The sequence below is a fragment of the Apium graveolens genome, chromosome 2, assembly GCF_009905375.1.
Source record: "Apium graveolens cultivar Ventura chromosome 2, ASM990537v1, whole genome shotgun sequence".
NCBI lineage: Eukaryota > Viridiplantae > Streptophyta > Magnoliopsida > Apiales > Apiaceae > Apium > Apium graveolens.
The window spans coordinates 299587907-299659995 of record NC_133648.1 but is presented as its reverse complement, the minus strand read 5'-3'; the positions used below and the strand labels follow the sequence as shown (position 1 = coordinate 299659995).

The following is a 72089-nucleotide window of genomic DNA, read 5'->3' as shown; positions in this document are numbered from 1 at the left end:
TTATTTTTATAAAATAAAATACAAGTTCAAAAATTATAAAATTTATACCATAAAATAACTTGGATTTTTAGAAATTTTATAAAACCACTTTTGGAATTTGTGAACAAAATAAATTTTAAAAAGAAATTTATTCAAGGTTTAAAATATTTCTTATAAATCAAAAATAAAAGAAATAAATAAACTTTTGCTTTTAAAAATCATATACCACATAAAGTAATTTTAGGACGCAGAAATTTTCATTCACACAAGCACACAATAGTTGAATATATTGGCATTCGGCTTTAAAATTGCACCAAATTTACAAATAATATTACACGAAAATGCCGGTTATAACATCCTCTCCCCCTTAAGGGATTCTATCCCCAGAATCTAAGAGATCAGATGAGGATACCGGGAACGCATATCAGACTCTAACTTCCAAGTCGATTCTTCGACCTTAGGGTTCCTCCAAAGTACTTTTACTAACTTTACTGACTTATTTCTAAGACTCTTCTCTTGCCAGTCGAGTATTTTGACCGGTTGCTCCACAAATGACAGGTCTGCCTGAATTTCTACAGGTTCATATTCTATCACATGGCTAACGTCGGGATTGTACTTCTTAAGCAACGACACATGGAACACATTATGCACATGTTGATACTGAGGTGGTAAGGCCAACTCGTAGGCCACCTTCCCCACTTGACTCAAAATTTCAAAAGGACCTATATATCTAGGTGCTAACTTCCCTTTCTTGCCAAATCTAGACAACCCTTTTCTAGGCGACACCTTCAACAAAACAGCTTCGCCAATTTGGAATCGAACATCCTTACGCGTTAGATCCGCATACTTCCTCTGTCTATCTTGAGCAGCAAGTAACCTTCTCTGAATTAGCTTGACTGTGTCATGCAACTATTGCACCAATTCCGAGCCGAGAATCCTTCCTTCTCCTACTTCATCCCAACTTGTTGGTGATCTACATTTTCGCCCGTACAAAGCTTTGTATGGTGGCATGCCAATACTGGAATGATAGCTATTGTTGTAAGAGAATTCAATCAACGGCAAGTGGTCATCCCAACTTCCTGCAAATTCGATTGCACAACTGCGCAACATGTCTTCGATTGTTTGAATTGTCCTTTCGCTCTGACCATCAGTCTGCGGGTGGTACACCGTGCTCATATTCAACTTCGTGCCAAGACATTCTTGAAATTGCTTCCAGAATCTCGAGTTAAATCAGGGATCTCTGTCTGAAACTATTGATACGGGTACTCCATGCCTTAGTACAATTTCGCGCACATACAGATGAACCAATTTGTCCAATGATGACTGCTCGTTAATTGGAAGGAAATGCGCTGACTTCGTAAGACGATCAACTATAACCCATATAGCGTCATGTCCGGATTTCGTTCGCGGTAGTCCCACTATAAAATCCATAGCAATATTTTCCCATTTCCATTCTAGAATCTTTAGGGGCTGAATTAATCCGCTTGGTCGTTGATGTTCTGCCTTCACCTTCTGACAAGTATAATACTTCGCAACCCATTCTGCCACGTCTCGCTTCATATTTGGCCACCAAAAGTTCTTCTTTAAGTCTCGATACATCTTGGTGCTTCCCGGGTGGATTGAAAATTTCAAATTGTGGGCTTCGTGTAGGATCTCATTCTTTAATTCAGGTACATGAGGAATCCAAATTCTGGAGGAAAACCTTAGTATCCCTTGCTCATCCCTTTGAGTATTAATCTCCTCTCCAGTTAATTGATTCTTCTCTTTCTCCATTACTTCTTCTTGACATTTCTTTATCTTTTCCACTAGGGTTGGCTGAAAAGTCATTGCACGACAAACTTCTTCAACTTTTCCACAATCACAGAGTTCCAGTTCAAATCTATTGATTTCTTCAGTCAATTCCTTTGGTGTTGCCATCATATTCAATCTCTCCTTTCTGCTTAGTGCATCGGCCACAACATTCGCTTTTCCAGGATGGTAATTTATCGAGCAGTCGTAGTCCTTGATCAATTCCAGCCATCTCCTCTGCCTCATATTGAGCTCCTTCTGAGTGAAAATGTACTTTAAACTCTTATGATCTGTGTAGATTTCACACTTCTCTCCGTAGAGGTAATATCTCCAAATATTAAGTGCGAACACTATGCCGGCTAGCTCCAAGTCATGCGTCGGGTACTTCAACTCATGCGGTTTCAACTGTCTTGACGCATACACGATCACCGTACTGTGTTGCATTAACACACAGCCCAATCCTTTATGTGAAATGTCGCTGAATATCACAAAGTTTCCTTGGTCATCTGGTAGCACTAACACCGGAGCTATTACCAATCTCTGTTTCAACTCTTGAAAGCTATCCTCACATTCTACACTCCATTCAAAATTTTGATTCTTCCTGGTTAACTTGGTCAATGGCGTGGCGATTTTCGAAAAATCCTTGACAAACCTTCTATAGTATCCTGCCAATCCTAGAAAACTTCGCACTTCCGTAGGAGTCCTTGGCCTCTCCCAACTCATAATTGCCTCAATCTTTGCCGGATCCACTTTAACTCCTTCATTTCCAATGACGTGTCCCAAGAATTGAACTTCCTTTAACCAAAACTCACATTTGGAAAACTTGGCATACAAATTCTCTTGCCGAAGTATCTCCAATGCTATCCAGAGGTGCTGTTTATGTTCTTCTTCCGACTTAGAATAAATAAGGATGTCATCAATGAATACCATAACAAACTTGTCCAGATACTTCTTAAATACTCGATTCATCAGATCCATGAATGCGGCTGGGGCGTTGGTCAATCCAAACGGCATTACTAGGAATTCAAGATGCCCATATCTGGTCCTAAATGCTGTCTTGGGAATATCTTCTTCTTTGATCTTTAATTGATGGTTTCCCAATCTCAAGTCAATCTTTGAAAAGCATTTTGCTCCCTTCGGCTGGTCAAAAAGGTCATCTATTCTTGGTAGCGGGTATCGGTTCTTGATCTTTAAATTATTCAACTCCCGATAATCTATGCATAGTCGCATACTCCCATCTTTCTTCTTTACAAACAGAACAGGTGCTCCCCATGGCGACGTACTTGGTCGTATCACTCCCTTATCCAACAATTCTTGTAGCTGGTGTGATATCCCGTATTTTCAGAATTATTATTATTAATATTTGAATATGTTTATGTGATTTTCTGATTTAGAAGGAATAAAATGGTGGATATTTTATTCCTATTTGACGAGTTTGTGTTATTAATTGGTAATGTGCTAATTGTTGAGTGTTATATCGGTCCTTGTTAATATCTGAAAATATTTCCTTAAATGTATTAATTTCAAAAGTTTATTTGAAACCCGATCATTTATTGATATCGGTAAATTGAGTTCGTTTAGTAATATTAGGGATTGGATGGATATTATGTCTGCTATGTGTTGTATGTAATATTAATTGTGTGTGACTTAGTTGTGATTGAGGATTATTTGTATTATTAATTACTGAGTCGTATCATTTTGTTTTTGTCTTTAAAAGTGATTTTATTGAAAATCTAATTTCATAAATATTTAAATTATCTTTCAAAAATATTTTTATGACTTTATAATTACAATAATTATTTTTGGGATTTTATAAAATTTAGAAATCATTATTTCATCAATTATTTAGCCCTGTGTGATTTTCTGATTTCATTTATTTGTAAAATTCGTATTTAATTCCAAAATTCATCAAAAATTATGAAACTCATATTTATTTAAGTTTGGAATATTCTGAGAATTTTAAAATTATTTTGGAAATTTTTGGGATTAATTTCACTGGCGCATTGATTCGTTTAATTGCTAAAAGCGGGTATAAATTGCGTTTCAAAAATTATTTTAAAATTTCAAAATTTATGTTTTTATAAACTTCGGGATATTTGTAATATTTTAAGACTATTTTTGTAATTTTCTGAATTTGTTTCAAGTGCAGCTCGGTTCATTAAATTGTGTAATGCGGGTATAACGCGCAAGTCAAAAATGTTTTAAAAATTATAAAAATTTTATTTTATTAATTTTTAATTATTCTGAGAATTTTAGAATTTGTTTGGTAATTTTCTGATTTTATTTACCTGCGCGTTTATTCGATAAGTTGAGAAATGCGGGGCAAAACAAAATTTTCAGATATAAATAAGGATATGTTGCTGTGATCTATTGAAAAAAAAAACAAAAAAAAAACAAAAAAAAACAAAAAAAACAAAAAAAAAACAAAAGAGAAAACGTGGCAGGAGGCCACCACCCCACCTGCCACCCGTGAACAAAACAACCCCCCAATTTCCTTTTACCAAAAAGTTTCTCCCCCTCTGTCTCTCTGTCTCTCTCCCTGTTTATATACTTTTAATTTTCAAAAATTCATATCTTCTCAACCGTATATCCAAATTTCAATTGGTATATATATAAACGATCAGCGCTTCGATACCTACGCATAGGTATATATATTGCAAGGTTTTGAGAAGAAAAATTGCGGGGCATATTTCCGTTATATTTCCGTTTTAATTTATTTTCGGGGCGTAGAAAAAGAGTTTGGAGGTGGTGATTACTCCACATGGCATCTCAGCGTGTATATATCTATCGCTATTAATTTCGGATTTTTCTGGAGATATTTTCCGGACATCAGATTTTCTCTTCGGGGTGATCAGAATTTATTTTGGGTAACGATTCCGAAATTCCGCCTTCGTACTTGTGTATATTATAGCATGTTAATGTTTATATATTTATTTCATAATTTTTAGAAATTGTTGGAGAAGTCACTTTTGGTCCGAGTTTTGGTTCAGGTGGCCGTGTTATTCATTTCTGGAGTGTTTATACGCGTAAATATAAATTATTGTGTTGATTGTTGTTGGTTGTGTCGATATGATATCGACTGGAAGTCCGAGAAATAGAGGAGGTGTTGTCCAATTTCCAAGAAAATATTATTTTAAATTATTTTACAGGCTCAATAATTCTTATAAAATTATTTCGATTATAAATGATTCGGAGACTTGTTTTAATTCCGAAAAATATTCAAAAATTCATATTAAATAAACCGTTCGTCCGTTTAATACGAAACGAACGCGTACAGACTCAGAAAAATATTCCGCTTTCATTAAAAATACTTTTGAGACCCAAATCCTTTTTTTTTCGAAAGGTCGTTTGTTTTAAGTGTTATTCTGAGTCGATTATTGATCGAAAAATCATATTTTTGACCTGATTTCAGTTTTAAACATATCGAGTCGACCCTTTTGACGAACTGAGTCATATGTGATATGAATTAAGTGATACATGAGTTATGTGCTTATGTGCTATGTGAATTATGTGTGTGTGTGGATTAAGAGTCCTGTGTTTGTCTGTTATATTTATATGTGGGCTATCGTATGGGTAGACGATAGGGTTTTGACGCGCCGTTCGTCAAGTAATTATCATTTAGACAATTAAAGTTGTATCTTTTAATTATAGATGCGGATCATTCGAGTTGATCAGGACAAGACGTTGGATAAAGAATGAGATGGAATGGTATTGGGCATCTGGCTTCTAGCAATCGCAGGAGCAGCATATCAGTCAAGTGTTGAAAAGAAGGACGGTGATGTTTTAAGACAGAATTTCAGAATAGATGCGTGTTTGCGAGTGTGACTAACTGCTAAAAACCCAAAGGCAAGTACCCCTGATTTCACTTATTATTCAAGTGATGTTTATTTCGAATCACTGTATGCAAGTATCCCTATCATCACTTATTGTTCAAGTGATATTTATTTTAAATCTTTTGATGCAAGTATTGCTTTCCCTATTCTCAGTTTAGAATCGATAAATGTTTTACATATCGTTGAATTAAATAATTCTGTTTATGCAAGTATTCTTCCGTTATTCTATATTCAGAGTAGCTAAGTGATTTTACTTATCCAATTATCGGATTTACAAATATTTTGGATTTTGAGAAAAGTGATTTGGTTGCGAATATTCCTACCCAAGAATTGGGGGAATAAAATTATTTCGGGTGTCGTGTATCATGACCCCATTTCAATAAAAGGTTTTAAGATTGGATCATAATTGCGTAAGTGACCGGGACGGACGGTCCAGCGGAGGGCTATTTCTAAGTGCCATATGAATATTATGACACCATTTTGCCACAGGCTAGTTATGCCTTTTTGTTTGAGTACTCGTGTTTTTGGGGTCACGTTTCTATGAATCATGACCTTGTGCTATCACACGGGCTGATCAGCATGTGATAGTACGTCCGTCGGAGAATGATCCTAATCTAAATTGTCATATCATTTTTGATATTCATAGAATAAATGATTTATTGACTGATTCTGTTTTGGATTAAAAGTACTGATTCTGTTTTGGATTAAAAGTGAACTGTGGCTTTGATTCAGTTTCTGATTTTGTGGATACTTACGTTGTTGTTAAATATCAAAGGTGGTATTAGTATAGATGATTTATGTTGACTTCAGTATGGGTGTTGTGAGCATCAAAGTTTGTATTGATATCTAATTTGATATGACAACAAAATAAGTATTAATATCAAGAGTTGAGTTTTGGGTAAAGTTTATGATTCATTCGATGATCATTGTTTCATGTTATTGTGGTTTACGATATTTCCGTAAACACTATTTTTACGAGTTTTATTCTCGTCAAGATTCAATGTATTGCTGAAGCATGACGCTCAAGAATATCAAAATGGTTTTGAATACAATTAAGGAATCAATTCTGGGGTTCCTCAACTAAAATTTTATGATTCAGCAACTATGATTTTTAAAAATGTTCTGCTCTAATGCAGATGTCGGTTTTATATCAAACGACCCTATATTTACTATAATGATCTTGCTGAGCATTTCTTCCGCTCATACTTGCCTGTTTTTAAATTTAACCTCCAGTGAGGATTAGCTTGCGCTGTTTAGCTGCGTAATTCGAGGAAGCAAAGAAGAAGCTTTTGGAAGGTGGTTGATCCAGGGTTTGCGGGCTAGTGTAAGTTTTATTGTGTAAAGTTGTTTATATTATATTATATTATAGTTTTGTATTTTATTTGGGCCTAGTATACTTCATTTCGAAGTTATACTAGTGGGTTTAGTTTTGAGTTGGAATTTATTGAAAAGAGATTTAAAAGAAAGTGAAAAATTATTTGTGGAATTTGGATTTCTTGTTTCTAGAACTGTAACCTTAAAAAGATCTTGGATTAGTTTGGGGTCATTTATGATAAATATCTTCCGCTGGCATTTATTATTTGATTTAACAGGTTATTTTGGATTGAGGTTTCATCGTGACGACCAAATCCCCTGACCCCGGATTTGGGGGCGTTACAGGTTGGTATCAGAGCTGAGGTTATAGTAAACTAGAAACGAGAGTGTGTAGGAGTGTGTATAGCTATGTGAGGACGTTTGAGCTCATATCGAGTTCCTGTTGGACTATTGAATATAGTACCAACGAATAAGTTAAGATAAGGCGTATTTGTTTGAGATGATTGTGCTGAACTGGATGGAACTCCGGGAAGCTGCAAATTTCTATTGTGGAATCTTCCGAGACTATGATTCGATGACGATGGATATTATCGATATCCTTAGAATATGAAGAAGTATCTAGAATCGGATGACGAGTCAACAGAAGAGTTCAAATTCAAGATAAATATTAAGACTTTGGCAATACCTTCTCTTTCTATAATTTCTTTTGGCTTCTCTCAAAAAGGGATATCTGTTAGAGGATATATTCCCTACCACTCATTTTCAATCATAACTATGTTTTAAATGTGCCAGAGGTTGTCATGAAGCCTATTTTTCAGGTTTTGATAGCTCTGCTAAGTTATGAATATTTAACTTCCACTTTTCTTATTTGGTGGATAGTTTCTTGGTGATGTGACACCACTTGCTCATTTTGGTGCCAGAATTTTGTTCTCTGGATTTCATTTCCTTCAGAAATATCAGTTTTGAAATCTTTTCAGTTTTATTCATTTGATTTTGAATTCTTTGATATTTTTATTCCGACTGAGATGAACAACCCTAATTATAGGGGAAACAAGGTATACCTGTCTGTGTGATAGGAGTTGGATGGGACGCCATCACTTGTGTGTATTGTGAATACATGAAGGTTAACAACCTTTAGTAGTGTCTTAATTTGGACACGCAATACCAAGTTCGTTTGATCATATTGATCTCTCAATTATTCTTTTATTTCAACAATACTTTTTCTCAAATTCAGATTTTGGTTCCGTTATGGTATCAAATTCTTTTCTTTCTGAAATTCCATGATTTTGTCATCCCAAACATTCGAAGGTATGCCAATCAAGTTAAGCTGAGTTATCCTGGTCAAGTCAAAGCAGGGTTATGTGATGGGATTATCAAGAGCAACACTGGATTGCAATGCGATTAAAATATCAGGGGTGTATAGCAAAGTCAATCTGTTTCTTTATTTCTCTATCACTCTCTTTCTTTTCTTCCCTCTATCTTTCTCTCTATTCTTCTTTCTCGCAATCAGTAAAGCGATTCTATTGAGGAATTGGTCAAAAGAGGTGAATGGAACAGTGGTGCACGGTGAAGCTCCTATAAAAGTTTTATTATACAAAGAATACAAGATTTATTTGAGATTATGAAAAATTGAGGTTATTTGGAAATGGAAAGTTGGTTAGAAAACCCTAAGTGCTGTCTTCTGCTGATTCCGAGGACGGAATCCTTATAAGGAGGGTAGATTGTGATATCCCGTATTTTCAGAATTATTATTATTAATATTTGAATATGTTTATGTGATTTTCTGATTTAGAAGGAATAAAATGGTGGATATTTTATTCCTATTTGACGAGTTTGTGTTATTAATTGGTAATGTGCTAATTGTTGAGTGTTATATCGGTCCTTGTTAATATCTGAAAATATTTCCTTAAATGTATTAATTTCAAAAGTTTATTTGAAACCCGATCATTTATTGATATCGGTAAATTGAGTTCGTTTAGTAATATTAGGGATTGGATGGATATTATGTCTGCTATGTGTTGTATGTAATATTAATTGTGTGTGACTTAGTTGTGATTGAGAATTATTTGTATTATTAATTACTGAGTCGTATCATTTTGTTTTTGTCTTTAAAAGTGATTTTATTGAAAATCTAATTTTATAAATATTTAAATTATCTTTCAAAAATATTTTTATGACTTTATAATTACAATAATTATTTTTGGGATTTTATAAAATTTAGAAATCATTATTTCATCAATTATTTAGCCCTGTGTGATTTTCTGATTTCATTTATTTGTAAAATTCGTATTTAATTCCAAAATTCATCAAAAATTATGAAACTCATATTTATTTAAGTTTGGAATATTCTGAGAATTTTAAAATTATTTTGGAAATTTTTGGGATTAATTTCACTGGCGCATTGATTCGTTTAATTGCTAAAAGCGGGTATAAATTGCGTTTCAAAAATTATTTTAAAATTTCAAAATTTATGTTTTTATAAACTTCGGGATATTTGTAATATTTTAAGACTATTTTTGTAATTTTCTGAATTTGTTTCAAGTGCAGCTCGGTTCATTAAATTGTGTAATGCGGGTATAACGCGCAAGTCAAAAATGTTTTAAAAATTATAAAAATTTTATTTTATTAATTTTTAATTATTCTGAGAATTTTAGAATTTGTTTGGTAATTTTCTGATTTTATTTACCTGCGCGTTTATTCGATAAGTTGAGAAATGCGGGGCAAAACAAAATTTTCAGATATAAATAAGGATATGTTGCTGTGATCTGTTGAAAAAAAAACAAAAAAAAACAAAAAAAAAACAGAAAAAACAAAAAAAAAAACAAAAGAGAAAACGTGGCAGGAGGCCACCACCCCACCTGCCACCCGTGAACAAAACAAACCCCCCCCCCAATTTCCTTTTACCAAAAAGTTTCTCCCCCTCTGTCTCTCTGTCTCTCTCCCTGTTTATATACTTTTAATTTTCAAAAATTCATAACTTCTCAACCGTATATCCAAATTTCAATTGGTATATATATAAACGATCAGCGCTTCGATACCTACGCATAGGTATATATATTGCAAGGTTTTGAGAAGAAAAATTGCGGGGCATATTTCCGTTATATTTCCGTTTTAATTTATTTTCGGGGCGTAGAAAAAGAGTTTGGAGGTGGTGATTACTCCACATGGCATCTCAGCGTGTATATATCTATCGCTATTAATTTCGGATTTTTCTGGAGATATTTTCCGGACATCAGATTTTCTCTTCGGGGTGATCAGAATTTATTTTGGGTAACGATTCCGAAATTCCGCCTTCGTACTTGTGTATATTATAGCATGTTAATGTTTATATATTTATTTCATAATTTTTAGAAATTGTTGGAGAAGTCACTTTTGGTCCGAGTTTTGGTTCAGGTGGCCGTGTTATTCATTTCTGGAGTGTTTATACGCGTAAATATAAATTATTGTGTTGATTGTTGTTGGTTGTGTCGATATGATATCGACTGGAAGTCCGAGAAATAGAGGAGGTGTTGTCCAATTTCCAAGAAAATATTATTTTAAATTATTTTACAGGCTCAATAATTCTTATAAAATTATTTCGATTATAAATGATTCGGAGACTTGTTTTAATTCCGAAAAATATTCAAAAATTCATATTAAATAAACCGTTCGTTCGTTTAATACGAAACGAACGCGTACAGACTCAGAAAAATATTCCGCTTTCATTAAAAATACTTTCGAGACCCAAATCCTTTTTGTTTCGAAAGGTCGTTTGTTTTACAAGTTATTCTGAGTCGATTATTGATCGAAAAATCATATTTTTGACCTGATTTCAGTTTTAAACATATCGAGTCGACCCTTTTGACGAACTGAGTCATATGTTATATGAATTAAGTGATACATGAGTTATGTGCTTATGTGCTATGTGAATTATGTGTGTGTGTGGATTAAGAGTCCTGTGTTTGTCTGTTATATTTATATGTGGGCTATCGTATGGGTAGACGATAGGGTTTTGACGCGCCGTTCGTCAAGTAATTATCATTTAGACAATTAAAGTTGTATCTTTTAATTATAGATGCGGATCATTCGAGTTGATCAGGACAAGACGTTGGATAAAGAATGAGATGGAATGGTATTGGGCATCTGGCTTCTAGCAATCGCAGGAGCAGCATATCAGTCAAGTGTTGAAAAGAAGGACGGTGATGTTTTAAGACAGAATTTCAGAATAGATGCGTGTTTGCGAGTGTGACTAACTGCTAAAAACCCAAAGGCAAGTACCCCTGATTTCACTTATTGTTCAAGTGATGTTTATTTCGAATCACAGTATGCAAGTATCCCTATCATCACTTATTGTTCAAGTGATATTTATTTTAAATCTTTTGATGCAAGTATTGCTTTCCCTATTCTCAGTTTAGAATCGATAAATGTTTTACATATCGTTGAATTAAATAATTCTGTTTATGCAAGTATTCTTCCGTTATTCTATATTCAGAGTAGCTAAGTGATTTTACTTATCCAATTATCGGATTTACAAATATTTTGGATTTTGAGAAAAGTGATTTGGTTGCGAATATTCCTACCCAAGAATTGGGGGAATAAAATTATTTCGGGTGTCGTGTATCATGACCCCATTTCAATAAAAGGTTTTAAGATTGGATCATAATTACGTAAGTGACCGGGACGGACGGTCCAGCGGAGGGCTATTTCTAAGTGCCATATGAATATTATGACACCATTTTGCCACAGGCTAGTTATGCCTTTTTGTTTGAGTACTCGTGTTTTTGGGGTCACGTTTCTATGGATCATGACCTTGTGCTATCACACGGGCTGATCAGCATGTGATAGTACGTCCGTCGGAGAATGATCCTAATCTAAATTGTCATATCATTTTTGATATTCATAGAATAAATGATTTATTGACTGATTCTGTTTTGGATTAAAAGTACTGATTCTGTTTTGGATTAAAAGTGAACTGTGGCTTTGATTCAGTTTCTGATTTTGTGGATACTTACGTTGTTGTTAAATATCAAAGGTGGTATTAGTATAGATGATTGATGTTGACTTCAGTATGGGTGTTGTGAGCATCAAAGTTCGTATTGATATCTAATTTGATATGACAACAAAATAAGTATTAATATCAAGAGTTGAGTTTTGGGTAAAGTTTATGATTCATTCGATGATCATTGTTTCATGTTATTGTGGTTTACGATATTTCCGTAAACACTATTTTTACGAGTTTTATTCTCGTCAAGATTCAAAGTATTGCTGAAGCATGTCGCTCAAGAATATCAAAATGGTTTTGAATACAATTAAGGAATCAATTCTGGGGTTCCTCAACTAAAATTTTATGATTCAGCAACTATGATTTTTAAAAATGTTCTGCTCTAATGCAGATGTCGGTTTTATATCAAACGACCCTATATTTACTATAATGATCTTGCTGAGCATTTCTTCCGCTCATACTTGCCTGTTTTTAAATTTAACCTCCAGTGAGGATTAGCTTGCGCTGTTTAGCTGCGTAATTCGAGGAAGCAAAGAAGAAGCTTTTGGAAGGTGGTTGATCCAGGGTTTGCGGGCTAGTGTAAGTTTTATTGTGTAAAGTTGTTTATATTATATTATATTATAGTTTTGTATTTTATTTGGGCCTAGTATACTTCATTTCGAAGTTATACTAGTGGGTTTAGTTTTGAGTTGGAATTTATTGAAAAGAGATTTAAAAGAAAGTGAAAAATTATTTGTGGAATTTGGATTTCTTGTTTCTAGAACTGTAACCTTAAAAAGATCTTGGATTAGTTTGGGGTCATTTATGATAAATATCTTCCGCTGGCATTTATTATTTGATTTAACAGGTTATTTTGGATTGAGGTTTCATCGTGACGACCAAATCCCCTGACCCCGGATTTGGGGGCGTTACAGCTGGCTCGCCAACTCTTTCATTTCTGCTGGTGTCATCCTATATGGGGCCTTTGAAACTGGTTCCGTGCCTGGAGCAAGGTTGATCTCGAACTCGATTTGTCGATCTGGTGGTAAGCCTGGTAGTTCATCTGGAAACACATCGGGAAACTCGTTAACTACAGGTATATCTTCTATGCTGGGACTCCCTTTTTCTAAATCCACTACATAAGCTAGGAACGACTCACAACCTTTTCTAAGTAGCTTCTTAGCTTGAACGATTGTAAGAAATAGTTGTTCTTGCCTCTGCCCCTTAAATACTACCATCTCTCCACTCTTCGACTTTAAATGCACTTTCTTGGTCTTACAATTAATCTGAGCGTTATTCTCTCCTAACCAATCCATTTCTAAAATTATATCAAACTCCCCCAACTTGAAGAGTATCAAATCGGCTGAAAACTTATACCCCGAAATATCAATCTCACACTTCGGACAGAATTGATTCACAGAAATCTTCTCTTGGTTCGCAATTACCACATTTACTACCTCACGCAAAATCATTTTATCAAATTGAAGCTTATCAACAAAAGTTTCTGATATGAAAGATCTTGTTGCTCCCGAATCAATCAATACTTTAGCTTTGACATTATTGAGTAAAAGTGTACTTGCTATCACCTCAGAATTCTGAACAGCATCCTTCATCTTCAGATCAAATGTCCTTGCTGTTGCTTGTGGGGTTGGTGTAGGTGGTGGAGGTAATGCCAATACCTCAGCTGGCACGCTCGCACTGGTACTTGCCACATTCATTAGAGCTCTGACTGGTCCGGTTGCCTTGCACTCCCTAGCTATGTGTCCAGTCTTCCCACACTTGTAACACGTAACTCCTGGCTTCGGCATCTTGCACTCATTCGCCAAATGCCCCTTCTGGTTACACCTATAGCAGGTCATGCTCAGTTTATTGCACACTCCAGGGTGCCTTCTTCCACAGTGCTTGCATTCTGGTCTCTGGAACCTGTTTTCTCCAACTTGGCCTTGGCTTGCCTGGTTGTTCCCCTTTGATTCTTGCCTTTTGCCCAAATTTCCCTTCTTTTGAAAATTTCCGCCCTTATGGAATCCGATCCTCTTTACATTCCGATCTTGTGAACTTCCGGCTTCAGACTTTTCTCCATAAAATGGAACCTTCCTCTTCTTGTTATCCCTTTACTTCCTTGACTGCGTCCCATTATTCTCAATCAGAGCAGCTTTCTGTACTACTCCCGCATAGGTTTCAAGTTCAAACATAGCCACTCTATCTCTGATCTAAGGCTCCAATCCTTGCTGAAATTTCTTTGCTTTTTCCTCCTCAGTGCTGGTATAATTTGTCACAAACCTTGACAACTCAGTGAACTTCTTCTCATACTCCAGTACAGTCATGTTCCCTTGCTTCAACTCCAAAAATGTAAGCTCCATCTGATTCTGCATGTACTTAGGGTAATACTTTTCCAGAAATAACTTCTTAAATCTCTCCCAAGAAACCTGCTGAGTTGCTTCCATAGCTTTTACTGATTCCCACCAATAGATGACTTCGCCCTTCAAGAAGTAAGTAGCATATGGCGTCTTCTGATCGTCTCCTAACTGTACCAACTTAAAAGCCCTTTCCATTTCCTTAATCCATGTGTTAGCTATTACTGGATCAGTGGTATCATGAAATGCAGGTAGATTCACATTCTGAAATGCCTTGAAAGTGACAGCTTGTCTAGGTGGTACTGGTGGTTCAGGCGGTTGGTGTGGTTCACGGTTATCTTGGTTTTCAATTCGTTGTTGAAGAGTTAGTTGTTGTTGAGCTATAGCATTGGTTTGTTGTTGCAAAGTTTCCAGTAATCGAAGAATATTTGGGTATGTGGTAGATGTGGTTGTTGGGTTCTTCTTTTTGGGAGGCATGATCCTGAAATAAGAGTTATGTCAAAACAGATATGAATGATAAAATAATTTGAGGGTATCGCATGGCATTCTTGTTTACTTATGAGGTCAAGTTTCAAATTAAGCAGATATGGCGATGCATATAAAAGCGTAAAATAACAGTTGAGAGCAAATGGAACAATAGTGCATGATTATTGAAATTTAAAGGTCACAATACATCAGGATTAGGACAAAGTCTGATTCTAGGAACAACAGGCTTATTTAAAGGAAATAACGGAAACAACTGGGAATTCTACGGAGTCTGATAGTACAACAACATGAAAAGGTAAGTGGAAAGAACTAAGGCTCCACTCCATCTGAACGGGGCTTGGTAGTCTTTTCCTCTCGAAGCATCTTCACAATGCTCTGGAGCTCATCCGCCACCATCTGAATGACATACTGGCTGGTGCGGTCCCGGTGCGCTGGCATCTCCTCAAGCTTAGTGTTGACGTACTGAACCAAGGTCTCAAGTCTCGCAGTCATCTGCTCCTTGGGCTTCCCTTCATAGTTTCGGCTGTCCGGGTACACGTTCTTCAGTCGGTCTATCAGTCGGTCGTACTTGCCCTGAAGCATGTCAAACTCGCGCCTCAACTCAGCATACACGGAGAAAGCAATAGTGTCGTCCAACCCAGAGGGTGTCGAGGAATGCGCCCTTTGCTGACAACCAATAAGAGGAGTATTAATAATAAATTTACTTAACCTACTCTCTCGCATATTATCTATAACCTATACATATACCCTATAACCTATTTGGGCTGTCCAGGGACTCTAAACCGTAGCTCTGATACCAAAACCTGTCACACCCCAACTTTACCAACAATTTAAATATAACTATTACAACCTTTTAAAAGAAGTAAACATAACCAAATCCAAGATCTTACAGTTTAGGGTTTGGAACAGCCCAACACTACCATCTATTACAACTGATTTTAATATCGAGTCCTCACATAAACTACTATCTTTTATTCCACCTGAGCTCGAATATAAGCATCAGCATCACAGGTCTTACGGGCGGTCTGCTTGAATCTAACCATAGCTGCTAGCTGTAATATCAGGGTAAAGCAAGGAGTGAGCCAAATACTCAACAAGTGCTAAACAGTACGATACAAAACATAAATCGAGATATACATTAAAGAATGACAATGGGAAGACATAACCAATGATAACGAGAGATAAAACTTTGGGTGATGGCATCATTTTGCTTGTATCAAAACAATTTCAAAATCATATCTTAATCAAAATCATTTTATGACGCTAAGGATTACAGCCGGTGATCAGCCGCGAAGTAATCCCGAACCTCACTGGGTTCTAAAACATTAATGGGATCCCTAGGCAACTTTTAAGCCTAATATAAGTGTGGAAAGGACTCGCGTCTCAGTCCAGATCCACTATTCAAAGAAAACATTTATCCCCTTTTGGGACTGAAAATCCACATTTTAATCATTTTAAAAATCGATGTCGATTTATGACAAAATCTCTTTTGACCGTAAACATTTTTATCAAGGGATTATAGATCAACTCGAAACACGGGAAATATGGTACTAAATCTCAGGGCCATGATCCACTAAACTTTACTCTATTAGGGTAACTGAAAGGTTTTCATATATCAAAACTTGGACAAGGAAATTTAGTGAGGCTATTGGATATTATGAAGGGGTAATGTCAAACTGGGCTTAAAGCAATGGTTTCTCGTCAAGGTGCAAGTGCTAGATCATCAAGAAGATAAGCATCATGAATACTAAGGGTGTTAAGGTATAAAGAAATGATCTTTAACTCAGGATATATCAGAATTGTCAAGCTTTAGGATAAGAAAGAGGGGTATCAATCAATGAGGAACAACTTTAATAAATATCTGGCTTTCAAGTATCAAGGTAAGGTTCTATAGGGGTTCAAGTATCAGGATGAGATATCAATACTTAGAAATCATTAGCATGGTAATCAAGAGGATCAACCAAGTGATATAACAACTCTTTATTTTATCATGGCATTCAAATTACTTTAATATACTATCATGATAAGACTTTTGAACTACTTGCAATACGTACTCGAGGGTTCATGGCATTTTTATATGATTCAAAGATAAACTTAAGATACGCTTGATTTAAATATATCAAAATGACTCAGGATAGTTGCATCAATATATATGAGCTATTTGCAGTGAATACGAAAGACAAGTTGAATCACTTGGCTTGAGGAAGGCTGGTCTGGTCTGACTGGTAGGAGCAACTGGAAGCTTCACTCGACCTTTATGCCAAGTTTACCCTCGTCTCGAGATCCTACATAAATAATAATCCCCATTATAATATATTCTCACCAACTTAACCTATTTACAACCCGAATTTAAACACGGATGGCACTTAGGCCTATATGCACTTAATTTATATTCACCTTAAAAATATAATTGCACACATAGCCACATATACTCACATATCATATTTTAATACCAAATAATACCACATACACCATAATACAACACTAGGCTTGGATGATCTCGACTCACAACTTAAGTCACTTGGTCGCTAAACTAGACAAAGTCTTCAAATTTTGGCTTTCTAACTCGATGTGCCTTTACTAAACTATCCAAGACCTATTGACCCTCACTTGGTCCTTTTGCTCTACTGACCTTCCACTATCTTACAACTATGGTGGTCAACCTAGATCTCACTCCTAAGTGTTCTAAAACTATGCGATAAGTAAAAGTGCTCACTGGTGTAAATTTCAGAATGACATCTATGATTTCTTTAGTGCATTAGACACCCTTAAACTACAAGTTTTCCTTCAAAACTTTCACACAAGACTCTCCTGGCCTTAGGGCATCTCCCAAACTTGATATGGCTCAAGGGCATGGCTTGGGCATTCTTGGGCCTAAGCTTAAAGTCCAAGGTTCCCCTGTTTTCCTGGGCAGAAAACGCCCTGACTTGAATTAACTTGTGACACATGGTTCTAACTCATATCCTATGAACTATGGTTGGAAAAACTTCTCTGACACTCCCTCTAACTAATTCCCAACAGGTACTAATGAGGGCCTACCCATGACATGGTCAAATCTCCCTATTTCTAAGTTGCAACAAAACTGTCCCCTGCTGGACAGATTTTGTTATTCTACTTGTGTACCTAACCAAAAGACATGCAAACCTCCAATAAACTCCTAAAACCTTTTATATGCTCCTAATACTAACTTCTTGTGACTTGGGTCTCAAAGTGCACATCAATGACATGGTCAAAACTCACTCTAAACCTCAGGGTACTAAACTGATTTTCTGCAGAAACTAAAACTCTTCTTTCTCCAAGGTTTTTACTTGACAAACTCAACCACCAACAACCCAATTCCCAAACCAAGACTTAAACATGGTGATCTACTGAATTAACTCCCTTAAACTCAAAATAATCTTGGTGGAGATCATCCTTACCTAAGATGCAATCATGGCAAAATAAAGGAAATCACATTACACAATTTACAAGTCATCAAGTTTTTGAAACAACAAGTTATGTATTTTTATAATATATACACGAATTATTACCATACATCAAGGAGAACTAATCAATATTAACATCTTATTCCTACTGAAATTAAAGCTTACTAACAAAATCTTTCCAAATGATCAAAATCTTCCAACATTCCAAGAGAAATTTACATGCATCTATGTCTTCGAGTTTTACCAATCAAAGCAACATGTTTTCTAAATATATTTTACCATGAAATTGACATGCAAGCCTAGCATAAGCTATATCTAGATGATCACTTAGCATGCAAAGGGTTTTATCAAGACTTCACTAAGATTTTCATGTTATCATCACAAAAACACACAAAGTGGAACATGACAACCAAAACACCATCCATTCGGCTCCTATCAAGTCATGGCCGAATGGATTAGGGTGAAAACAACAATTGCATGAGTGTAGCATACTCATGTCTATCCATCCTCAACCCTTTGCTACTATAACTCATGGTGAAATCCTTGAATTCATAAGAATCAAGAATATTCACTTGGAGTTTTAACAAAACACCACCATGCAAGGTCAACACATAAGTTTTTCTACTCTAAACTCTTAAGATATACAAGAACAACATGTAGGGAGTAGGATTACTTGATAATAGGATGATTTTTTGAGTGAGAAATGAAGAAAGAAGGGGATGGAGGCTCGGTTTTTGGGAATTGCCGAGAGGGGAGGGGGAAAAGCCGAGAGGGAGGGGGAGGAAGGAAATGAGAGTGAAGTGGTGGGGTGAAGTGAAGTGGTGATCACTTCTTTGAGTTGTTTTTATGTTTTGATCTGACTATATTGTGAGTGGGTTTGAGAAATAACAAGGGTATCCTTCTAGCTAGAATTAAGCTAACTTGCATGCAAGGTCAAGGAGGTAATTTGGCTACTAGTTCATGAGTTAGTGGGTTTGGAATTGTCCTCTTTGTCCTTGAAAAGAAAGAAAGGGTGGTTTGCATGCAAGGGATTCCTTGTAATTTGCTAATTATGACAACTAAAATTTTATAAAGATTTATTTTTATAAAATAAAATACAAGTTCAAAAATTATAAAATTTATACCATAAAATAACTTGGATTTTTAGAAATTTTATAAAACCACTTTTGGAATTTGTGAACAAAATGACTTTTAGAAAGAAATTTATTCAAGGTTTAAAATATTTCTTATAAATCAAAAATAAAAGAAATAAATAAACTTTTGCTTTGAAAAATCATATACCACATAAAGGAATTTTAGGACGCAGAAATTTTCATTCACACAAGCACACAATAGTTGAATATATTGACATTCGGCTTTAAAATTGCACCAAATTTACAAATAATATTACACGAAAATGCCGGTTGTAACAAAATTGGGCAGATTGCCAATGCTTTATTGAATCGTCAACCTGGTAAACTCCCTAGTGACACAGAAGTTCCAGGAAAGAGGGAAGCAAAAGAGCAGGTTAAGGCAATTACATTGAGGTCTGGGAAGGTTGCGAACCCCGAAAAATATCATGTTCCAGAATCTGAAGTTGTGGCTGAAGAAGATGTGTAGAAGGAAGCAGAAGTGGAATCAAGGAAGAAAACTGTGGAACACACTCCTCCTAAGGGTAATATAGGGAGAAACGGGTCTATCCTCCACCTCCTTTTCCTAAGAGGCTGTAAAAGCAAAAGTTTGATAAGCAATTTACTAAGTTTCTGGAGGTGTTCAAGAAACTTCATATCAATAAACCTTTCGTTGAAGCTCTTGAACAGATGCCTAGCTATGCGAAGTTTGTGAAAGGTATTCTCTCTCGAAAAGTGAAGCTCGATTACTTAGATACCATTGCTCTTACGGAGGAATGCAGTGCTGTGCTGTAACAGAAGTTGCCTCCGAAGCTTAAAGATCCTGGAAGCTTCACTATTCCTTGCACCATCGGAAACTTGTCGTTCGACAAGTATTTATGTGATTTGGGAGCTAGCATCAATCTGATGCCTTTTTCTATCTTCAATAAGTTGGGTTTACCTGATCCAAAGCCTACATATATGTCCTTGTAGTTGGCCGATCGTTCTATTACATATCCAGGCATTGTGGAGGATGTCTTGGTCAAGGTGGACAAACTCATCTTTCCTGCTGACTTTGTAATTCTTGATTTTGAGGAGGGTAAAAAGATTCCCATAATCTTGGGAAGACCATTCTTGGCTACAGGCCAAACCTTGATTGATGTGCAGAAGGGTGAGCTCACTATGCGAGTGCTGGATCAGGATGCGACATTTAATGTTTTCAATGCCATGAAAATCCCTACTGATAAAGAGGAGTGCTTAAAAGTGGAATTGATCGATTCTATGGTTACTTCAGAACTTGATCAAATGCTAAGGTCTGATGCCTTAGAAAAAGCCTTAATGTTGAATTCAAGTAGTAAAGATGATGAAGGTGATGAGCAGTTGCAATATTTGAATGCTTCTCCTTGGAAGCGAATGCTGGATATGCCTTTTGAATCTCTTAGATTTCAGAACTCAAAAATGCTGAGGGGCGTCTCAAACCATCTATTGAGGAAGCTCCTACACTCGACCTTAAACCATTGCATGAACACTTGAGGTATGCATTTTTAGGTGATGCATCTACTTTTCCTGTTATTATTACATTGACCTTTCAGGTAGTGATGAGGTAAAACTCTTGAGAATTCTGAGAGAGTTCAAGTCGGTAATTGGATGGACTATAGCAGATATGAAGGGAATCAACCATTCTTATTGCATGCATAAAATTCTGCTAGAGGAAGGAAGCAAGCCGATTGTTGAGCAACAGAGAAGGCTAAATCTGATTATGAAGGAGGTTGTGAAGAAGGAAATTCTTAAGTGGCTAGATGCATGCATTATTTATCTTATTTCTGACAGTTCTTCGGTGAGCCCAGTTCAGTGTGTGCCGAAGAAAGGAGGCATCACTGTGGTTGCTAATAAAAAGAATGAGCTCATTCCTACTCGAACAGTCACGGGGTGGAGAGTTTACATGGATTACAGGAAGCTGGACAAGGCCACGAGGAAAGATCACTTCCCTCTTCCTTTTATTGATCAGATGCATGACAGGTTGGCTGGGCATGAGTACTACTGTCTTCTGGATGGCTATTCGGGCTATAATCAGATTTGCATTACTCCAGAAGACCAAGAAAAGACTACCTTCACTTGTCTGTTTGGTACTTTTGCCTTTAGAAGAATTTCTTTTGAGTTATGTGGTGTACCTGCCACATTTTAGAGATGCATGATGGCCATCTTCTCGGACATGATTGGTCAGAATGTGGAGGTGTTCATGGATGATTTTTCCTGTGTTCGGGGATTCTTTCGATGAGTGCTTGCAAAATCTTGGCGCAGTTCTTAAAAGGTGTGTTGAGACCAATCTTATTCTCAACTTGGAGAAATATCACTTTATGGTGCAACAGGGCATCATTCTTGGGCACAAGGTCTCTAGTAAAGGTCTTGAGGTGGACAAAGCCAAGGTGGGGGTCATTGAAAACCTTCCTCCACCAATTTTTGTTAAGGGAATCCACAGTTTTCTTGGTCATGCGGGTATCTATTGGCGGTTCATCAAGGATTTCTCTAAAATCTCTAAACTATTGTGCAATTTATTATAGAAAGATGTCCCTTTCAAGTTTGATGATGAGTGTCGAGCTGCTTTTGAGAGCTTAAAGAAGAGCTTGATCACGGTACCTGTCATAACTGCACCTGATTGGAATGAGCCTTTTGAAATGATGTGCGATGCGAGTGATTATGCAATTGGAGCAGTTCTTGGGCAAAGGAAGAACAATATATTTCATGTGGTCTATTATGCCAGTAAAATCCTTAATGGTGCTCAACTAATCTACACCATAATTGAGAAAGAGCTATTGGCCATTGTCTATGGTTTTGAGAAGTTTAGATCTTATTTTCTTGGGACGAAGGTGACAGTTTTCACTGGTCACGCTGCGATTCACTATCTCGTCTCGAAAATGGACTTGAAGCGTAGATTGATTCAATGGGTTCTTTTACTTCAGGAATTTGAACAGGAGATCAAGGATAGAAAATGTACTGAGAATCAAGTCGTTGATCATCTCTCTCGGTTAGAAGATCCAAATATAGCTTCACAGGATAAGACATTGATAAACGAGTCTTTTCCCAATGAGCAGTTGTTTGGGGTGCAAGAAGAAGAACCGTGGTTAGCAGACATTGTGAACTATCTTGTGAGAAAAATTATGCCTCCAGACTTGACTTCTGCTCAAAGGAAGAAGTTTCTTCATGTGGTGAAGTGGTACATGTGGGATGAGCTGTTTTTGTTTTGGCAAGGAGCTGACCAAATCATCAGGAGATGTATTACGTATAGCGAGACGGAGGGTATCTTGTGAGACTGTCATTCGACTGTTTATGGAGGCCACTATGATGGAGAAAAGACAACAACTCGTATCCTTCAAGCAGGATTCTTCTAGCCTACATTGTTTAAGGATGCGCATCAGTTCATTTTGAAGTGTGATCGCTGCCAGCGTGTTGGTAATATGTCAAAGAAGGATGAAATGCCTTTTAATATGCTTCTCGAGGTTGAGGTCTTCGATGTTTGGGGAATTGACTTCATAGGGCCATTTATCTCATCTTGCAACAATCAGTATATCTTGTTGGTTGTAGATTATGTCTCAAAATGGGTGGAAATCAAGGCTTTGCTAACGAATGATGCGAAGGTAGTGCTTAATTTTCTTCAAAAGCAGATATTCACAAGATTTAGGACTCCAAGAGTCATAATTAGTCACGAGGGATCGCATTTCTGCAATCTCAAGTTAACTGCTATGGAGCTAGAGCACAAGGCGTATTGGGTTTTGAAGAAACCAAACCTTGATCTGGAAGCAGTTGGTAAGAAAAGGATGCTCCAATTGAATGAACTTGATGAGTTTTGACTTCAAGCGTATGAGAACAACAAAATATAAAAGGAGAAAGTCAAGAGGTGGCACGATAGGGGTCTAGTGCTCAAATTATTTATGCCAGGGCAACAAGTTCTTTTGTTCAACTCTCATCTCCATCTTTTTCCTGGAAAATTGAAGTTGAGATGGTCAGAGCCGTTTGTTGTTAAAACTGTGTTTCCACATGGAGTAGTGGAAATTTTTAGGAATGATCTAGGCCAGGCATTCAAGATGAATGGACATCGTTTGAAGCATTACTATGGAGATACATCAAACCGTGAGGTGGTTAGTGCCATTTTATTGTCAACTTGATCTCAGAATTCTACATCAAGCTAGTGATGTAAACCAAGCGCTTCTTGGGAGGCAACCTATGTTTGTTGTACATTAGTAGTTGAGAAAAGAAGATTGAAGGAAGAAAAACAGAAGAAAATATTAAAAAAATGTCATAAAATCAGAAAAAAAAAATAGGGGACTTTTCCAGGAGCACGGCGCACCCGCGCTCCCAAGCGGGGCGGCCGTACTGACCCCCTGAGAAAAAAAATATAAAATTCAAAATTCAAAAAAAAAACAAGACACCAGCCAAATTTTACTCCTTCCACAACCCTAATTCCTACTCCTAATCAATTCTAAACTCTACCCATTATCCCTACTAACCCATAATCATATCCCACTTTTATTCTATACCTAATTCTAATTCTCTATATACATACAATTACATACATCCATCTCCACCTTACTGTTATTCTCTCAAACCCAAAATTTCTCTACACACCTCTCTTATCTCACTTTATCAATTCCAATGGCACCAAAGAGAGCCCGCACTCAAGTTAGCAGTAGTACTAACCCCACCACTACCGATTCTTCAATTTTTGGGGGTACGAGGCCACGATTTGTTACTCCGGAGGGTAAAACGGAGTACACAAGGCTGTTGACTAAGCAGATTGCAAAGAAGAGGGGTTTCCTACCTTCGGGTAAAGATGGTAAGCTTCTTGGGATGATCTTGGAGATGGGATGGGTTTCATTTTGTGAGGCACCCGCAGCTGTGCCTATGAGTATTGTTCGCGAGTTCTATGCAAACGCGAAAGCTGATAAGAATGGGTATTCGGTGGTGCATGGGTTGACGGTGGATTATAGCCCGGAGGATATTCGCTGGGTTATCAACCAACCGGAGTGACAGCCTACTCAGGAGGAGTGGGTTAATAATACTGGGGAGGACTTTGATTTGGATTTGAATGTGGCCACTCTGTGTATCCCGAATACACATTGAAAGTTTAAGAGGGGATCGAATGAGTATCTCAAATTCCCCACTTCATGCATGAACAGGTTTGCCCGTGCTTGAAATGCTTTTATTTGTGCGAATATCATGTCTTCTTCTCATGTGCATGATGTGACTGTGGATCATGCAAAGTTATTAGAGGGGATTTTGTAGGGAGATTATGTGGATCTCGGTTCTGTTATTCATCAAGGTATTTTGTGATTTTTGCGTGGAAGCACTATGAGGTTTATCCCTTATGCCTCGATTATGACCAAGCTTTATGTTACGTTGGGAGTTCATTGGCCCGCACACAAGTAGCTTCAGTTACCGAGTGCCCCTATCGACAGTTCTACGATCTTGAGCATGCATGAGTGATTTGGTGGGAAGACTGACGAGAAAGGACTTGGGTACACTTATGATCATTTTTCGGGTGGCTAGCCATCCGATCAGACGTATGCTGGTGGTTCAACTCAGGCACGCAAAGTAGCATGGAGACATCAGATGGGTGAGGCTATTTCTTCGCAGCAGCAGCAGCGGCAGCAGGAGGCAGAGGATAGTGCAGGTTTAGGATCGATGCAGTATAGGCGTTTGATGAGGTGGATGGATGCGATGTATGACATCCAGAGCAGGTTTGCGTAGGATCTTACTCAGGCATTGGGTACAGCTTTTCGAGTTACGGGGGTTGACATAAAATGGCCAGTTTTTGGAGAGTATTCAGTGTACCCGCCTCCTGACACTCCACCCGCGAAGGGTGATGATCATTCTGCTTCCGAGTAGGTATGCATTGATTCCTTGCTATTACCTTCACTGAGGACAGCGAAATTTTTATGTTTGATGGTGGTAGTTAAGGAATATTTGTGTGTGGGTCCATATAGTTTGCATATTCATGATAGTTAGTTCATATAGTTTGCATATTTATCATGTAGTTATTTGTTTGTATTTTTTTTGCGTATTTGTTATCATGTTAATATGTTGCATATAGTTATATTTACATTATATCATGATCCCTTAGGTTGCTTTTCCGATTAATTTGTGATGTTGATTCGAGTGTAGTGATATCGTATAGGGGAATATTAAGTTCTAACGAATTGTTTTGCATGCTAGAAACAAGAAAATTTTCACTAAGTCTTATAGGTTGCTTGAGTGCTAGATCTTGATCATGGCTTGTTTGTTTGTCGAGGTTTAATCACTTGTTTATGTCTAGAATTTATGTTATTCTCTTAGCGACAAAATAACATGAATTTTTAAAATTGGAGAAAAACATTGGATATCAATGCTAGTTTTGGCTAGGATTCAAATGGCTAGTAGCCGGCTCATATTTATATGAGTAGTCTAGGGTTGAGCGAGATGGAGCGAAACGCACTCGTTCAGAAATTGTTGAAAAAAGAGAAAAAAAGAAAAAAAGAAAGGAGAAAAGAAAAAGAAACAGAAAATGTGTTATGCATAATTGGTCAAGATTGGGCTCTTTAATACTCGAGTTATTACGTTTATAGTCTGGGATCCGCTAACTTAACGCTCGCTACATGAGTATTATTGCATAAGTCTTTTGTGGACCTCACTCATTGCACGATCAAATAAGCATATATGTATTTTGTTATGTGTTATCAATAAAAGCAAGAATCCTTGGATAACTCTAATAAAATGAAGTGTTGTCAGTCATTTTGAGTTTATCGTTTATTCTGTTTATAACCTTGTGATTGTCTTGGTGAGAGGTGAGTTATGATTATTGATCTAGTTTCGAGAGTATATTTGTTAAGCAATTGCACACACGCACATTTTTGGCTTGTGAGTTGGTTTGTGGGGTTTGATTGACCTTTGTGCGAATAATTGCATTCTTTGAGATGTTGCTTATTAATTGGTTTAGTTTTTCTGAGGGGATCATTGCATTCATGATAGTTGCATTAATGCATTTTTTATTTCCTATTTTTGATTCTGTTTATGCTTGAGGACAAACATCGATTCAAGTTTGGGGGTGTGATAAGTGGCATTTATATCCACTTAGAATGCTTCGTAAAGGCTCGAATTTGTGTTTTGTACTCAAGTTTTTTTGTGTTTTTGATGTGTTTTTGATGTGTTTTTGTAGTATTTTGCATTTCAGGGTATATTTGGAAGAAGGAATGGTTATTGACACACCCCATATTTAACAAAAGAAACTATACGAATAATCATAATAGATATCAAAAGGAAATAAATACATCTGAAACCAAGATCTTTACAGTTTAGGGTTTGGAACAACCCAACACTATTTACTATTACAACCTGATTTCAATATTGAGTCCTCACACAAAACGATCACTATACTACCTGAGCTCGAACATACAACTCGGTATCACAAGTCTTACGGGCGGTCTGCTTGAATCTAACTATATCTACTAGCTGAAATATCAGGGCGAAAGCAAGTAGTGAGCCAAATGCTCAACAAGTGCTATATAATATATAAACAAGAATGAAAGAATAACAATGGAAGTGAATGATTCAACAACATAGTAACATGAGATAAACTTTCAGGGTGATGGCATCATTTATTTGTAACAAAACAATTAAAAACCATTTTTTTTATCAAAATCCATTTTATGATGCTACGGATTACAGCCGGTGATCAGCCACGAAGTAATCCCGAACCTCGATGGGTTCTAGAACATTAATGGGATCCCTAGAAAACTATTTAAAAGCGGAAAGGACTTGCGTCTCAGCCCAGATCCACTATTTAAAGAAAACATTTGTCCCCCTTTGGGACTGAAAATCCATTTTTTAACTTTTTATTTTAATAATTGATGCCAAGTGATGGTTAAATTCTTATATAGTGAACAACTTTATCAAGGGTCCTAGATCAACTTCGAGGCACATGGAATAGGTTCATATAATTTTTAGGCCGTGATCAACTAGACTGATATCTTATCAAATGGGATTACAAAGTTTCTATTCACAAGGGATCTGATCACTAAACATAAGGGTATTAACCAAATAATCAGGGTTACATTGAGTTCATGTCATTAACTCAGGGTACAAGAACTAAAGTTGTTAGTTGTAACTACATAGGGTTGAGCTTTAGATAGAACAACAATTTAATGTTTAAAGAGATTACAATATTAAACAGGATTTTTAAGGATTTGGTAATGAAGTTTAACAGGGTTATTGAATAGTATAAAAAAACTAGGTCAAAATTAGTCCAATGTAGTGATTCCAGATAAGACATAGGTATAAAAATATAAAGAAGGTAAGCATCAGTTCAAAGTATAACAGGGTATCATGGTTTAGGGGTAAGAATAGAGTTACAAGCAATCATGAACAACTTTAAGGAATAACTGACTTTTATGTGTTAAGATAAGGTTACTGAGTATAACTTATACAGGTTTCAGCATCACAATTACTTTGGTATATTAGCACGGTATGAGTTTTGAGTTACTTGCATAGCAATTTTCAAGTAAAGTTAAACTACTTGCAATAGATACTTGAGGGTTCATGGCACTTGCATATAATACGAAAGATAAATTTGAAAACACTTGGATCATGTATATATGTATATCAAAATGAATTAGAATACATGCATCTATATAAAAGCTGGGTTAGCACACACTTGCAGTGTAAACAAAAAAAGGTAGGTTGAAATACTTGCCTTGAGAAAGGCTTGACTTGACTGGCAGGTGGGAGCAACTGGGAGCTTTACTCGACTTTAATGGCAAGTTTACCCTCGTCTCGCGAGCCTACACAAAAAATAATAATAACCTCATTGGCACTTAGGCCTATATACACATACATGCTTACAATTACCTTATAAGCATAATAGTTCACATAGCCACATATGCTCACATTACACATTTAAGTACATAATAATATATCAACACATTATCTTGCATCACTAAGCTTGGATGATCTCACTCCACTTACTCAAGTCACTTAGTTATGTTAAACTAGTCAAAACTCCTAATATTGACCTCATTACTCGAAGTGCCTTTCCTAAACCATCAAGTTCCTTTTGACCCTGACCTAGGCCTACACTCTACTGACCTCATACTATCTTAAAACTATGATGGTCAACCTAGGTCTCACTCATAAGTGCTCTAAAACTAAATGTTAAGTGAATGTGCTCATTATAGTGATTTCAGGATGACATAAATGGGTTCTTGAGTACAGTTGACACCCTTACACCTCAAGTTACCTCCCAAACTTCTACACTAGACTCTTCTGATCATAAGGTAACTCCCAAACTTGGTATGACTCAAAGGCCTATCTTGGGCTTCCCTAGGCCTAAGCTTAAAGTCCACGGTTCCCCTGTTTTCTAGACAGAAAAGTGTCATGTCTTGCACTAACTTGTGACACATTATTCTAACTCAATTCCTATGAACTATGGCTGGAAAAACACCTCTAACACTCCCTCTAACTAGGGCCAACAAAGTCCTAGTGAGGACCTACCCATGACATGGTTAAAACTCCTCATTTCTAAGTTGCAGTCATACCGTCCCTTGCTGGATAGATTTAGCGTTTTCACTCGTGCACCTAACCAAACAACCTAAAAACTTCTAACTATCATCTAAAATCTGAAATATACTCCTAGAACTAGCTTCCGGTGGCTTGGGCTTAAAAATGCATTACAATGACAAGGTCAAATCTCACCCTAAACCACATGTTACCAAACTGAAAATCTGCAGAATTTAGATACTCCCTACCACCATGATTTTCATTGACCAACTAAACCAACCATCAACCACAACCAATCCTAATCATAGACCAAGGTTACTACTGAACTAATAATCCTAAACACACTCTCAATCAGTGGAGATCATCCTTACCTAGGTGCATTATAACCATGAAATACCAAAACACAACCCTTAGTAATTCATGTCAAACTTTGGAATATAACCTTGATAATTACTCAAAAATTCGAAAGATAAATGCATAAAACCTCATTAGTTCATCAAATATATCCATTGCACTCATCATATCAAATCAAATAACGAAATACTAACTCATCACAAGCATTATAATTCGAATAAACCAAAGTTAACACATAAATGTGTAGTTTCAACTATATAAAATCATGACAACCTTTATAGTAGCAAAATCCAGCGATAAAACTAACATGCATTAATGAAACCTTACTATTCAAGTTCATAAGTTAACATGCAATGACTCATACAAAATGTTTCTTCTAGATTTCAAGTAACAAGCATTTAACAAGTAAAATACAACCAAGTCACCATTAAGAACCATTCATCCAGCTCCCTTATGGTCATGGCCGAATGAAATGGAAGGCAAATGACCATATAAAGATTTTCACTCTCATGACTTAGCATTTGACCATTCCTTGTAGTTCCCTCAATAATAAAACCTTAGATCCATAAGAATCAAGATTATACTTTGAGTTCTAGTTAAAACTATGATGCAAGTAGAAACATTAATCGGCTTATGAAAACAACTATATGTAGGTGTTTGTCTTGAGGTGGGGAGTGTATTTACTTAGTAAAACAATGGAATTGATGGAGGAAAAGTGGGGGTATGGTGGTGGTGCTAGGGCAGCCGAGAGAGAGAGAGATAGGAGGGTGGAAGAGAGAGAAAACTTGGAGTGATGTGTTGGTGGTAGGAAGAGTGTGGAAGTAAGTCAAAAATTGGATTTTATTTATGCTATTTTAGTTAGTGGATGATGAAATGACAAGCTTATCCTTCCATTATTAACTTGGCAAATTTGCATGCAAGGCTATTTGGGTCATTTGCTTATAAAAAAATGAGTTAGTGGGGTTGGAATTTCCAAATTTGCCCTTATCTTGTGTTGGGAGTAAAATGCATGCATGGGCAACTAAGTAAATTGCAAATTAAAATTAACTAATCAATATAAAACAATTTCTATAAATATAAATATACTTCCATAAATCACAAAATATAAATCCTAAAATAGCTTATGATTTTAGAAATTCAATGATATATAATTTGAAATTTTTTGTTTAAATATTTTTAAAAAATCGATTTTTCATATAGAATGAAATACTTTTGATTATCATTTAAAAATACTAAATAATAAGATTTTCCTTTCAAAATTTTTTATATAAACTAATACATTAAACAATTAGTTTATAGGCACTCAACATATAGATCACTCACAATTATAATTCCACATAATTTAAATCTCAATTATAAACACACAATTATAGATAAGATTTAGAAATACCGGTCGTAACATCCTCTCCCCCTTAAAGGATTATGTCCTCAGTATCTAGGAGAATAAGTGAGGATACCGGCTACGTATATCTGACTCTAGTTCCCACGTTGACTCTTTAACCTTGTGATTTATCCAAAGTACTCTTACCAACTTGACCAACTTGTTTCTAAGACTCTTTTCTTGCCAGTCGAGTTTTTGACAGGTTGCTCCACAAATGACCGGTCTGCCTGAATCTCTATAGGTTCATACTCTATCACATAGTTGACATCAGGATTATACTCCTTAAGCAATGACACATGAAACACATTACACATGTTGATACTGAGGCGGCAAAGCTAATTCATAGGCCACCTTCCCTACTTGACTCAGAATTTCAAAAGGACCAATATATCTAGGCGCTAACTTCCCTTTCTTGCCAAATCTAGACAATCCTTTCCATGGTGATACCTTCAGCAATACGGCTTCACCTACTTGGAATCTGATATCCTTATGTACCGGGTCCGCATACTTTCTTTGCCTATCTTGAGAAGCAAGTAATCTCTTCTGAATCAATTTGACTGCCTCATGCATTTGTTGTACCAGTTCCGGGCCTAGAATCTTTCCTTCTCCCACTTCATCCCAGCTGGTTGGTGATCTGCACTTCCGTCCGTATAAAGCTTCATATGGTGACATGCCAATACTGGAGTGATAGCTGTTGTTATAGGATAATTCAACCAATGGCAATTGGTCATCCCAACTTCCCGTAACATCAATCGCACAACTACGTAACATGTCTTCAATTGTTTGAATTATCATTTCGCTTTGACCATCAGTCTGCGGATGATACGTCGTACTCATGTTTAACTTTGTGCCAAGACTTTCTTGAAATTGCTTCCAGAATCTCGAGTTAAATCGTGGATTTATATCCGAAACTATCGATACAGGCACGCCATGTCGTAATAGAATTTCACGCACATACAGATGGACTAATCTGTCCAATGAAGACTTCTCATTAATTGGAAGAAAATGTTTTGACTTCGTAAGGCGATCAACTATAACCCATATAGCGGCATGTCCGGATTTCGTTTGTGGTAATCCTACTATAAAGTCCATGGCAATGTTTTCCCACTTCCATTCTGGAAGCTTTAAGGGCTGAATTAATCCTCTTGGTTTGTGATGTTCGGCCTTCACTTTCTGACGAGTATAACACTTCACAACCCATTATGCGACTTCTCGCTTCATATTTGGCCACCAAAAGTTCTGCTTCAAGTCCTGGTACATCTTGGTGCTTCCCGGATGGATTGAAAATCTAGAATTGTGAGCTTCTTGCAATATCTCATTCTTCAATTCAGTCACATGAGGAATCCAAATTCTTGATGAAAACCTTAGTATACCTTGCTCATCCCTTTTAGTACAAATCTCTTCTCCGGTCAGTTGATTATTCTCCTATTTCATCACTTCTTCCTGACATTTCTTTATGTTTTCCAACAATATTGGTTGAAAAGTCATAGTATGATAAATCTCTTCAACTTTTCCGCAAACACAAAGTTCTAATTCAAATCTCTTAATTTCTTCAGATAATTCCTTTGGTATTGCTACCATATTCAACCTCTCTTTCCTACTCAAAGTATCAGCTACCACATTCGCCTTTCCCGGATGATAATTTATCGAGCAATCATAGTCCTTAATCAACTCCAACCATCTCCTTTGCCTCATGTTGAGCTCCTTCTGAGTGAAAATATACTTTAAACTTTTGTGATCCGTGTAAATCTCACACCTTTCTCCGTAAATGCGATGTCTCCAAATCTTAAGTGCAATTACTATAGCTGCTAATTCCAAGTCATGTGTAGGATACTTCAATTCATGTAATTTTAGCTGTCTTGATGCATACACAATCACCTTGTTGTGTTGCATTAGCACACAACCCAAACCTTTATGTGAAGCATCACTGAAAATCACAAAGTCTCCTTGATTGTCTGGTAATACTAACACCGGAGCTGTAACCAACCTCTGTTTTAATTCTTTAAAACTATCTTCACATTCTGCATTCCATTCAAATTTCTGATTCTTCCTAGTCAACTTAGTCAATGGCATGGCGATTTTTGAGAAATCTTTAACAAATCTTCTATAATATCCTGCCAATCCTAGAAAACTTCGCACTTCCATAGGTGTCTTTGGTCTCTCTCAACTCATAATTGCTTCAATTTTTGCCGAATCCACTTTAACTCCTTCACTTCCAATAACGTCCCAAAAATTGAACTTCCTTTAACTAGAACTCACATTTAGAAAACTTGGCATATAACTTCTTTTATCGGAGTATCTCCAATGTTATCCATAGATGCTGCATATGTTCTTGTTCTGACTTTGAATTTATAAGAATATCATCAATGAATACCACTACAAACTTATCCAAATACTTTTTAAATACCCGATTCATCAGATCCATAAATGCTGCAGGGGCATTAGTCAACCCAAAAGGCATCACGAAGAATTCATAATGTCCGTATCTCACTACGCCATAAGTGGGCTATTGTAATGTCTAAATGGTGTTACAATAAGCCCCAAAAGCGTTATAATAGGTCTATTGTAACACCAGGGGGCGTTACGTATACTAGCATTACAATAAACACCATATTGTAACACTTTACTGATCTATTGTAACAGAGAGGAAAACGTTACGATAGGCACCTACTGTAACACTACCAGGCCCAAATGTAACACAAAATGAGTGATACAATAGTTTGATCAAGATTGCATAAGTGGGATCCACCCGTGGGCCCATATAACATATTGTAACAATATATTTTATCTATTGTAACACGATTTTTTTGGAATTAAGCAATACTAGCATTTATAATGTAATACTATTTTTAAACATACAATACAGTACGATAGACAAATTTAAATATTTTAAAATACATGTTATTTTTAAACAACATTCCCAACAGCAACGTAACATCAAAAAATCAATACATAATAGTCTCATCTCTAAACTTAAGTGTAAATGATAGATTACTACAAGTACATTGACAACCATAACTTTGAGCGATGTACCAATATAAAACAATATACAATATCTAAGAAGTTGGTCGCCTTGAGTGACACTGGTGTTATCACTTGAATTGGATAAAGAGTAATCCCTAAGAGGTGCGATTTTTGAGGTACCTACAAGATGGGATAAACGATTAAAACAAATATATACATCTCGTATCAAAACTTACGGACACTAGGAGATTACACAGTTCTCGACCAAGTGGAGAATAATATTAAAGTAAATGCAAAAGAATAAAAGAATTATATAAATTGGGCTACTATCATTTTCAATCATAACATACTATTAATACTAGTTGGTAGTTGCAGTTTAAAATTATTGGAATATTTAAAATCTCCTTACCATAAGCTAAACTTCAATTTCCAACAGCAAGTAACAACTTACCATAAGCCTAGTACATGTTCCAAAATGAAACAAAAATGTGATTGGAGAATGTGATATTCAGCAGCGGTAAGAAAGTTGGTTCTGAACAGGAGCAAGATTCATTGGGTGGTCCAATCACATAAAATATAACAGAGGAAATAGACAAGAGTAGCAATCACCTTATTCTCTTTCTCTAGAGCATCATTTATATCAGGTTTCTCACCAAAACCATCACTTTTGGAATCAAGCTCTGCTACCTCTGGCTTAGTCTCACCTGTGTTTGATTCATCCTCAGCGTCAACCTCCTCGGCAGATTCATTTTTTGGTTCTTCCAGTGCAGCAGTCTGATGTCAACCATCCGAACCATAAAATCATTTACAATTTGAAATAAAATATTTCTAGACCATATAACAGTTTAAAAAAACAAATAATAAAAAAATAGAACGAATTAAGTGAAGGGCGCAGAAAAGAATCTTGGCACATGGATGTATCTTAAAAATCAACAATTTACATATAGCAAATATTGTTTGGTGTCTCATTCTTATTAAAGCATGCCCAATGCTAGCGCTAAAATACTTACAGCTATTGTTATGTCTATAAAACCAAAATTGATTTTTGGTGCTAGAAGAAAATTTGTCCTCCAACACATAGTTTGAAAATGGCCACAAATAGCTATAGATAGAATCAAACTGCATCTGATCTATACTTTAAAATTTGGACTTAATTCTCCTAAGTACGTACTAACGTAACTTAGGTGAGTACAAGGAGATTTTTAATGTGAATGCAGGGGATATTAATACCAAATAGTCAAAAAAGGGGGAATCAGATTGAGGAATATGAAACTTTATTTTTAAAGGTGCATACCAAACAATCCCTTCTCTTTCAGACCTTCATAATCAAGAATCTTTGTACAATTCCAAACATAAGAAAGTTCAAAAAGATAAGGACGGACTCATATATGGCATTCAAAATCATTTCCACACTGTAGTACAAACAGTCTATATCTAACATTGAACACATTAAATTCAAAGCTAAAAAAACAAGATCTTGATATGACACAAAGAATGGAAATGAAAATCCACATATCTGCCACCTGAAGGAAAAACACATCATGTAGTAGCAAGAGCTGTACACAAAAATTAACAAGAAAAACAGAAATATGCTCACAATCTCGAAAAAGGATGTAAATTTACATATCAAAACTAGAAACAAGACATGGAAAACTCATCTGGTGGATTAGAAGTAGGAGTTGCAGTGCCTGAGAAATCACAGGTTCCAGGAGCTTGACCTTTCTTCTGAAAAAAACTATTAACAACATAATTACAGTGATCTTTCAATGTATTGGGATTAAAACTATAACCACTTTGACTAATAGCTGAACAATCAGCTCCGGCTCCATAAGAATAATCTATATCTAACATTGAACACATTAAATTCAAAGATGAAAAACAATATATTGATATGACACAAAGAATGGAAATGAAAATTCACATACCTGCCACTTGAAGAAAAACACATCCAGTAGTAGCAAGAGCTGTACACTAAAATTAACAAGAAAGCCGAAATATACTCACAATCTCAATACATATCAAAACTAGAAAAAAGACATAGAAAACTCACTTGGTGGATTAATAGTAGGAGTTGCAGTGCCTCATAAATCACAGGTTTAGGAGCTTGACCTTTCTTCTGAAAAAAACTATTAACAACATAATTACAGTGATCTTTCAATGTATTGGGATTAAAACAAGAACCACCTTGACTAATTGCTGAACAATCAGCTCCAGCTCCACAAGTATAATCGATATCTATCTGCCACACTGAGTCACTCAACCCATCTTTGCATACACAATATGTAGCTCCATCTATCAAAAAAACCACAAAAATCTCATCAAAATTCAAACTTTTTTCATAATTCTACTAAATGCAAAAAACCCCAACTCAAATTTGAATATACAATAAATAGCTTCATCAATCAGGAAAATTCAAGAAATATACAAAAACCTCAAAAAAAATTCAGTCTTTTTTCATAATTTCACTAAATGCAAAACCCCAACTCAAATTTGCATATGCAGTAGCTTCCGTCAGTCAAGAAAATTCAATAAAATTACAAAAACCTCATAAAAATCCAATCTTTTTGTCACAATTTCACTAAATGCAAAAAAAACCCAACCTAAATTTGCATATCTTGTAGCTCATTCCTGCAAGATAGTGTAAAAGAGGGCAGTTGTGTGTTGTGTAAAACAAAGAACCCCCAATTTTGAAGCCCTAACCACCCGCAAGTCTTAAACTCCAATTGGTCAAACCAAAATCTGCAATTAATCAGAACGAAACTCAAAATAAACAATTAAAAGTTAGTATTTTTCTTTAAATCGGAGCCATACTTGTTCATCTCAGATTACAAGATATTTGTTCTTTGATTTTGGTTGTGAGAGAGAGAGGGATAGAGGATGGAGGGAAGGTGAAGAGAGCGGCTGAGAAAGAAGTACAATAAAGTAAAAATTTCATTTTGGGGGGAAATTACTGCCCAATATTTTATAATAATATGTATAATTTTAATTTTTTTATATAAATTATCTACTTAACTATTAAAACTATTATGTATGATATTTGAAACGAAAATATTCTAAAGTATTTATATATATTAAATAAAAAATTTATATTATATTATTATATTTTTCATTTAATATTAAATTAGAATAAAATATTAATACTTATTTATGATAGTATTTTCATTTTAATATTTCTAAAGAAAAAAAATTCTAATATAACACCAGGTGCTGGTGTTACATGTCGTGCAACACCATCATTTGACTGCAACACTAGCTTTCTAACTATTGTAACACTAAATTAGACAAAAATTTCTTAGCTAATGTAACACTACGTGTAACACTTGCATTACAGTAGCCCACTTATGGCGTAGTGTCTTGTCCTGAATGCTGTCTTCGGGATATCGTCTGCTTTGATTTTCAATTGATGGTATCCTGATCTTAAATCAATTTTAAAAAAGCACTTAACTCCTTTCAGCTGATCAAATAAATCATCTATCCTTGGTAGCGGGTAACGGTTCTTAATCGTCATCTAATTCAACTCCCGATAGTCTATATAAAACCTCATGCTTCCATCTTTCTTCTTTACAAATAGAACGGGTGCTCCCTATGGCGACGTACTTGGCCATATCACTCCTTTGTCCAACAATTCTTGTAGCTGGTTCGCCAACTCTTTCATTTCTGCTGGTGCCATCCTATAAGGTGCCTTCGAAACTGGTTCCGTTCCTGGAGCAATGTTTATCTCAAACTCAATTTGTCGATCTGGCGGTAAACCTGGTAGTTCCTCTGGAAACACATCTGGAAATTCGTTGACTACAGAAATATCTTCTATGTTAGGGTTCTCTCTTTCTGAATCTACTACATAGGCTATGAACGATTCGCAACCTTTCCTAACATATTTCTTAGCCTGGACGATTGTAAGAAACAGTCGTTCTTGCCTTTGACCCTTAAATACCACTTTTTCTCCATTCTCCATCTTTAAATACACTTTCTTAGATTTACAATTTATCTGAGCATTATTCTCTCCTAAGCAATCCATGCCTAAGATTATATCAAACTCCCCTAACTTAAAAAGTATCAAGTCTGCTGAAAATTTATGTCCCAAAATATCAATCTCACACTTGAGGACAGAATTGACTCACAGGAATCTTCTCTTGATTCGCAATTACTACATTTATTACCTCGTTCAAAGTCATTTTATCACATTGAATTTTATCAACAAAAGTTTCTGATATAAACGATCTCGTAGCTCCAGAATCAATTAATACCTTAGCTTCAACATTATTCATTAAAAGTTTACCTGCTATCACCTCAGAATTCTGAACAGCGTCCTTCATCTTTAAATCAAATTTCCTTGTTGTTGCTTGTGGAGTTGTTGTAGATGGTGGAGGTAATGCCAATACTTCAGTTGGCATGTTTGCACTAGTACTTGCCACATTCATCAAAGTCTTGACTAGTCCAGTTGACTTGCATTCCCTAGCTATATGTCCAGTCTTTCCACATTTATAGCATGTAACTCCCGGCTTCGGTACCTTACACCCATTAGCCAAGTGTCCCTTCTGGTTGCATCTATAGCATGTCATGTTCAGCTTATTACACACTCCTGGGTGTCTTTTTCCACAATGCTTGCACTCTGATCTCTGAAATCTATTTTCTCCAACTTGTCCTTGGCTTGACTAGTTGTTCCCCTTAAGATCTTGTCTCTTATTCAAATTTCCCTTCTTTTGAAAATTTCCACCTTTGTGGAATCCAATCCTTTTCACCCTCGATTCTTATGAGCTTCCAGCTTCAGACTTCTCTCCATGAAATGGAACCTTTCTCTTCTTGTTATCCTTTTCTTTTCTTGACTGCATCCCATCACTCTCAATCAGTGCAGCTTTCTGTACTACTCCAACATAAATATCAATCTCAAATATAGCCACTCTATCTCTGATCCAAGGCTCTAATCCTTGTTAGAATCTCTTTGTTTTCTCCTCATCAGTGTTCACATACTTCATCACAAACCTTGACAGCTCTGTAAAATTCTTCTCGTATTCCAATACAGACATACTTCCTTGCTTCAATTTAAGAAATTTAAGCTCCATCTGATTCTGCATGTACTTAGGGTAATACTTTTCCAGAAATAACCTCTTAAACCTTTCCCAAGAAACCGGCTGATTTTCCTCCATAGCTTTCACTGAATCCCACCAATAGATGACTTCACCTTTCAAAAAATAAGTAGCATAAGGCGTCTTCTGATCTTCTCCTAGCTGAACCAATTCAAAAGCTCTTTCCATTTCCTTAATCCATGTATTAGCTATTACTGGATCAGTGGTATCATGAAATACAGGTGGATTCACATTCTGAAAAGCTTTGAAAGTGACAACTTGTCGAGGTGATACTGGTGGATCAGGTGGTTGGTGTGGTTCACGGTTATCTTGGTTTTCAAATTATTGTTGAAGAGTTATTTGTTGTTGAGCTGTAACATTTGTTTGATATTGTAAGGTTTCCAGCAACCGAAGAATATTAGGATCTGTGTTAGAAGTTGTTGCTGGGTTCTTCCTTTTCGGTGGCATGATTCTGAAATAAAAGTTATATAAAAAAAGGTATGAACAATACAAATAATTCAAGGTTAGAGTGTCACAAATCATTATATTCACATATATGATCGGGTTTCAAATTAAACAATAAGGGTGATGCATATAAAGGCGTAAGAACAATTGAAAGCAAATAGAATGATAGTACATAATTATCGAAATCAAGGTCAAGGTACATCAAGATCAAAATAGAGTCTGAATCTAGGGATAACATGCTTAATTAAAGGAAAACAACAGGGTATTCTATAAAGTCCAACAACACAACAACATGAAAAGTAGATAATGGAAAGAACTAAGGCTCCACTTCATCAAGACGGGGTTTGGTAGTCTCCTCCTCATGAAGCTTCTTCACAATACACTGTAGCTCATTCGCAATCATCTGGATAGTATACTGGATGGTACGGTCTCGGTGCGGTGGCATCTCATCAAGCTTAGTGTTAACGTACTGAACCAAAGTCGCAAGCCTCGCAGTCATCTGCTCCTTAGGCTTTCCTCCAAAACTTTGGCTGTCCGGATACACGTTCTTCAATCGCTCTAACAATCGATCGTACTTGCCCTGAAGCCTATCGAACTCACGCCTCAACTCGGCATACACGGAAAAATAAATTGTGTCAGACGGTTCAGAGGATGATGAGGAATGCGCCCTTTGTTGTCAAACATTTCATAAATAGAAGAGGATTATTAACGATGGATTCGTTTAACCTATACTCACACTCTCACATAATATTCTATAACCTATGTATATATCATATAACCTATTTGGGCTGTCCAGGGACTCTAAACCGTGGCTCTGATACTAAACTTGACACACCCCATATTTAACAAAAGAAACTATACGAATAATCATAATAGTTATCAAAAGGAAATAAATACATCTGAAACCAAGATCTTCACAGTTTAGGGTTTGGAACAGCCCAACACTATTACTATTACAACCTGATTTCAATATCGAGTCCTCACACAAAACGATCATTATACTACCTGAGCTCGAACATACGAATCGACATCACAAGTCTTACGGCCGGTTTGCTTGAATTTAACCATATCTGCTAGCTGAAATATCAGGGTAAAAACAAGTAGTGAGCCAAATGCTCAACAAGTTTTATATAATACATAAACAAGAATGAAAGAATAACAATGAAAGTGAATGATTCAACAACATAGTAACATGAGATAAACTTTCAGGGTGATGGCGTCATTTATTTGTAGCAAAATAATTAAAAATCATTTTTTTTATCAAAAACCATTTTATGACGCTATGGATTACAACCTGTGATCAGCCGCGAAGTAATCCCGAACCTCGCTGGGTTTTAGAACATTAATGGGATCCCTAGGCAACTTTTAAGCTTGTAAATTAAGAGTGAAAAGGACTTGCGTCTCAGCCCAAATCTACTATTTAAAGAAAACATTTGTCCCCCTTTGGGACTAAAAATCCACTTTTTAACTTTTTATTTTAATAACTGATGCCAAGTGACAGTTAAATTCTAAAATAGTGAACATCTTTATCAAGGGTTCTAGATCAACTTCGAGGCACATGGAATAGGTTCAATAAATTTTAAGGCCGTGATCAACTAGACTGATATCTTATCAAATGGGATTGTAAAGTTTCTATTCACAAGGGATCTGTGTTGGGAACCACGGACTTAGGGTGTTACTACGTTTTACGATAAAGATTACGAAAAGAGGATTACCTTGTTAATGGTTGATTCCACGATCTTCTATTGTATTCCCAAATTCCCTTGAGCGAAGTGTGCCCTCCGTCTTCTCAAGTTATCCTCTCTTCTTGCTCCTTGGTGGCTACAATATGTTTTCACCCAATCCCAAGCAAGAAGAGAATAAGAATATATATAAGCTACAATAGGGACCATGGATAATTAGGTTGGGCCTTCTAATTACATCTTGAGCCTAGCCCAATGTAATTAAATATTAATTCAATCCACTAAAGAATTAATATTTGCACTACCTTTCCTAATACCGTAATTTAATTAATTCGGTTCCAATATTATTTGCTTATTAAATTCCCCATGTTTAAAATATCATATGTCCATTAATTAAATAAATTAATGATAATTTATTTAATTAATATCTTTTATCCTTGATCATCCACTCAACCTTTATTTAATTATGCCAGAATAAATTCCACCTGCAGGGTTTCACATAATTAAATCTTTTTGAGCTTTCAAGGGGACATCATTAACCCGAATATTATCAGGACATGGATTCCTTCAATAAATAATATCCACCATGTATATAATTCCATCACCCAAAATATAATGATATAATTCAAAAGAATTATTTCATATATAAATCAAAGCATGTAAATAATATACACGTGTCAATTACTATTTCCGGATTAAGAACCTAAGCAATAATAATAACATAGAATCTTAGTTCTCCTTCTTAATCAGTATTAAGGGAACAATTCTAAATTTGATCATGTTCAATATACACAAAGTATACTAGTATTATTTATTAGTCAATATAAACTAATCTAAATAATACTACAGCCATACCAGTGGATTGTCCAACACCACCTGTGCTGTGAACCTTATTATATTATATAACCGTATTTAACAATCTAATATTCTGTATCCCATTTGATACTAGATTGTTTCACAATATATAATATTAGACAACATGTAAACATTCAAATGATTCTCAAATAAACTAGCCAGAAATAAATGTACATACTTCAAATAAATATTTTCAGTATACACTAACAGTCTCCCACTTATACTCAAAATATTCTATGTGTACATCAGAGTTTATTTAATCCACTATTACATAAAAATCTATGTGTCCATCCATCTGACTCCTATCACTTCCACATGCTTGTCAAAAACCTTGGTTGGCATGCTCTTTGTGAAAGGATCTGCTCGGTTGTCTTCTGATGATATGTGAGCCACAATTATATCCCCTCGCTTTACGATTCCTCGTATGAGATGACACTTACGTTCAATATGTTTAGCTGCTTTGTGGTCTCGCGGTTCCTTTGAATTTTCCACAGCACCAGTGTTATCATAATACACCGTCAAGCTCCTAGGCAAATTAGGTACCACATCTAAGTCCAAAAGGAAGTTCCTGAACCATACAGCCTCCTTGGCAGCCTCAGAGGCCGCCACGTACTCGGCCTCCATGGTGGAGTCTGCAATGTATTTCTGCTTTACACTCCTTCATATAACGGCTCCACCTCCCAAAGTAAAAACATATCCCGAGTTTGATTTCCTCTTATCCCTATCTGATTGGAAATCTGAATCAGTATATCCCAAAGGAAATAGATCTGAGGCCTTGTAAATTAACATATACTCCTTAGTCCTTCTCAGGTACTTGAGTATAGTTTTTACTGCACTCCAATGTTCCTGACCTGGGTTCGACTGATATCTACTAACCATGCCTACAGCAAAGCAGATGTCAGGCCTCGTACATAACATAGCATACATTAAGCTTCCACATGCTGAAGCATAAGGAACTGCTTTCATGCTCTTTATATCCTTAGGTGTCGAAGGACACTGCTTCTTAGATAGAGCAACTCCATGCTTAAAAGGTAAAAAACCTTTCTTGGAGTTCTGCATGTTAAAACGAGCTAATACTTCATCAATGTAGGGCTCTTGAGATAAAGCCAACATCCTTTTCTTGCGATCCCTTATAACTTTGATCCCAAGGATGTATGCCGCTTCACCTAAGTCCTTCATGTCAAATTGTTTGAACAACCATGCCTTTACTGATGACAACATTTCAACATTATTTCTAATGAGTAAAATATCATCTACATATAGTACTAGAAAAACCACTGCATTACCTTCACTTCTCTTATACACGCACGATTCGCTTGGACTTTGATCAAATCCATATGACTGGACTGCCTGATCAAAACGAATATTCCAGTCTCTAGAAGCTTGTTTAAGTCCATAAATAGACCTCTTAAGCTTACATACCAGATGCTCTTGGCCTTCCTTAATGAATCCTTTTGGTTGCTGCATATAGATGGTTTCTTCAAGACTTCCATTAAGAAAAGCTGTCTTGACATCCATTTGCCAAATCTCATAATCGAGATGAGCTGCTATAGATAAAAGAATACAGATTGACTTAAGCATGACTACCGGTGAAAAGGTTTCCTCATAATCGATACCTTCTTTCTGAGTATACCCTTTCGCAACAAGTCTTGCTTTCCAGGCTTTCACCTTTTTATCTAATCCCCTCTTTTTCTTGTAGATCCACTTACATCCAATAGGTTTTATACCTTTGGGTGGTTCCACGAGCTCCCAGACCTGATTAGAATACATTGATTCTATCTCAGATTCCATCGCCTTTTGCCAAAGATCTGCATCTTTGTCTTGTACTGCCTCTTCGTATGTACGGGGATCATCATCATGTTCACCAGGGACCAAGTCTGAAGACTCTCCAAAAAACATGAATCTATCAGGATGTTGAACAACCCTCCCACTACGACGAGGCACTGGTGCGGTATTAGTGACAGGTTGTACATTATGTTGTGGTTGTTCTACTTGTACTACAGCTTCATGGGTATTATTTGTCCCTCCCACTAGTTCCTCTAAAATGACACTACTCATGGGTTTGTGATTCATTATATAGTCCTCCTCCAAGAATCTTGCATTGGTGCTAACAATGACATCCCGATTCTTCGGACTATAAAATAAATATCCTTTCATTCCCATGGGGTAGCCTACAAACAACTTTACTTCTGTACGAGATTCTAACTTAGTCGCGTTCTTGTTCAGCACATGTGCTGGACAACCCCATATTCGAATATGTCTTAGACTCGGTTTATCCCCAGTCCACAATTCTAAGGGGGTTTTAGGAACCGACTTAGAAGGTACTAAGTTCAGAAGATAAGCTGTTGTCTCTAAGGCATGTCCCCAAAATGACTTGGGTAAATCTGAATAACTCATCATCGATCTAACACTCTCTAAAAGAGTCTGGTTCCTTCTCTCTGCTACACCACTCTCCTGGGGTGTGCCTGGTGCAGTTAACTGGGATTCTATCCCATTTTCTGATAAATATTCCCTAAATTCTCCAAGCAAGTATTCGCCACCACGATCTGATCGTAGTGACTTGATACTTTTATTAAGTCGCTTCTCCGTTTTAGCTTTGTACTCTTTAAACTTATCAAAGCACTCAGACTTACGGCGCAACAAATAAACGTACCCATATCTAGAATAATCATCAATGAAAGTGACGAAATATTCATAACCACCTCTTGCTTGGATATTCATGGGTCCGTATAAATCAGAGTGAACCAATTCTAATACTTGTTTGGCTCTATTCCCCTTTGCCTTGAAAGGCCTATTAGTCATTTTACCTTCCAAGCAGGACTCACAAACTGAAAATGGCTCCACTGCCAATGAGCTTAAAGGCCCGTCTACTACCAGTCTTTGAATCCTCCTCAAGTTAATATGACCTAATCTCAAGTGCCAAAGATATATTTGGTTCAAACTAGAAGGTTCCTTTCTTTTAGTAGAGTTAGAAGATGTGTTGTTCAATTCCCTAAATTGCAGTTGCAGTGCAGGTTGACTAGGATTAATTATATACAAATTATCTTGCAATGTACCAGAACATATAATTCGTTTATTCATCATAATAGAAACATTACGATCCAAACAAATATTATAACCATCCAAAGCAAGTTTAGAAACTGAAATTAAATTCCTTCTAAAAGAAGGTACATAAAGACAATTGTTCAAAACCAAAATCCTATCAGAACCAAAAGATAAATGAATAACTCCTACTGCAACTACTGCTACTTTCGTAGCATCTCCCATGAACACGTATATCTCACCATCTCTAAGCATTCTGGATAGTTGGAACCCCTGCATAGAATTACAAACATGATCAGTGGCTCCTGTATCTACACACCAAGTGCTCGTAGATATAGCCGCTATAAATGTTTCTGTAACTAGAGAAAGAGACATACTAGTATTGTTTGTCTTCTTAGGAAGAGGACAATCCTGTTTCCAGTGACCTGACTGTTTGCATCTGAAGCACTTTCCCTTAGGCTTTTTCACACCACCCTGAACTCCCACTGCCTTCACAGCTTTCTTTGTCTGAGCCTTTTTCTTCTTCTTAATACCTTTCGGCTTAGAGAAAGAACCTTTCTCAGCCACATTCACTTGAACACTCTGCCGAAATAATCCTTCAGCTGCCTGAAGTTCTGTCAGCAGTTCCGCGAGACTATACTGCCTCTTGTTCATATTGTAATTCAAGCGAAACTGCTCAAAACTCTTGGACAAGCTCATAAGGATAATGTCAATCTGGGTTTCCCTGTCAAGTTCAGCACCAAGGATCTCTATCTCATTCAGATGCGACATCATTTTGAGAACATGATCCCTTACAGGTGTGCCTTCAGCCATCTGAGTGTTCATTAAAGCCTTCATGGCTACTTGCCTAGCAGCCCTATTCTGATCTCCAAAAAGTTCCTTGAGGTTAAAGAGCATATCCGAAGCAGTGGCCATAGACTGATGTTGATGCTGCAAAACACCCGACATTGCTGCCAGAATGTAACATCGCGACATCTCATCAGCCTTAATCCACCGTTTATAATACTCTTTCTCATCTTTAGGAGCATCAGCAGCAGGCTGTTCAGGCTTGGGTTCATAAGTGCAAAACTTGTACTCCTCAGCAGTCAACACAATGTCCAAATTTTGTTTCCATTCAATATAGTTAGGTCTGGTAAGTTTGTTATCCTTAAGTATGGTGAATAGTGGATTAAAGCCCATTTTATCCTGAGAATCATGCATAAAAACATCACATAAATAAGGATGCATTAATTATTAAGATCTATTGATTCCTCTAACAATTATTAAAATTTAATGCACTAACATCTAAACACCATAAGCTTCTGGTACGCCACGATGTGTGACATGTATACCACCTAATTTTGTTTAAATGTTACTTCGGTCCTATTACTAAACAATATGCCACGTTAGGGTGGACTATATTATTTTTCATAGCTAAGTGTATACCATCATCAAATCTTAAATTATTTGAAATCTATGGAACTTGGTACGGCACGATGGGTGGCGTGTATACCTTCCAATTATTCGTAATTTTGTCTTGAATAGAATACTTCAATTTAATATTCATCAATGGTTTGATTTCCAAGTAGTGGAGGAGTCACATCGGTCTCGCTTAAAACCCACAGCCTTACAAGTTCGATGAACCTGTTTTTGACAAAATCGCCCCAAATCAGAAATAAAGAAAATCCGTATTTATTCCTTTCAAAATTTATTAATTTAAGAAGTTTGTTCTAGTAATTTCTATAACATTCTAGACACCACAAATTACATGCCACGATGGGTGACGTATATATAATTTATATTCGTCTTTATGTTAAATTACCTACAACCAATAATGGAGACCATGGGATTTAATTTCATATTAATTCCCTCTCCCACTTAGAATTTTTTTATTAAAATTGAGGAATTTTAAAATTAAATGGGGCCCTATATTGTTATAATTATGTCTAATCATGCATTCAAAATACACACATAATTTTAGCAACATATAACATTTAATTAAAGCAATAAATAAATTTTATATCCATGTCGTCCTAATTAAGTTAAACATGCAATTTTAAAATAATTACACACATAATTAACGACACACATAATCAATAAATTAAAGCAATAATTAAAATTTAATGGAAAAAATTAAATAAATTTTCCACTATTATGGCCCTTGAAAAAAAATCCAGCTCTAAAAAAAAATCTGCCCCAAGCGCGCCCCGACGCCCCCAGCAGCCGCAGCGACCCCAGCAGCCCCAGCTGCCGCAGCGGCCCCAGCAGCCCCAATTGCCGCAGCGGCCGCAGCACGCGCGCGCCTGTTGCTTTTCTGTGAGTTTTGTTTTGATTTTGTTCGATCCAAACATCAACAGCAGCCCCTTGTAATCGCACAGCGGAACAAAAAACTACCGGAATTGATTTTCGATCGCATATAACTATTACAAAATACCCGGAACAATTACAAAAAAATAGATCTAATACAAAACTAATTTTGTAAAATCTATTCTAACACGATCAACCCTCGTGTAAATTACAACCACGATTAAACCACGTGGAAACCAAAACAAAAATTAACCACGATTAAACCACGTGGGATCCAAACACATAATTAAAATATACATGGCCATAATAGTGGATTAACAACCTGCATCAAAAACAATACAAGCAAAACACTATATACACGCATATATAATTACGACATGGACATTATATCATAAAACGTAGAACCCATTACCAGGCTCTTGATACCAATTGTTGGGAACCACGGACTTAGGGTGTTACTATGTTTTATGATAAAGATTACGAAAAGAGGATTACCTTGTTAATGGTTGATTCCACGCTCTTCTATTGTATTCCCAAATTCCCTTGAGCGAAGTGTGGCCTCCGTCTTCTCAAGTTATCCTCTCTTCTTGCTCCTTGGTGGCTACAATATGTTTTCACCCAATCCCAAGCAAGAAGAGAATAAGAATGTATATAGGCTACAATAGGGACCATGGATAATTAGGTTGGGCCTTCTAATTACATCTTGAGCCTAGCCCAATGTAATTAAATATTAATTCAATCCACTAAAGAATTAATATTTGCACTACCTTTCCTAATACCGTAATTTAATTAATTCGGTTCCAATATTATTTGCTTATTAAATTTCCCATGTTTAAAATATCATATGTCCATTAATTAAATAAATTACTGATAATTTATTTAATTAATATCTTTTATCCTTGATCATCCACCCAACCTTTATTTAATTATGCCAGAATAAATTCCACCTGCAGGGTTTCACATAATTAAATCTTTTTAAGCTTTCAAGGGGACATCATTAACCCGAATATTATCAGGACATGGATTCCTTCAATAAATAATATCCACCATGTTTATAATTCTATCACCCAAAATATAATGATATAATTCAAAAGAATTATTTCATATATAAATCAAAGCATGTAAATAATATACACGTGTCAATTACTATTTCCGGATTAAGAACCTAAGCATTAATAATAACATAGAATCTTAGTTCTCCTTCTTAATCAGTATTAAGGGAACAATTCTAAATTTGATCATGTTCAATATACACAAAGTATACTAGTATTATTTATTAGTCAATATAAACTAATCTAAATAATACTATAGCCATACTAGTGGATTGTCCAACACCACCTGTGTTGTTAACCTTATTATATTATATAACCGTATTTAACAATCTAATATTATGTATCCCATTTGATACTAGATTGTTTTACAATATATAATATTAGACAACATGTAAACATTCAAATGATTCTCAAATAAACTGGCCAGAAATAAATGTACATACTTCAAATAAATATTTTCAGTATACACTAACAATCTGATCACTAAACATAAGGGTATTAACCAAATAATCAGGTTTACATTGAGTTCATGACATTAACTCAGGGTGCAAGAACTAAAGTTGTTAGTTGTAACTATATAGGGTTGGGCTTTAGATAGATCAGCAATTTAATGTTTAAGGAGATTACAATATTAAACAGGATTTTTAAGGATTTGGTAATGAAGTTTAACAGGGTTATTGAATAATATAAAAGAACTAGGTTAAAATAGGTTCAATGTAGTGATTCCAAATAAGACATAGGTATAAAAATATAAAGAAGGTAAGCATCAGTTCAAAGTATAACAGGGTATCATGGTTTAGGGGTAAGAATAGAGTTATCAAGAAATCATGAACAAATTTAAGGAATAAATGACTTTTATATGTTAAGATAAGGTTAATGAGTATAACTTATACAGGGTTCAGCATCACAATTACTTTGGTATATTAGCATGGTATGAGTTTTGAGTTACTTGCATAGCAATCTTCAAGTAAAGTTAAACTACTTGCAATAGATACTTGAGGGTTCATGGCACTTGCATATAATACGAAAGATAGATTTGAAAATAATTGAATCATGTATATATGTATATCAAAGTGAATTAGAATACTTGCATCATATATAAAAGTTGGGTTAGCACACACTTGCAGTATAAACAAAAAAGGTAGGTTGAAACATTTGCCTTGAGAAAGGCTTGACTTGATTGGTAGGTGGGAACAAATGGGAGCTTTACTCGACTTTAATGGCAAGTTTATCCTTGTCTCGTGAGCCTACAAAAAAAAATAATAACCTCATTATAATATATTCTCACCAACTCAACCTAATTATAAAAACCGAAATTAAGCACATTGGCACTTAGGCCTATATACACATACATGCTTACAATTACCTTATAAGCATAATATTTCACATAGCCACATATGCTCAAATAACACATTTAAGTACATAATAATATATCAACACATTATCTTGCATCACTAAGCTTGGATGATCTCACTCCACTTACTCAAGTCACTTAGTTATGCTAAACTAGTCAAAACTCCTAATATTGACCTCATTACTGGAAGTGCCTTTCCTGAACCATCAAGTTCCTATTGACCCTGACCTAGGCCCTACACTCTACTGACCTCATAATATCTTATAACTATGATGGTTAAACTAGGCCTCACTCATAAGTGCTCTAAAACTAAATGTTAAGTGAATGTGCTCATTATAGTGATTTCAGGATGACATCAATGGGTTCTTGAGTACAATTGATACCCTTAAACCTCAAGTTTACCTCCCAAACTTCTACACTAGACTCTTCTGATCATAAGTTTACTCCCAAACATGGTGTGACTCAAAGACCTAGCTTGGGCCTCCCTAGGCCTAAGCTTAAAGTCCATCTTCCCCTGTTTTCTTGACAGAAAAGTTTCATGTCTTACACTAACTTGTGACACATGATTCTAACTCAATTCCTATGAAATATGGCTGGAAAAACACCTCTGACACTCCCTCTAACTAGGGCCAACCAAGGCCTAGTGAGGGCCTACCCATGACATGGTCAAAACTCCTCATTTCTAAGTTACAGTCAAACTGTCCCCTGCTGGACAGATTTAGCGTTTTTACTCGTGCACCTAACCAAACAACCTACAAACTTCTAACTAGCATCTAAAATCTGAAATATACTCCTAGCACTAGCTTCTGGTGGCTTGGGCCTCAAAATTTATTACAATGACAAGGTCAAATCTCACCCTAAACCTCATGTTACCAAACTGAAAATCTACAGAATTTAGTTACTCCCTACCACCATGATTTTTATTGACCAACTAAACCAACCATCAACCACAACCAATCCTAATCTTAGACCAAGGTTACTACTGACCTAATACTCCTAAACACACTCTCAATCAATGGAGATCATCCTTACCTAGGTGCATTATAACCATGAAATATCAAAACACAACCCTTAGTAATTCATGTCAAACTTTCGAATATAACCTTGATAATTACTCAAAAATTTGAAATATAAATGCATAAAACCTTATTAGTTTATCAAATATATCCATTATACTCATCATATAAAATCAAATAATGAAATACTAACTCATCACAAGCGTTATAATTCGAATAAACCAAAGTTAGCACATAAATGTGTAGTTTCGAATATGTAAAATCATGACAACCTTTATAGTAGCAAAATACAGCCATAAAACTAACATGCGTTAATGAAACCTCAATATTCAAGTTCATAAGTTAACATGAAATGACTCATACAAAATGTTTCTTCTAGATTTCAAGTAACAAGCATTTAACAAGTAAAATACAACCAAGTCACCATTAAGAACCATTCATTCGGCTCCCTTATGGTCATGACCGAATGAAATGGAAGGGAAATGACCATATAAACAAGAGATTCACTCTCATAACTTGGCATTTCACCATTCCTTGTAGTTCCCTCAATAATACAACCTTAGATCCATAAAAATCAAGATTATACTTTGAGTTCTGGTTAAAACTATGACATGCAAGAAGATATTAATCGACTTATGAAAACAACTATATGTAGGTGTTTGTCTTGAGGTGGGGAGTGTATTTACTTCAATGGAATTGATGGAGGAAAAGTGGGGGTATGGTGGTGGTGCTAGGGCAGCCGAGAGATAGGAGGGTGGAAGAAAGAGAAAACTTGGAGTGATGTGTTGGTGGTAGGAAGAGTGTGGAAGTAAGTCAAAAATTGGATTTTGTTTATGCTATTTTAGTTAGTGGATGATGAAATGACAAGCTTATCCTTCCATTATTAACTTGGCAAATTTGCATGCAAGGCTATTTGGGTCATTTGCTTATAAAAATGAGTTAGTGGGGTTGAATTTCCAAATTTGCCCTTATCTTGTGTTGGGAGTAAAATGCATGCATGGGCAACTAAGTAAATTGCAAATTACAAATTAACTAATCTATATAAAACAATTTCTATAAATATGACTACACTTCCATAAATCATAAAATATATATCCTAAAATATCTTATGATTTTAGAAATTTAATGATATATAATTTGAAATTTTTTGTTAAAAGATTTTTAAAAAATTGATTTTTCATATATAATGAAATACTTTTTATTATCATTTAAAAATACTAAAAAATAAGATTTTCCTTTCAAAATTTTTTATATAAACTAATACATTAAACACTTAATTTATAGGCACTCAACATATAGATCACCCACATTTATAATTCCACACAATTTAAATCTCAATTATAAACACATAATTATAGATAATATTTAGAAATACCGGTCATATCAGTTATTGCATTAATTTTATGTTAAAAGAGTGTTAGGATGAAGTCTCGGTCGAATGCGCGAAAGAAACCAGTAAGTGAAGTCAAGAAACATAAAAAAAACTAGTTTTTCCAGAAGCTGAGGGCGGCCCCACTACACTTGGGAGCGGCCTCGCTCATTTAACAGAAACCCAGGGCGGCCGCGCAGGATCTCAAGGCGGCCGCGCTAGGTCGATTTTTCAGAATCCTGATTCTAATAGAAGACTAATTTTCTGGATTTCTGCTCTAATTGGGTTGGTATTTAAAGACTCTTAAAAAGGTGTTTTTCGTATATGAGAGCAAGGAGAGAGCAGGAAGAACACCTAATCGCACAACACAACGAAGGAGAAGAAGATCTTATTTTTACTTATGATTCTTTTCTTAAGTCGTAATCTTGGATGCTTGTTTTCTTTATTGTTTGAACCTAGTACTCTTTTTAACGTACTTTTCTAGTATTATTCAGTTTATAAAGATTTAGTTAATTTACCATGCTTTGATTGGAACCCATGGTGACGATGAGTTCGATTATGAACTAATCGTTATCATGGGGTTCTAACATATTTACTTAATGGATTTCTATAGTTAATTTATTTCGATACCTAAGTGTGTGGTGATTATATGACATCCTAGTATTGCTTGTGCTTATTCTTCTTATGTGCGTCGCGAATATATAAGATAGCGTGTTAATCTCTATTGAAGTGAAAGTGAATATAGAGGCTTAGAACTTGCCATGCTAGCATAGGTTCATGTATTTGTTATGCATGATTTGTAGGTAATTTTAACGATCTTACTTGCCGTATGTAATCACGATAGATAATTTGCGCATTAAACCTTTATGTTGTCAAATTCTATAGACATATAGGGTCTCAACACAATTGTTGTCTATTCAGCTTCTATCTTTTTTGTGGATGTCTGGTAGTAGGGTATTCATACAACGACAGTTGGCGTTTACTAGTTTCGTTTTATCTGATTAGTTGTCATCACCATTGCATGCTAAGGTTAAGAACAATGACTGTGAATGAAGTATTTAATGAAGTTAGAATCCCATGTTTGTCTCATATAGTTAATTCAATCACTTTTAATCTCTTAGTTAATTGCATGTTAGTTTAATCTTAGTTATAAACAAATCAACTTGTTATTGTCTTAGCATTGAACGATAACCCTACATTGTTACATAAGTGTATAATCTGAATTTAACCTAAACCAGTCTCTGTGGGTACGAATCTGATTTATATCTTATACTACTTGCGAACGCGTATACTTGCGTGTAATTTTAGCGCGCATTTTCGCCCTAACAGGAACTACTGATATAAAAGATTCTCGTATGGAAACATTGATCCAAGAATACGAGAACTTTAAACTCCAAGAAGGAGAAAATATCATCAATATGGAAACAAGATTTAATAGTATTATTGATGAGTTATCTCAACTTGGAAAGAATTATACTCAAAATTAAAAGAATAAAAAAGTGCTCAAATCTCTACCTCATAGTTGGAAGGTTAAAGTTACTACTATAAAAGAGATGCACAACTTTAATGAGTATAAGATTGATAACTTATTCAAAAATCTTCGTGCTTATGAAGAAGATAATATTCCGGAAAAGGTTGCTCCAAAAGTGGAGGATAAAAAGAAAAATATGGCTCTAAAGGCCATATTAATTGATGAAGATGAAAATGACAAGGAGTTAAACGAGGAACTCCAAAATCTCGATGAGAGTGAAATTACTCTAATCACAAGACAACTTTTTTGTGTGCTTCAAAGTAAAGCTCAAAGATACGGAAAAAGCTCACTTAAACCAAATAATTAACAAAGAGTTTTTAAATCTAACGAAAGGCCAAATTATTCTCAAAATTATTCTTCCAACTATAAGAGTAATTTTCCATCAACGAGCTACAATAAAGGAAAAGGTACTCAAAATATAAATACCTATATTAGTGCCAATGCCTCTACAAACCATCCTGTTTACACTCCTCCAAAATCCAAAGGTCCATCTCCGGAGGAAACACAAGATATGTGTTTCGAGTGTAAATAACTAGGTCACTATAAAAGAGAATGTCCTAAACTTACTAAAAGATGAAGTCTCGTGGCCGAAAATGGTTGGAATTTGAGTGAAGATGAAGAAGCTCCGCAAGCAAGTGAAGAAGTGGTCAATCTATGCTTGATGGATCTCGGAGATGAAACTACCTCGACGAAAGTCTCCACTACCAATTAAGAGGTAACATCTAACTATATCTCAATTAAGTCAATATTAGATGAATCTAACTTATCCCTTGTAGATATGAATAGGCATGATTTAATTGAACTTGTAGTAAGTTATAAAAATAAATATAAAGATGTTGAACAAAGGTTTCACTTACTATGGTTCGAGAAGATGAAAATTGAGGAAATACATCATACTCAAAATAGAGAATATATTCGAATGATGGACTTAAGAGTCCAAGATGAGGATGAGATTACATCTCTAAAAAATCAAAACCATCTCATCAAGAAAATATACTCAATCTTGAAATGGAGAATATATCACTAATTCTCAAAGACGAAGAGATGGAACGTGAAAAGACAATTGAATGACAATATTTTTAAACTTCACGTTGATCTATTGAACCTCAAGATTTTAAATGAATCAAATGTTCTTGATAAAGAGACATCTTATAAAAATAATCTTAATAAAGAAAAAGGGCTATGAGAAACCAGTGAGCTTGAGATTGAAGCTCTAAGATTAAAAGAAGAGAATCACAAATTCATACCTCAAGTTAAGGATCAAGAAAGAATCCTTAACAACAAGATTGATGTATTAAAGAAAGAAAAATGAAAATCTTGAAGTTGTTATTCAAAGATTTACAAAAGGCAATAAGATGTTAGATAAAATGGTACATACAAAAACCTCATATAATCGTGAAGGTTTGGGATATGTAAAGAAATCTCCTCCTAAGAGAGATGTTCAGAAATTTATACCACCAATAAAGACTTTACACGAATCACCATCTTATAAATGTTCTTACTGCAATAAAATTAGACATACCGTTCAATATTGCAAATTCAAGAATGGTGAAATTAAGGGGAAGCATGTGTGGATTCGAAAGGAATCATACAAGAAAATTGATAAATGTAAGCCTTACAAAAATATAGAATATAAAGATCAAATGAAACAAAGGTCTCATCAACCTACTGTGTTTCAAAATAAAAACTTGCAATATCATGTCAACGGTAATGATTATGCATTTAAAAGAAAACAAACTCCTAGTAGACATTCATACTATCATACTAATAATATACATGTTATTTATCATGCTCAATCAAGATTTCATGATGCATCTAGGAATTATCAAAGTAGGCATTATGCACCTAGAAATATTTATATACCTAATGATAATTATACCATGCCTAGATTCTTTCATGAAAACTAAAATGTTATTTATGATGTACTAACCATGGGACCCTCAAGACAAAGGGGTACCTATAAATTTAATTAATCATTATTATAGGTTTGTCTTGCGGTGAAACAAGACATATGGTACCTTGATAGTGGATGTTCAAGACATATGACCGGTAACAAGTCACTCTTGAATGTAACTCCCCCAAATCCAGGGTCAGAGGATTTGGTCGTCACGATAAAATCTCAATCCAAATTAACATGTTAAATCAATAAATAAATGCCAACAGTTGAAATATAGCATCTGCGACCCCAACACTACACCAAGATCTTTTCAGGTTACAGTTCTAGAAAAATGATATTCAAATTCCATAAATAAATTTTTCCTTTCTTTTGAAAACTCTTTATCAACAATTTACAAACCTAAAACTTAACCCGCTAGTATAACTTTGAAAAGAAGTATACTAGGCCGAATTATGCAATAACACAACTATAATATATATACACACAACTTTACATAATAGAACTTACTCTAATTCCGCAAACCCTGGACCGACCATCTTTATAATAGTCATCTTCTTTGCTTTCTCGAATTTTATGACTAAACAGCGCAAATTAATCCTCACCGGATGGTTAAATTTAAAAACAGGCAAGTATGAGCGAAAAAAATGCTAAGCAAGTTCATTGTAACATATGTATGATCTTTTTGATATAAAACCGACCTCTGCAATAGAGCAGAACATTTAAGATCATAATTGTTGAATCATAAAATTTAGTTAAGGAATCCCAGAATTGGTTCCTCATCTGTATTCAAAACCCTTATGATATTTTTGAGCAAAATGCTTTAGCAATACTTTGAATCTTGACTAAAATAGAACTTGTAAAACAGTGTTTACGGAAATATCGTAAACAATAATATGAAATAGTGATTATGGATTGAATCATAAACTTTATTCAAAACTGAACTCTTGATATTAATACTCATTTTGATGTCATATCAAATTAGATATCAATACTAACTTTGATGCTCACCACATCCCATACTGAAGTCAACATCAATCATATTTATTAATACCACCTTTGATATTTAACATCAAATTAAGTATCAACATCAATCAGAAACTAAATTTCATATTTTATCCAAAACAAAAACACTTGATCAATCATTTATTTTATGATTATCAAAAACAATATAATAATTTAGGTTGGAATCTTTCACCGACGGACGTACTATCATATGCTGATCAGCCCGTGTGATAGCACTGGATCATGATTCGTAGAAACATGTCCAACAACACGAGTACTCAAATTAAAAGGAAATATATCTACTTGTGGCATAAGTTGTATTATAAATATTTCATATAATACATGGCCCTCCGCTGGACCGTCCGCTCCGATCACTTACGCATTCATCCAATCTCAAAAACTTTTATTGAAAGGGTTCATAATAATCGACACCCTTATAAATTTTTATTCCCTCATTCACTTGGGCGGGAATACTTGCAACAAAATCATCTTTCTCAAGGTATAAAACATTTATAAATCCAGTATCTGGATAGGTAATAACACTTAACTATTCTGAACTTAGAATAGTAGAAGAGTACTTGCATGATAAACTTAACTCAGCTATATGTAAAACATTTATCTATTCTGAACTGAGAATAGAAAAATAATACTTGCATAATCATAAGTAGTTGGATATGAAAAATATTAAACTCTTCTGGAATTAGAATAGTGTAGAAAACTTGCCTTTGATTTTTAGCAGTTAGGCACACTCGCAAAATCGTAATGATCTCAGTCTGGCATCTCATGAATTCACTGTCTTTCGATTTTGACAACACACTAATATGCTACTCCTGCGATTGCTAGAAGCTTGACAACACACACCATTCCATTTCACTCTTTATCCAACGTCTTGTCCCGATCAACTCGAATGGTTCGTATCTATAATTAAAAGATCATACTTTAATCGTCTAAATGATAATTAATCAACGAATTGCGTGTCAAAACCTTATTATCTACCAATACGATAGCCCACACATAAAGAAAACAGTAAAACACAAGACTCTTGGCCCACGTATACATGTAATTCACATAGCACGTAAACACATAACTCAAGTATCACATAATTCATATCACACATGACTCGGTTCATCAAAAAATTTGATTCGGTACGTTTAAAATAGAAATCGAGTCGAAATCGACTTTTTGATAAATACGCGACTCAGAACTGATTGTAAAATAAGGGACCTTTTAAAATAAAAGGATTTGTATCTTGAAAGTATTTTTAATGGAAGCAAAATATTTTTCTAAGTCTAGATGTATTCGTTTCGTATTAATCGGACAAACGATCTATTTATTACGAATAAAATAAGAATAATGTTACAATCGGTATTCCATTTAATCTTTCATTGAGTATTTTATAATTGTAATTGAGTCATTTATAAAATTATATGGATATGTTCTTTTGTGATTGGATTGATGCATAATAATTGTGTTAAATTATTTAAGAATTTAGAAGGCAAGAAATGTATTATTTGCTCTTTTGTGTGATTTATAAAGTGTATTTATTTATTAGAGAAAAATTGTTTTAAAAATATTTTTTTATCAATAAATTTCAAAAGTGATCTTATAAAATTTTTAAAATTCTAAGCGACTTTATGATACCACTTTTATAATTTATGGATTTATATTTTTATTTAAAAAATTTATTCTTGTAAATGATTTGAATATTAGTTAGAAAATTACTCAATTGCCCATGCATGCATTCTACTCCCAATACAAAGATAAGGGTACTATTGGAATTTCCAACCCCACTACCCACTCCTCTACTAGCCAAATTACTCAATTAAACCTTGCATGCAAATTTTGTTTTCTAGTGGGAGAGGGGTAAATTGGTAAATGCAAAGTCCACCCACTCTTGCATGTGTATAAAAGTAAAAATAAATGATTAAACTCACTTCAGCACTCAAACTCACCACTCCACTCCCTCTTCTCTCTTCCCTCTCCTCTCGGCCGAACGCCCCCACCCCCCATTTCTTCCATTTTCATCCAATTTTTCACATTCTTTTAGGGTAGTCTCACTCTATATGCTTAGTTTATTCACTTCCCAAGGATATAATGTTGAGAAGTTGATGTTTAATGGTTGCATGTTTGTGTTTTTTCTTAAACTCAAGAGAACACCTTTGATTCTTGTGAATCCAAGGATTTCTCCATGAGATATATTACTTATGTGATAGTAACATGTATTTTTGTAAAGGAAAATTGATAAAACTCTTTTCATGTTAGTGATCATTCTTGATATAGCTATTTCTAGCCTTCATGTTAGTTTTATAATGAGATTTTGATGAAAAACCATGGTATTTTTGCTATTATATTCGAAAGCATGCATGCATGGTGAAACCCTTGAATTTTGAATTTGTTTGTGCATAAATAGGAGTTGTTACCATGTTGTTTTGATAAAATTAGATAAGTAAGTTAATGTGCATGATCATGATTGTTTGTTAAGTGTTTAAAGTCGAATTTATAAGAAATAATCTCCCTTGTTTAGTCGAAATTTTGATGATTGTTAACTTACATTATTTTTGGTAATTTATTTGCATGAAGCTGCACTTGGGTATGAATGATCTCCACACTTGTTGAGGCATTAGTTGAGGGTATTAGTGCAGTAGGGTTGCTTGGTTAAAGGTTGAGTACTTGGTTTCAAAGTGGGAGTTAAGGTAGAAGGCTTTAGAGGAGGACACTTTCATTTTCCAGATTTGCACACTAGTTGTAGATAAGTTTTGAATGGTCAATTCTTAGGCCTTGGTAGGCCGGAGCTATAGAGAATCGGGACTTGATATATATTTAATAAAACCTACCATTTAGTAAGGTGGACAAGTGGAAACGCTAAATCTTCCAAAACAGGGGACAATTTAGGTTTTGTGTAGTTTGGAGGTCATAAAGTAATATTATGTGTAGGCCCTCATCAGGCCTTGATTATTAATGATACTAAGAAGTCTAGGGAAGTTTTTCAAGTTGAAGTATGTTGGTTTAGAGTTAGAATCAATGGGTAAAAGTATGTCAAAAATAGGGCAGGTTTTAAGGCACCAAACAGATTTGTGTCAACTTTGAGGATAGGCCCAGGGAGGCCTAGATTAGACCTTGATGTCATTCCAAGTGCATAAGTTATATTTAGGTCTTAAGAGTCCAGTAGGTTAGTTTTGGGAGGAAGGCCTAGAGTAGGAGATTGTCAAAGACCCTAAGTCAGGCGAGGTGTCACCGAGAGAATGCAAAGGAGGGCGCTATGACTTAGCGCTTAGTTTTGTAAACCCTATGAGCGAGGCCTAGGCAGGACTTAGTTTTTACTCGAAGATAGAGGTCAGTAAAGTGTAAGGCCATATGTATGGTCAAGAGAAATGGGATTACCAAGTTTAGGCACTTTGAGTTTTGAGATTAGTAAATTTGCACTATGTTTGTCAATTGGTGGAAATTAGATGGGTGAGATCATTCAATACCCAATGATGCACCAAGGCTAAATAATAGATTGCATATACTTAACTGTGATTATGTGCTCCAAGGTTTAATAGTGATAATATATAGTAATGTGTGTTGATTTGAGGTCTTATGCGAAATAAGACACTAAATGCTACTTGGAGTCAAATTGTGCATTGGCAATATGGTTGATTGTTCTTATAAGAGTCTTTTATAATAAGAGTTATTATTATTGTGTAGGATCAAGTGAAGATATAAATTTTGCCATCAAGGTCGAGTAGTGCTCCCGGTTGCTCCTAAGCCAAGTCGAGTTCTAGATAAATCCTTCTCTAAGGCAAGTGTCTCTCCCTTATCAAATCTATTTTTATGCAAGTATTCCGAACCATTCTTTTTGGACAATGATAGTAGGCTTGCTTAGAGATATTGATATTGTCTTCACCAAGATATATTGTTACAAGTACCTTAATTTTAAATTGAGTTCTTACAAATGTTATGCCATGCCTATGATTATCGCAATTCTTTCCAAGTTTATTTATGCACTAATAAAGATCATTCGCTTATCTATGTCTTGCCCCAACTTGACTTAGTACTTATAATTGATATACCCCGATTGCTTGTACCATGCCAAAATATCTTCGTAAGCTCAAGTATTTCAATTTCCGTGATAATAAAACCACTATTGATTTGAAACTATATCCCTATACCCCTAATACCTTTAGATATCAGTAATACAACTTCATACTTCTTCATTTCCCTTCATTAACATACCCAAACCTTGTAACTAGACATGTGCCATGTACTACACTCAAATTTAAGATCCCTACCTTTGTTAATTATCGTCATGGATCTTTTTCAATACTTTCTTTCTTAGTTGTTAAACCATTGATACTCATCATTGATGACCCTGCTAGTCAGAAGATAACTCATTTCTTATAAGAGTTTCAGAACTCCAATCCTTGATTTATAATTGAAATTCTATCGTTTAGAATCCTTGTAATTTCTCTCTAGCATCAGTTTTATAAAAGATAATTGCTTTTCAAAAAAAAATGTTTTCTTGAGATTGCTGGATTGGACTAAGACGCAAGTCCCTTTCACACTTATTCTATTACGCTTAAAAGGTACTTAGAGATCCCAATTAACAAAGTTTAGAACCCAGAAAGGTTTCAGATTACTTCGCGGCTGATCATCGGTTGTAATCCATAGCGTCATCAAATAATTTTGAGCAATGATTTGGTTAAAAATGATTTTGAATTGAATAATGATGTCATCCACCCCAATTTAAATTATGAATTGCTATGCTGATAATTTCTGTCTTATCTTATATCTTGCTGAGCGTTTGAATCACTTCTTGCTATTTATCCATGTTATTTCAACTAGCAAGTGTGGTTAGATTCAAGCAGACTTCTCGTAAGTCCACTAGAGATGCTGAGGCATATGTGAGAGCTCAGGGAGTATAGTTGGCGTCTGTGTGAGGACCGATAGTTATGTTCGAGTTATAATAGTTGTTAGTGTTGGACTGTTCAAATACTCAACCTTTTGCGATCATGGATTTGTTGTAAAAAACCGTTTGTAATAACTTTATAATTATCAGTTGTTATCTCTTAGTTTTATTTTTAGGCTATGACAGGTCTTGGTTTCAGAGATAAGGTTTAGAGTCCCTGAACAGTCCACATATGTTATAGTATATATATGAAATACGAGAGTGTAGGTAGATATTATTCGAGCAAGTCGCTAATATTTTCCTTCGTATATATTTTTTCTCAGCAAAGGATGCATTATTTGTCCTCATCCTCGGCGCCATCCAACACTATTGCTTTCTCCGTGTATGCTGACTTGAGGCTTTAGTTTGATAGGTTCCAAGGGAAGTACGACCGACTTATGGAGTGACTGGATGTAGCTTTCCAGGAAGATATTCGGCTTAGGGAGGAACCTAAGGCACAGTTGATTGCGAGACTCGAATCCTTGACCCAGTTCATTAAAACTAAGCTCCAAGAGATGCTAGCACACCATGACCGCAACAGCCAATACACCATCCAGATGGTAGCAGATGAACTTTAGGGCATTGTGAAGGCACTTTAGGGGGAGCGGTGGGAAGAGATCCCGATAGCTTGAGATGATAACGAGGAGACTTAGGAAGATGACTGTTAGGCCGAATTAGGAGCTAGATTTCCTATATCCTTTCCAGTTGGCTATCCTTTATGTTGTTATGTCTCTTGAACTATGTAGCTTCCTTATTTTCTTTCAGAACTATGATATTGTTGACCTTTAAATTCGAACCTTATTTGGTTGTTTTATAAGTTGAATCTTGTCTTAAAGATTAATGCACTATCATTTCATTTTAGTTTCACATTCATTTCCATATCTAGAATTGTATATCACCTTTATTTCTAATAATCAAAAATCTGAATGCATGTGATCACCTTAACTTTGTAACACCTTGACCTTGAGATAATTGCCATATTCATAAGTGTTTTGTTAAACCTTTTATTTCAGAATCATGCCACCTAAAAAGATGAAGTAAACCAATACTTTTACTGCAACCGACCCCAATATCCTTCGAATATTGGAAACCCTGCAATAACAAACCAATGTAATTGCTTAGCAACAACAGACTCTTCAACAACAATTCCAATAACAACAATTTCGAAACCCATAAAATCATGATCAACACCAACATCAACCAGACCTACCAGTACCACCTCAACCAGTTGTGACTTTTAAAGCTTTTCAGAATATGAACCCTCCAGCTTTTCATGATACCACTAATTCGGTTGCAGCCAACACCTTGATAAGAGAAATGGAGAGATCTTTTGAGTTGGTTCAATTAGGGGAGGATCAGAGGAGGATCAGAAGACTGTATATGCCACGAATTTTCTGAAAGGGGAAGTAATTTATTGGTGGGTTTCAGTTAAAGCTTTGGAAGAGGTTCAACCAGTTAATTGGGCAAGATTTAATGAACTGTTTTTAGAGAAGTATTACCTCAAGTATGTACAAAAGCAAATGTAAGTGAATTTCCTATAGTTGTAACAAGTAAATATGACAGTCTTGGAATATGAGAAGAAGTTTACAGAATTATCGAGGTTTGTGACCAAGTATGTGGGTACCGAAGAAGAGAAGGCTCAAAGGTTCCAACAAGGGCTCGAATATTGGATCCGAGATAGGGTATCAATGTTTGAGATTGATATATATGCAGGAGTAGTTCAAAAAGAGGCCTTGATTGAAAGTAACGGAGTACAATCTAGGAAGGAAAGAGATAACAAGAAAAGGAAGATGTCTTTTCGCGAGGATAGATCAGGATCCGGTAATCTGCAAGACAGAGATGTGAGGAGGATTGAGTTCCACAAGGGTGGAAATTCTCAAAGGAAAGGAGAGACAGACAGAAGGCAGGAGAACCAAGGGAGTTATCAGAATAATCAAGGCCAAACAAGGGAGAATAGGCCGCTAAGGGTTGAATGTAAGCATTGTGGAAATGAGCATCCAAGAATTTGTAACAAGATTAATATGACATGTTATCGGTGCAATCAGAAATGCATTTGACTAATGAATGTTAAGCTTAGAAGACTGGAGTTACATGATTAAAATGAGGGAAGCCAGGACATATAGCTAGAGAGTGCAAATCGGCAGGACCAATCAGGAGTATGATGAGCGTAGCAACCACCAGTTCGACTGAACCAGCTGAGGTATTGGCTTTATCTCCACCCTCAGAACCAGTTCCACAAGCATCAGCAATAACTTTTAATTTGAAAATGAAGGACGCTGTTCAGAATTCAGAGGTGATAGCAGGTAAGCTTTCTGTGAACAATATTGAGGCTAAAGTATTAATTGATTCAGGATTTACAAGATCTTTTATATAAAAAACTTTTGCTGGTAGACTAAATTCTGGTAAGAAGAATATGAGTGAAATAATGAAAATAGTAATTGCTAACCAAGAAAAGGTACCTGTAAGTCAATTCTGCCCAGAGTGTGAGATTGATATCTTTGGGCACAAGTTCCCGGTTGACTTGATACTTTTCAAGCGAGGAGCGTTTGACATAATCTTAGGGATGGGTTGGTTACAGAAAAATAATGCTCAGATAGATTGTAGATCTAAGAGAGTTTGTTTAAGGATAAGGAACGAGAAGAAGGTGATGTTTAAAGGTAAAAAATAAGGATAAATTTTTCTTTCCGCTGTTCAGGCTAACAAGTTACTTAGGTAGGGTTGTGAGGCATTCCTAGCTTATGTAGTGAATACGGAAAAGGAAGTTCCTAGTAAAGAAGAGATTCTGGTGGTGAAAGAGTTCCCAGATGTGTTTCCAGAAGAACTACGAGGACTACCGCCAGACCGACAGATTGAGTTTGAGATTAACCTTGCTCCAAGAGCCGAACCTATTTCTATTGTGTATATGTTGTGTACTTGATGATTTCATGAACAAAATACCTTAGTAGATTTTACTTAGTGAAATAATGTAGGACTCGACGGATAAGATTTATAGTCCCGACGGATGACTCATTATAGTCCCAACGGATGATGACTTATTATCCATTGAGTGAGTAGCTTATGTAACAATAAGTCTGTAGCACATTTCTGCATTCACCATTGTATAGATTCTGTAAGTAGTATTTAAATCATGTTGACTTTAACTGGATATGCAGAATAGGTTGATTAATTGTACATAGATGATGTCTTGTAATTCTACATAAATGAAATAAAGTCAAGTGCCAGTTTGCTACCCGATGGATAACCTACAATGAAGTCGACGGATGATCAAATAGACAACCCGGCGGATGATTAATAACTAGATGGATGATCAATAACTCGACGGATGATCATGAACCCGACGGATAAAGATTTCAAATATCAGTTGACAGTGACAACACAGTCACATGCATCGAGTGGATGCAAATGGAATGTGGTAGCCTATTCAACTGGGTTTTCGAGAACAAAGAAGCATTGCCATTTCCATGCTATTATGAAGATATTCAAAGATGGTGGAATAGAGTAATGAAGTAGCATTGTAATAAACTAGATAGTTTTTGTTTTATTATCATGTCTGATTACTTTGTAACCTTAGTGATATATAAACCAAGAAGTAGCAACTAAGACACTATCGATCTAAGCTAGAAAGCAGAGAAACATTTGTAAGCAGGATTCTTAGCATTTCTCTGTAGTCTTAGAAGTTCAATTGTTGTAAGCAGCTATGAGCATTTCTGCACACAGAGTTCTCTCGATATATAATATATATCTCTGGTGGAATCATTCAAATCCACCAGAAAGTCTTTAAAGACTCTTGATTTTAATTACTTGTGTTTTGATTCACTTAAGTTTTTATTCAGCATTGTGCTAATCAATACACTTATATTTATATTTGAGTTAGAACATTTTATTTCAAGAAAAAGTTTCAAGAATTCCATTCTGCCCCCTTCTGTAATTCTTGCCATATTGTTAAGGGACTAACAATTGGTATTAGAGCAAGCTCTTAACTTACAAAGAGTTTAAAGATCAAAACAATACAGCAAGATGAACAAGAAGGATGTTGGAGTCAAGATCCCTTTTCTGGATAAAGATAATTACCATCATTGGAAGGTAAAGATGTATCTTTATTTGCTTTCTCAAGATGAGGCCTATGTTGACTGCATAGAAAGAGGCCCTCATGCTCCAATGAGAGTAGCAACAGGAAACGAGCCATCAGTCCCCAAGCCAAGGCATCAATGGTCTGATCCTGACATTGAACAAGTCAGGAAGGATAAAAAGGCCATGAACATCCTGTTTAATGGAGTTGATGGAGATATATTTGACAACATTATCAACTGTAAAACTGCCAAGGATATTTGGGATATAATACAGATAATCTGTGATGGCACTGAGAAAGTTAGAGAAAACAAGATGCAGCTCTTGATTCAACAATATGAGCATTTTCACAATGAAGAAAGTGAGTCTCTCACTGACATTTTTAGTAGGTTTCAAAAACAACTAAATGCTCTAAAATTACATGGAAGGGTCTATCAGACAAAAGACTCCAATCTGAAATTCCTTAGATCTCTTCCAAAGGAATGGAAACCAATGACAGTCTCATTAAGAAACTCACAAGATTATAAGGAGTTTACTTTGGAGAGACTATATAGCATCCTGAAAACCTATGAGCTTGAAATAGAGCAGGATGAAAGGATGGAGAGAGGAAAGAAGAAAGGAGGATCCATTGCACTAGTTGCTGAGTTGGAAAAGGAGAAGAAAGTGAAGATGGAAGTTATTGAATCAACTTCAAGGGTCTGTGAGAACAAGGGCAAGGGGCTTGTAGTAGAAAGTGAAGATTCTTTGAGCCAAGATGACATGGAAGACATTGATGAACACCTAGCATTTCTTTCCAGGAGATTTGTCAAGCTCAAGTTTAAGAACTTTGGAGTAGCCAAGCCAAATAGAAACATGATGGATAAATGAAAATTCAAATGTTTCAAATATGGCTTGGCAGGGCACTTTTCCAGTGAGTGTAGGAAGTCAGATTCCAGTAAGAAAAAGTTTGAGCCAGTGGATTATAAGCAAAAATACTTTGAGCTGCTCAAACAAAAGGAAATGGCTTTCATAACACAAGAAAATGACTGGGCAGCAGATGGTCTGGATGAAGATGAAGATGTCAGCTATGTACATCTAGCCCTAATGGCCAAGTCTGATGAGACAGAGACAAGTTCTTCAAGTAATCAGGTAATTACTACAAACCTTGCACATTTTTTTAAAGGTGAGTGTAATGATGCCATAAATGACATGTCTACAGAGTTATATCATTTGTGTGTTACACTTAAGTCTCTTACTAAAGAAAATGCTAAAATCAAAGAAAATAATTTGTTTTTGAGTGAGAGAAATAATGTGCTTAAGTCTCAGTTCATTGATTTTGAAAAATTAAGAATTGAGTGTAAAATTGCCAAGGAGGAATTAACTGAGTCCTTGAAGAAAGAGGAAATTTTAAAGAAGCAGCTCGAGTGTGAACAAGAGGTGATTAAAGCATGGAAAACAACCAGGGATCTCCATGCTCAAATCACCAAAGTTCAAGGAATTGAGTCTTTCTGTGATGCAGCCTGGAAAAAGAACAAAGAGGAACTGGAACCAAATTTGGTAGATGGAGTGCTTATAGATGTAGACTCGACGGATGATGAGGATCATCCGTCGGATAATAAAAAGGGTTATCCATCGAATGATTAAAATCCTCATCCGTCGGCTGTGAGCAAGCCTATCAGTAAAGCCAAACTTGTTAAGCTGAATGAGAAATATGGATCTGTTTTCAAGAACTTTGTTTCAGGAGAATCGAGTCAAGTTAAGAGAGGGAAAAAGGCTAATGTTGGTCACATGACTGTCAAACAGTTAAGTGACAGACATGAAAAGATTGAGGTAAAAACAGAGACTAAAAAGAAAAATAATAGGAATGGTAAAGTAGGGATTAACAAACACAATAACGACACACCTGATAAATATGCTCTAAGAAAAATATGTGTCAAGTGTGGTAGTGTAAATCATTTGTCTATTAACTGCAAATCTGCCATGCCTACTTCCATGTCTGTGCAACCTCAATTTCCTAACATGAATGCCATGCCTCCCATGCCTGTTAATGTTATGTCTACACAGAACATGAATGCACAATTTGCTAATATGCCATTTGCACCTAATCCTTATTATGCTGCATATAGTATGACACAAATGCCATTTAGAATGCCTTACTGGAATAACATGTTTACACATAGCATGCCATTTCCTGTTAGTCATAATATGCATGATAATTTTGTTGCAATGAATGGTTTCAAAGGCCCAACTCAAATGACTAAGGATGAATATGAAATTCCTAAGTCAAATGAGATAAAGCCTAAGAAACAGAAAAAGAAAGCTAACAAGGCAGGACCCAAGGAAACTTGGATACCAAAATCAACTTGATTTAATTTTGATGTGTGCAGGGAAACAGAAAGAATCTTTGGTACTTGGATAGTGGTTGTTCAAGACACATGACTGGTGATTCTACCCTGCTCACAGAGTTTAAGGAGAGAGCTGACCCAAGTATTACTTTTGGAGATGACAGCAAGGGTTATATTGTGGGATATGGCTTGATTTCAAAGGACAATGTCATCATTGAAGAGGTTGCCATAGTGGATGGTCTCAAACACAACTTGTTGAGTATCAGCCAGCTTTGTGATAAAGGCAACTCAGTAACCTTCAATTCAGAAGCCTGTGTTGTGACTAATAAAAGAAGCAACAAAGTGGTTCTCACTGGTGTGAGAAAAGGAAATGTGTACCTAGCTAATTTCAACTCATCTAATGCAGAATCTGTAACTTGTCTTCTCAGTAAAGCAAGTCAGAATGAAAGTTGGCTATGGCACAAGAAGCTATCCCATTTAAACTTCAAGACCATGAATGAGGTAGTGAAGAAGGAACTGGTTAGAGGCATTCCTCAAGTGGAGTTTTCTAAGGATGGACTGTGTGATGCCTGCCAAAAAGGGAAGCAGATTAAAGCATCATTCAGGAAGAAACTTGATTCAACAATTGAAGAGCCTTTGCAACTGCTTCACATGGATTTGTTTGGACCAGTCAATGTATTGTCCATCTCAAGGAAAAGATTTTGCCTAGTAATTGTAGATGATTTCTCAAAGTTCTCTTGGACATATTTCCTAAAGTCTAAAGATGAGGCTAGTGAAATCATCATCAATCACATAAGGCAAGTCAATAATCATCCTGATTTCAAGGTCAGAAGAATCAGGAGTGACAATGGAACCGAGTTCAAGAATTCTGTCATGAGAGCATTTTATTAGGAAAATGGGATTCTGCATGAGTTTTCAACAGCAAGGACTCCACAACAGAATGGAGTAGTGGAAAGGAAGAACATATCACTTATTGATGCTGCAAGGACAATGCTTGAAGAATCTAATCTGCCAACATATTTCTGGGCTGAAGCTGTAAATACTACATGCTACACTCAGAATATTTCTCTGGTTAATCAAGCTAGATGCATGACTCCCTATCAATTGTTCAAGAACAAGAAGCCAACTCTAAATTTTCTTCATGTCTTTGGCTACAAGTGCTATATTCTGAGAAATCAAACTGATCGAAATGGAAAGTTTGATGCTAAAGCAGATGAAGGAATTTTTATTGGATATGCTGTTGGTAAAGCATATAGAGTCTACAATCTAAGAACCAACATTGTTGTGGAATCAATACATGTTGTGTTTGATGATAAAAAGATTGAAAGACTGAAAGATGGAGATTACCATGAGAGCCTCAAATTCGATACTGTGGAGATGATTAGTGATGACAGTGATGATGAAAGTGATCAAGAAATAGTGTCTAAGGATAATGCAGATAAATCTACTACCAATGAAGCACAAAACTCAACATCTGTCGAGTTGAACAATACTTCATCCGTCGGAAGGCAATCTGCGTTATCCATCGGGAGACAACCAGCTTCATCCGTCGGTACTCAAAATTCACCATCCGTCGGGTTATCAAAAGGAGCAGGAAGTCAAGATAGATCACCTATAGAAAGTTCCCCTTTCTCAAATCAAAGATCCACAAACGTAGGGGGAGTTTCTAACAATCAAAACTCAATCACACATCAAGACAACAATGAGGTTTCTTCATCTAGAGTTGATCTACCTCAATAAAGGAAATGGACAAAAGATCACCCCTTTGAGCTTATCATTGGTGATGTGTCTTCTAGAGTTCAAACAAGAAGAGCAACTCAGGAAGAATGTCTATACAGCAGCTTTCTTTCCAAGAAGAACCAAAGAAGGTAGAAGAAGCTTTGTTGGATCCTGATTGGATTTTAGCTATATAGGAGGAGCTAAACCAATTTGAACGGAATAATGTATGGAAGCTGGTGCCCAAGCCTAAAGGAAAGAATCCAATAGATACCAAATGGGTATTTAGAAACAAGATGAATGAAACTGGCATAGTAGTCAGGAACAAAGCTACATTGGTTGCTAAGGGCTATTGTCAGCAAGAAGGAATAGATTTTGATGAAACATTTGCTCCTGTTGCAAGACTTGAAGCCATCAGAATCTTCTTAGCCTATGCAGCCCATGCCAATTTCAAGGTCTATCAGATGGATGTCAAAAGTGCCTTTCTGAATGGAGATTTGGAGGAAGAAGTCTATGTCAGTCAACCTCCTGGTTTTAAAGATCCAAATTTTCCAGAACATGTCTATTATCTTTTGAAATCACTTTATGGATTGAAGCAAACACCTAGAGCCTGGTATGACACTTTATCAAAGTTCCTTTTGGAAAATCACTTGACAAGAGGTACTGTAGATAAAACTTTATTTTTCAGAAATGTTAATGGCTCTAGTATACTTGTTCAAATTTATGTAGATGATATTATTTTTGGCTCTACAGATGAGAAACTTTGTAAAAAGTTTGCCAAATTGATGCAAAGTGAAATGAGTATGATGGGAGAACTAACTTACTTTCTTGGTTTACAAGTTAAGCAAGTTAGTGATGGAATATTCATTAGTCAAACTAAATATATTTTTGATCTTTTAAAGAAGTTTGATCTAATGGATTGCACATCTGTAAAAACTCCCATGGCCACTGTAACTAAGCTTGAATTAAACACTACTGAAAAGTATGTGGATATTTCAAGTTATAGGGGCATGGTTGGCTCACTTCTGTACTTAACAGCTAGTATGCCAGATATAATGTTTGCTACATGTTTATGTGCTAGATTTCAGGCTGATCCTAGAGAATCTCACTTAATAGCTATTAAGAGATTTTTCAAATATCTCAAGGGTACACCAAATCTTGGCATTTGGTACCCTAGAGATTCTGGTTTTGATCTAGCTGGTTATTCAGATGCAGATTATGCAGGTTGTAGAATTGATAGAAAAAGTACAACAGGAACCTGTCAATTTCTAGGAAACAAGCTTGTGTCCTGGTTCAGTAAAAAGTAAAATTCAGTTTCTACTTCTATAGCTGAAGCTGAATATATTACTGATGGTAGTTGTTGTGCACATATATTATGGATGAAAAATCAATTGCTAGACTATGGTTTGCAAGTTGAAAGGATTTCTATTTTCTGTGATAACACAAGTGCAATTGCCATCACTGAAAACCCAGTACAACATTCAAGGACAAAATACATAGATATCAAGTACCACTTCATAAGGGAACATGTAATGAATGGTACTGTGGAACTACATTTTGTTCCAAGTGAGAAGTAGCTTGTAGATATCTTTACCAAGCCACTTGATGAATCCACCTTTTCAAGGTTGGTAAGTGAGTTAGGTATGCTTAATTACTCTTAAATCTATCTGAGTTATTTTGCAAGTTGAAATGCAACCATAAACTTAATTGATTTTGACAGTCTTGGATGAAATTTTGGCTAAGTCAAAATTTACATCTCGACGGATGATCCTTATCCATCGAGTTTGATCATCCGTTGATATATTATTTGCTAACAAAAAATTAATTATGTTTCTGGAATATTTTTTGTCTCGACGGATAACAGTTTTTTCCTCATCCGTCAAATTGTCTTAATCTCAGCTGTTAATTCCCTGTACATTATCCATCGAGTATACTTACAGTTTGTAAGCATAACACGATGGATAATGGGTAGAATTTTAACAGTTTATTTTTAAATGGCTATTTTAGGCAATTTCTATTGGTTACTTTATTTTACTTTATTATTTTTATCAGTTATTTTTGAGATAGTATAAATGCTTATTTCATTCCAATTGTTTTTCTTTTATCATTCTCAATTCAACTGCTCTAATTTCATTCTCTCTCAAAGCACTTACTCTCTTTCTCTTCAAGCTTTTATTCTCTAATAATGGCACATGTTGTAAAGATTATGTCTCAAACTGGGTTCATTTATGAGAAGAACAATTTCACCGCACTAGTAAATAAGGGTATTCAGCAATCTGGAGACTATCACAAGATGATGGACTTTGTGAAGAATTGCAAGCTCAAGTATGCCATGCTGGAATCACCTATAATCTTTTGTGAAGTTGTTGAAGAGATGTGGACCACTGCTACCTACAACTCTACAGATAAGACCATCACTCTAACCATTAAAGGTAAAGAATTCTGTATCAATAGTGATGTGATAAAAGCATGTTTCAAAATTCCTGATAACAATGTGACTTCACCACACACTGACACTGATATAATCAATATGCTTAATTCCATGCACTATGCACTTCCTACTTCTAAACTGAGTGATATTAGGAGAATGGGTCTTAGAAAAGAGTGGAGTTTCTTGTGTGATGTGGTTACAAAGGTTTTCTCAGGAAAGATCGGTAATTTTGATTCAGTGAATATTTCCATGCTTAACATGCTCTACATGCTAGTTACAGATAAATTCTACAATTTCAGTGATCTTGTCTTGTTTGAGTTAGGTTTTAAATTAGGAGAGTTAAATAAAAGAGGTAAGAATGTGTATTATGCTAGATTTCTTATGTTATTAGCTAACCACCTCTGTGAAGAGATTGTGCTTGAGAACCCTAAAAATAAACTAGATTGTTGGGTTCAAGAGAGAAGACTCATTACAGATTTGAACAGGGCCACTCATCACAAGGATGTGCCAATGTTCTATTTTCCTGTAATGCAAGCACCTCAGGTAAATGAGATAAGT

General features: G+C 35.6%; 1 protein-coding gene across 1 annotated transcript; it reads right to left on the bottom strand.

Moving 5' to 3' along the window:
- Positions 1-33357: 33357 nt before the first annotated feature.
- LOC141702505 (PLASMODESMATA CALLOSE-BINDING PROTEIN 1-like) lies at positions 33358-37466 on the bottom strand. The gene is made up of 5 exons (XM_074506163.1): positions 37430-37466; positions 35561-35743; positions 34061-35169; positions 33903-33983; positions 33358-33631 (listed from the first exon to the last, which is right to left on the bottom strand). Exons 1-3 carry the CDS (start codon positions 37464-37466, stop codon positions 35084-35086), a joined length of 306 nt encoding a protein of 101 aa, XP_074362264.1. The 3' UTR covers positions 33358-33631; positions 33903-33983; positions 34061-35083.
- Between the last annotated feature and the right edge of the window lie 34623 nt (positions 37467-72089).

What these genes read in the sequence shown, in the direction of transcription:
- LOC141702505 (XM_074506163.1), bottom strand. Translation starts at nt 37,466, where the DNA reads ATGGATTGCTTAGGAGAGAATAATGCTCAGATAAATT. An exon ending in GAATAATGCTCAGATAAATT is followed by an intron (nt 35,744 to 37,429) that starts GTAAATCTAAGA and finishes TTTTTTTGATAG; the next exon opens with ATGGAGCTACATATTGTGTA. An exon ending in TAGTTTTTTTCAGAAGAAAG is followed by an intron (nt 35,170 to 35,560) that starts GTCAAGCTCCTA and finishes TTCAGAAGAAAG; the next exon opens with GTCAAGCTCCTGGAACCTGT.